Source organism: Caretta caretta, chromosome 28, assembly GCF_965140235.1.
Source record: "Caretta caretta isolate rCarCar2 chromosome 28, rCarCar1.hap1, whole genome shotgun sequence".
Classification (NCBI taxonomy): Eukaryota; Metazoa; Chordata; order Testudines; family Cheloniidae; genus Caretta; species Caretta caretta.
The window spans coordinates 415,009-483,257 of record NC_134233.1 but is presented as its reverse complement, the minus strand read 5'-3'; the positions used below and the strand labels follow the sequence as shown (position 1 = coordinate 483,257).

Genomic DNA, 68,249 nt, shown 5'->3' with positions numbered 1-68,249 from the left:
TGGGGTATGGGCTCTGGAGGGGGCTCAGGGCAGGGGGTGGGGGATCTGGGAGGGAGTTTTCCCTGACACAACGGTGTGGGTTACAGCGCGACACCCAATCCTCGGGGGTTATCTCGCTGTAAAATCCCAAGTGGCCATAAAGGGATAAAGCTGCTGCTTTTCTCGTCAACGCCCCGGGGCAAGGTCGGCTGGGAGGCCAGGGGACAGCGATGGTGCGGCTCACGGTGAGGAAGCTGGGTTTGGTAGCAAGGAAGTTACGCTGCACTGGGAATCCTGGGGCCGGGGGGGAATTCACACCTTTTCAGGGTGCACTTCTGTGACATTCTATACCTTGGGGGAGCGTGCTGTAACCCCCATATTCCTCATTTTCGTATCCTCGTGATCTCACATATAAAGCAGGCCTTGTAAGGTATCAGGGGAAAGGTTATGATCTGCTGAGAGTCATTTCTCTGTCCATAGATGTGGATCATTGATGCATGTAAAGTTATGAGAATTATGCTGTAAGTTGGCGGGGAATCAGCCAGATCTTAGCTCCCCAGAGGCACCAGCAAGGAAAGTGACCAGTGCCCGGGCGGGGTGTCAAACAGCCCATCAACAGCCATTGTCCAGCCAGTGTCCAGCCAGATGCAATGACTCACCTGCATGAGGCCCCACCAGGGGAATTGCTCAACCTGGCCTGGAGACTCAGCGATGCCCCCCAGACATGCCTGGTCTTGTGCTCCCCAATCACACGGACTGAGGGTATAACACGGACAGAGGGGACACATACTGGGCCCTTTTCCTGCCCCCACCTTCGCAGCAAGCAACCAAGAGACTGAGAAGAAGACAAGACTCCGACACGGGAGTTAGTATACAGGCTTGTTCCTTAAACCTGGGCCAAAGGACTGCAATAGACAGTGAGGTGAGAAAAATGGCTTTGTCTAGATGTTGCCCCGTCTAATAGGGTTGAGAGTTTAGACCACGTGCTGATATTTTATTTTGCTAACCACGTAATATCACTTAAAATCTATCTTTGTAGCTAATAAATGTGTGTGTGTGTTCTCCCCGAAGCCGTGCGGTTGGTTTGCAGTGTGTCCGAGGCTGCCCTTGGGAGAACAAGCCGGGTACCTAGCCATGTCTTTGGTCCATTGACGGACTCCTACACGCTGGCAGCGTCCAGCGGGCAGAACGGGACGCTGCAAGGCGGGGGTTCCCAGGGTTGTGTCTGGGACCGGAGATATTGGCTGGTGTCATTCGGTTGCACAATCCAAGGAGCAGCTCACATGCCAGAGGCTGTGTGTGACCAGCCCAGGAGTGGGGGTCCTCACAGCAGAGCAGGGACAGGCTGGCTCCTGGAGTCAAGGATTGGGGTGGCCTAGCAGATCACCGGTCCAGATAACACCAGCGGGGAACGTCACCACCCCCCCGCCCCGTCGCTCGCTCTCCCCCACCCTCACTCACTTTCGCTGGGCTGTGGCAGGGGGTTGGGGTGTGGGAGGGGCGAGGGCTCTAAATGGGGGTGTGGGCTCTGGGGTGGGGCCAGAAATGAGGGGGCTCAGGGTTTGGGAGGGGGCTCCAGGCTGGGGTGTGGGAGGGATGAGGGCTCTGGGCTGGGGCCTGGGATGAGGGGTTTGGGGTGCAGGAGGGGGCTCTGGGTTGGAGCAGGGGACTGGAGTGCAGGAGGGGGTGTGGGGTGCAAGCTCTGGAAGGGAGTTTGGGTGCAGGAGGGGGCCCAGGTCTGGGACTCGGGGGGCAGGGGGGGGAATTCACACCTTGTTAGGGTGCACTTCACAGCCAAGGTTTTATGGCACCCCATTTCATCGCGCCTTGGCCCTGCACCCCGAAACGCACGGAACGATCTCTCGTTAATTCTTGACTCGTTTTTCCACCCCCCCCCCCCCCGGTGCATTCCGAGGGGCAAAGGCCGCTGCCCCGCTCGGTGTCCTTGAGCCGGCGGCTGGGTGCAGTCGCGCCCTGCACCGTCGCAGAGGTGCCTCTTGGACACCCGTCCCCCCCTTTGGCTGGGCTGAATGGGAGACTTGCCTGGTGAAGGATGAAGAAACTCCTGGCCCCTCTGGTGCTCTTCTTACGCTGTGCATCGGCAGGGTCCCCCCGTGTTAACACCCAGGCTCCCTTCCTATTTCGGGGTGCCCCGGTCTCTTGAGATCCTCCCAGGGTGTTTACTGGTGCCCCCTCCAGGCGGCTGCCTCCCCCCACCCATCTGCCCTCTGCGTCGTCCCTGCTGGTGCCCCCTCGCAGGCCAGGCAGCCCCCACCATTCTCCGGGCAGGGCACCGGGAGGAGTGAACAAGGTGGGGGTGGGGCAATCTTTGCCTCCCCAAGCACGTGGCTGAAGACACCAGGGAAAATGACTCTTCCCCCCCCCCCCGCCCTTCCCTTATCCTGGCATTAGCCCCCCCAGCCTGAGGAGAAGCCGACGGGCCAGGACTGAGGCAGTTCTCATGTCCCGAGCGAAGGAGAACCTTGGAGCAGATTAATCAGGGAGTGGGGGCTGGTGGTTTAGAACGGGGGGGCTGGGAGCCAGGACTCCTGGGTTCTCTCCCCGGTTCTGGGAGGGGAGTGGGGGCTGGTGGGTTAGAACGGGGGGGGGGGTGCTGGAAGCCAGGACTCCTGGGTTCTCTCCCCGGCTCTGGGAGGGAATAGTGACACTTGCAGGGTCTGGTGCATTTTCTCTTTCAGCCCCTTGCCAGAACGGGGGCACGCCCAATGGTACCAACTGCATATGCCCACCTCGTTCCTACGGTGTCTATCTGCAGAATGGGGGCGTCTGGTCGGGGGGCATGTGCCGATGGCCCTCCTCTTTCCCAGGTCCCCGGTGCGAGGCTGTGGTACAAAGTATTCCCGTCCAAGCCGGTACACGGTCCTGCGCCCACTCTCCCTCAGCGCTGGGGGCTGGGACAGGAGAAGCGCCCTGCCCGGTCAATGCCGGCCGTGCCATGTGGCATCGCAGCCGAGCTCACAATAGTAACCATGAATGGGGAATTGTTACCCCAGGGGGATTTGTCCAGGGGGGTCCCGCCGGGACCTGTTCTTGGCCCAATGCTCTTCCAAGCCAATGGCTGGAAGACAGTGTAATATTATTCCTAGTAACATTTTCAGGTGAGACGGAAATTAGTGGAGCAGGACAGAACGATGGGGACAGGTCTGCTAGAGCAGGGGTTCTCAAGAAGGGGTAGGTGTGCCCCTGGGGTACACTGAGGTCTTCCAGGGGGTACAGCAACGGAGCGAGATACTTGCCTAGTTTTGCAACAGGCTACCTGAAGAGCACTAACGAAGTCCGTACAAACTATCATTTCGTACAGGCAGTGACTGGGTTATACCGTTTGGCCGACTGCACGGAGGTGTCAGTGCTGTGTTTATATTCCAGTTGGTTTATTTTATAATGACATGGTAAAAAGGAGAACGTCAGCCATTTGTGGAAGAAAACGCAGCCTTCGCTCTTGGGTTGGTTGCAGCAAGTCAGAGACGGTCTTTATTCTCAAGCAATTTCAAGGAGGAGAGCATGCGCACGGACAGGGATTCCCCCTCTCTAGGCAGGTCTCTCTCAAAAGATAAACAATTAGGGCAAGAGCATTTGGGAGGAGAGGTAGATACGCTGGAGGGTAGGGATAGGATACAGAGGGACCTAGACAAATTGGAGGATTGGGCCAAAAGAAATCTGATGAGATTCAACAAGGACAAGTGCAGACTCCTGCACTTAGGACGGAAGAACCCCATGCACCGCTACAGACTAGGGACCGAATGGCTCGGCAGCAGTTCTGCGGAAAAGGACCTAGGGGTGACAGTGGACGAGAAGCTGGGCAGGAGTCAACAGTGTGCCCTTGTTGCCAAGAAGCCCAATGGCATTTTGGGATGTATATGTAGGGGCATTGCCAGCAGATCGAGGGATGTGATCGTTCCCCTCTATTCGATATTGGTGAGGCCTCATCTGGAGTACTGTGTCCAGTTTTGGGCCCCACACTACAAGAAGGATGTGGAAAAATTGGAAAACGTCCAGCGGAGGACAACAAAAATGATTAGGGGGCTGGAACACATGACTTATGAGGAGAGGCTGAGGGAGCTGGGATTGTTTAGTCTGCAGAAGAGAAGAATGAGGGGGGATTTGATAGCTGTTTTCAACTACCTGAAAGGGGGTTCCAAAGAGGATGGCTCTAGACTGTTCTCAGTGGTAGCAGATGACAGAACAAGGAGTAATGGTCTCAAGTTGCAGTGGGGGAGATTTAGGTTGGATATTAGGAAAAACTTTTTCACTAAGAGGGTGGTGAAACACTGGAATGCGTTACCTAGGGAGGTGGTGGAATCTCCTTCCTTAGAAGTTTTTATGGCCCAGCTTGACAAAGCCCTGGCTGGGATGATTTAATTGGGGATTGGTCCTGCTCTGAGCAGGGGGTTGGACTAGATGACCTCCTGAGGTCCCTTCCAACCCTGATATTCTATGATTCTATGATTTACACCTTTTGTTACATACAGGAATGATCAGCAGCTGCGTTTTGTGAACACATATTCCTTCTGTCCTGATATCTTATTTTTCTCCGCAATTTCTGCTGTGGTCTGCGTTCCATTCTTGTCTTACACAAGGTCAAACAACATCTCTTACACTTCTTTCCCACTCGCCCAGGCCCTGCTTTAAGTCTCGCGTGGGGACGGTTAGAGTTAGCCTGACTCCTGCTCGTTGCAGAGAGAGCTAAGAGGCCTGCATCCAAATTCCCTTTATCCCTTTTCCCCCACTTCCACGGTCCCCCCTTTTGTGCTTCTAGCACACAACTGTCCGTCTTAAGCCTCTATATTCATCAAACCTTGTCTGCCAGGTTCCAAATCCCATGTTGCAAACCTCAGGGGCTTTGATTGGACACAACGACAACGCATGGTTAGTAGGAACATGGAAGGTGTTGTTAGTATTACGTCCTTTACAACAACAATAACATAACCCTAAACTAAACAACAACAATAAAAGCATTGACATTCCCCTGGTAATAATATAATGGGTTTGTCACCCAGCCTTAGTCACAAAACACAATGCGTCATACGTAGTACATACAATAGGCACTTTATAGGCCGTAGGAATGGCATACTTTTCAGCTGGATATGTATTTTGGAGCCTATGAATTTGCCCTTGTAATTCAGAGATTTTCTGAACCTCTGGTAGGACCGAAAGCAGATTGTGGAAGTGGTCGGGTACTAAGGCAGTCCAATTAAAGGGTATGGGAAACCTAAGGGCTGATGGTAAAATAGCTGCCTGCAGCAGTGGTGAAATTAAAATGTATGTCTTGTAAAGTGGTGGCCTTAACACGCACACAGCTGTCATTCGCTTGGAAGAGCTGGTGTCCTGTCAGGGTAGTTCACATCTACCTCGCTATAGAACCCATTAATTTCAATTTCTGATTCCTGGGGCTCATCTGTAGTGATATCCTCTCTTACTATTTCCACCGACCCATTTGTTCTCCACTCAATTGTTCGCTCATATGAACTATTCTGAACCTTAAAAAAGGATCTTTCTGAACAAAATTTCAGTAAATCGCTAAGAGGTGAAGGCCGTGGCCATTGGGTTTCATTAGAATATACAGTATTGTCTGTATTTGGGTAAATTACAGGGGTGGTGGCAAAGGTGGAGGGGATGGTGGGGGTAATGTTCGTGGCAGCAAGGCGTCTTTGGTGTTCGTCATCGGGAAGCCAATTAGGGAGGGCAGTGCATGCTGATGGTACGTGTCCGTAAGCACAAAGCTCAGACCCTGGAATAAACCCAAACCGCCACTCGATACCACAGTCCCAAGCACGGTTCCCACAAGTTCCTCCCTGCCAGGACATCTTGTACTCCATCTCTTCCACCAGGGCCAGTTTTTAATGTCTTTTGTAGTCAAGAGTCCCTGGACTTTGGCAGTTTCAGTGGACCTTCTTCTTCTTTCTTTCCTGAAACAGTCGTGGTTCAGCATCATACGGGGAGAGGTTACCAGCACGTCACCCTGTAATAACTGGGTTTCTCCAGCGGATGGTGAGTGTATGGTGGTTCAGTTCGTGGACAAGGGAGAGGTTATCAGCACTTCACCTTCTCCTTTTCTCCTGCTATCCAGAAGGAGGGAAAGAAGTACCAGAAGGAGGGACAGGCTGATCAGCAGTCGGAGGGTCACCTCGAGGTGGAGGGGCTTTCTTGCGGTGAGAAGCATGGGTCCAGGCAGTCAGTCCTTGGCACTTCACAGCAGTGTTGGTAGTTAATCAGGACTTGGTAAGCGCCTTTCCAGTGCCGGTCGGGGCAGTCTTTCGCTGATGGACCTTTATGTAGACCCAGTCTCCGGGTTCCAGCGAGGGGCAGGGTTGAAAAGGAAAACACAACCTATTGTGGCTCCCCTTTGGCAAAGTGACCGTTTGATTACACGGAGCCACCTGAAGGCTCAGTGTGGGGCACGGTCTTTCTCTCTTTCACTACAACTCTGATCCGCTATTTTGTTACCAAAAAAAGATTTAAAATCTTTTCTCATTCTCCTGGCTTTGACTGCCCTGCTGCAGCCACAACTTTGGTCTTTATTAAAAAACATTTTAAATCTTGTAAAGCATTAAGTTACCTTAAGGATTAAATGCTAAATACCAAAATTAAACAACACTAGCTTCCTGTGTCTGGCAAAAGTATTTTTTGGTTTTGCAGCTTTAAAACAACACCAATTCATCTTAAACTTATAAAACAAAGATAGTGCACACCAGGAGTGTTCTTTTAGCAAATTCGACTAACTTGTTCATAGTCAGATGATTCCACTTAAATAACCTCTTTGCCTGTATTATTTACAGACATTCCTTTGGAAAGGGGCCAATTTCCCCTTCAGAATGGCTGCAAAGAAACCAGGAATTTTCTTTTCACAACACCTCTTCTCTTTTCACATTTCTACACAGTTTCACTGCTTAATTCCCTCCTGTCTATTTCTTTCTTAGTCAAATGCCCTTGCTGACTGCAGGTAAAACAGAGGAATTGCCCCCATATTTTCCTGTGTTTGTTTTATAGGCAGGTCATCTTTCAATGGCTTCTATCTTTATCATTTAGGTGATTTGCATTAACACAGAAACTTTCCATTTGCTTTTGGATTCAAAATTCCCCCTGTCTAGGCAGGTCTCTCTCAAAGATAAACAATTAGGGCAAGAGAATTTATATCTTTCGTTACATACAGGAATGATCAACAGCTGCGTTTTGTCTATACGTATTCCTTCCGTCCTGATAGCTTATTTTTCTCAACAATTTCTGCTGTAGTCTGCGTTCCATTCTTGTCTTACACAAGGTCAAACAACATCTCTTACACTTCTTTCCCACTCGCCCAGGCCCTGCTTTAAGTCTCGCGTGGGGACAGTTAGAGTTAGCCTGACTCCTGCTCGTTGCAGAGAGAACTAAGAGGCCTGCATCCAAATTCCCTTTATCCCTTTTCCCCCCACTTCCACACACTGTTCAGTAATACTGGGACACTGTTGTATTTTGATGTCTGAGTTCGTAAGCAAGTCGTTTTTCAGTGAGTTGATACTTGGAGGTACGTAGGACAAGTCAGACTCCTGAATGGGGTACAGTCGTCTGGGAAGGTTGAGAGCTGCTGAGCTATGCAGAGGATTCGGCTGATGACGTAAGCTGGGGTCACGTGGACATGGCCCTGTGCTCTGGGTTTAGCACAGCCAAATTAAGGCCCCAAGCATGCAGGTCAGCAATGCGAGAGGAGGGGGGACAGAGTCATGGGACGCATTGACCATGAAAAGGACTGAGGCTCTTTAACGATGCTGCCTTTGGTGGGACGCTTCTGAGAGTATCAATTCAGGACAAATTGCTTGGAGCAGGGCAGTCACAGCCCAAGGCTGGGGGTCCATTATTACTAAGGCACATCAAACCAGCCAAACAGAGAGGACTTTGGTTTCACCCCACTGGCCAACCAGAAGTCACATAAGCAATTCCCTCAGACATTCCAGTTTCCCAGTATCATCACCAGGGCCACTCATTATGGGGATGAATGGTTATGAAAACCAATATCCCAGTAAAAGAAAAAAGAGGTTCTCACGATCCCAAAGGACCAAGCCCCAGACCCAGGTCAATATACAAGTCAGATCTTACCCACAAACCACGCTGTTGCCAACCCTTTAGAATCTAAAATCTAAAGGTTTATTCATAAAAAAAAAAAAGAAATATAGATGAGAGCTAGAACTGGTTAACTGGAGTCAGTGACATACAGTAACAGCAAAGTTCTCGGTTCAGGCTTGCAGCAGTGATGGAATAAACTGCAGGCTCAAATCAAGTCTCTGGAGAACATCCCCAGCTGGGATGGGTCCTTCAGTCCTTTGTTCAGAGCTTCAGTTTGTAGCAAAGTTCCTCCAGAGGTCAGAAGCAGGATTGAAGACAACGTGGAGGGGTTTCCAGGGCCTTTTATATCCTCTGCCCTGTGGAGGGACACCCCTTTGTTCTTACTGTGGAAAATCACAGCAGCAAGGTGGAGTTTGGAGTCACATGGGCAAGTCATATGTTCATGCATGATTCTGTTCTTTACAGGTAGAGCAGCCATTGCTCACATGCTATCTTGAACATCCCCAGGAAGACTTCCTCATATGTGGATTGGAGTCTCCCAACGTCCATTGTCAGTTAAGTGTTTCTTGATTGGGCACTTAATCTGAAGAGTTCCTTCTCAATAAGCTGGCCAAATGCTTCACTGATGCTTCTTAGAATCAGACACATTGAGATACAAGTACATAGCCAATATTCATAACTTCAACTACAAAAATGATACACACCTACAGATGGCATAATTATAACCAGTAAATTATAACCTTTTGATAGACACCTTACTTGACCAACTTTGTACAAGATTTGATGCCACTATGGGGGGAGGGATAGCTCAGTGGTTTGAGCATTGGCCTGCTAAACCCAGGGTTGTGAGTTCAATCCTTGAGGGGGCCATTTAGGGATCTGGGGCAAAAATTGGGGATTGGTCCTGCTTTGAGCAGGGGGTTGGACTAGATGACCTCCTGAGGTCCTTTCCAACCCTGATAGTCTATGAGTCTATGATTCTATAGGACCCTGGTTGCAACAATGACCTATACGGTCACAGTTCATGTCAATAACGTCACAGGCTGGTAGGGGAATCCAAATGGACATGAATTCCCAGTGGGATGCTGGGTTGATGCAAATCACCTGGCTGCAAATCACCTGGCTGCCCAGGGAGGGGCAGATTTGCCCAGCCGCTGTAGGTGAGCCAGAGAGAGGCGGTAGGCAGGTTAACCCTTCAAAGGCAGAATCCCCTTCCAGCCTTGAGTTGTGTGTAAAGACCCCCGCAGGGTGTTGGGTGACTGACAGCCCTGCGTGTGAACACACCCCTGGGATGGGGTCAGCGTTCGTACGGACCAGTGCCCCTTACGCCCGGCCTGCCTCCCCCGCCCCCAACGTGCACACAACATGCGTACAGCTGCAGGAGCCAGCGGAGGCATCGATCCGTCCTGGGCCCGCTGGCTTACACCGGAGTCACGCCAGAATCCTTGCACCAATCCAGAGTGACTCTTCCCCGGGGTAAATCGGACGCGACGTCCGCTAGCGCGGTTGAGTGAAAGTGGCTGGAATACGGGGGCGAAGGGCCAACGCTCAGCCAGGACCGGGGCTTGGTATCCAGAGCGCTCGGCCCGCTCATGGCAAAGCCCCCCGCACTGAACACCCTCGTCATCTTTCCGTTAGCGCTGCAGCCCGGCAGGAAGATCACTGGGCGCTTCCGAAACGTGGGGAATTCAGCCTGGCTTCCATCAGGGCAACGTCCCCTTGCTCCCTGCGGCTGGGGAGACCTCTGGAGAAAAGCCCTGCGCTCGGCAGGCTCCAGAGCCAATCGAGGACAGTGAGGGATGGAGGAGAAGTTAGCCGAGATGCCTCGCTCCTGCGGCTCCTGTTAACCTCCGACCCTGGCTTGTCCCAGGTGGGGCTGGGAGCCAGTGGGAGCCGGGAAGGTGGTATCAGTGTAATCTGGGTCCCGCTCTCCGGCCCAGTCTTGTCAGGACATCTCTTGGGATCCAGAGTGGAGAGGGGGTCTAGCGGTTAGAGCAGGGGGGGCTGGGAGCCAGGACTCCTGGGTTCTATCCCCAGCTCTGGGAGGGGAGTGGGGGCTGGTGGGTTAGAGCGGGGGAGGGCTGGAGCTGGGGAAGGCGTCATTTGGGTCCCACTCTCCAGCCCGGTCTGGTCAGGGCATCTCTTGGGATCCAGAGTGGAGTGAGGGTCTAGCGGTTAGAGCAGGGTGGGCTGGGAGCCAGGACTCCTGGGTTCTCTCCCCGGCTCTGGGAGGGCAGGGGGGGCTGGGAGCCAGGACTCCTGGGTTCTCTCCTCGGCTCTGGGAGGGGAGTGGGGGCTGGTGGGTTAGAGCGGGGAGGGGCGGGGAGCCAGGACTCCTGGGTTCTCTCCTGGCTCTGGAAGGGGAGTGGGGGCTGGTGGGTTAGAGCAGGGGGGGCTGGGAGCCAGGACTCCTGGGTTCTCTCCCCGGCTCTGGGAGGGCAGGGGGGGCGGGGAGCCAGGACTCCTGGGTTCTATCCCCAGCTCTGGGAGGGGAGTGGGGGCTGGTGGGTTAGAGCAGGGGAGGGCTGGAGCTGGGGAAGGCGTCATTTGGGTCCCACTCTCCAGCCCGGTCTGGTCAGGGCATCTCTCGGGATCGGGGTGATGAAGCCCCGGTGCCCCAGGAGACGGTGGAGGTGACGGACATGACAGTGCGGTTCACAGCAGTAGCCAGTTTTTCTCCCCAAAGTGCCTTTCTTCAAGGCCCCACGAAGTGGTGTGCTGAGCAGCCCATCCCCTCGTTACTTCATCCTCCAGTTCGGCCCAGATTGCGATACTTCTTCCCCCGCTTTAGGTCAGCGCATTCCGGCTTCCCACTCCCCTCATTTGCCAGGCCTGGGCTTCACCCGGCCCCTGAGCGGCACCTTTCAGCAGGGCTGAGTCTGTCTGTCTCCCTTTCAGGCCATCGGCCCTGGCAGTTTCCAGGTTCCTGTGACCTCCGACGCCCGGTCCCGTCCCCTTTCGCAGTTGAGCTCCCAAGGAAGGGATTGTCACGGCATCGTCCCTCTCGTTTGGTCCACCAAAGGTAGACTCGCGGCGGTGAGATGTTTGAGAACAAACCACCTCGGGCGACTTCCTTGCTCCCAGTTTACCCAGCGATCCAGATGCGTGCCCTGCCCCCCTTCCTTATTATTTCCAGATTTGGGGGGCGTGGTGGGTAATCAGCTGAACACGAGCTCCCAGTGCGACTCTGTGACCAAAAAGACGGATATATAAACAGGGGAATCTCAAGTAGGGGCAGAGAGGTGATTTTTCCCTCTGTATCTGGCCCGGCTGCCACCGCTGCTGGGATCCAGCGCCCAATCCTGGTGCCCACAATTCAAGAAGGATGTGGATAAATTGGAGAGGGGTCCGAGAAGGATTCAAGGATTGGAAAATAGGCCCGATCGTGCTCAACACAAGGAGCTTCACAAAGAAGGGGTGACTTGATCACAGTCAATATTAGCAGCTACATGGGGGACAAATATTTAATAACCAGCCCTTCAGCCTAGCAGAGGCAGGTCTAACCCGGTCCGAGGGCTGGAAGTTGAAGCTAGAAAAATTCAGACTGGAAATATGGCACCAAGCTTTAGCAGCGACTGTCACTAGCCATTGGACCAGTTTCCCAGGGCTCAGGGCGGATTCTCCACCCGTGACAATTTTTAAATCCAGGGGTGGTTGTTTGGTAACAGCTCTGCTCTGGGAATTACTTGTGGGGGCAGGTCTCTGGGCTGTGTTGTCCAGGGGGTTCGGACGAGATGGTCACCTGGCCCCGTCCCTCTGGCCGTGCAATCTGGGAACGTAGGTTCTGGTGGTTTGAGCTTTAATTCACAGTTCTTGCAGCAGGAGCCCTGCATGAAGCTGGCGTTTCATTAACAAGCGGGGCTGGTGGCTCCGTCAAAGTCTGCTTTAGCAATGTGATCGACCTCTGTTAGAAAACATTTGGTTTTTACCACATCCGTTCTCTCTTAAAAATACTTTTTCATGCCTTGGAAAGCAAGGAAAACGAAACAAGAACAAAGTCTGTGTGAAAAGATTTTTTTTAAGACTATTAATAGCTTTAAAACAATTGTGAGCCCCTCTCCTTTCAAACACAAACCAAGCCGAACCCTTCGCAGGCCTAGCTCGAACAAGACTTTGAAATCACACGTTTGTTGTAAACTAACTTTAAAAAGAGCTCCGTGTTTGCCCAGGTCTGAGCTGCTGCATGTGAGGGTTTTAACCCATTACGCCCCACGCTGGGACCCCAGAAAGGCTGTATTCATGTTGATGTACGATCTGGGCCCAAGGGGTTAGCGGAACCTAGTCACTGTCCAGTGTCAAACAAGGGTTGGTTACAGAAGAGCCGCGCGCCGGCCGTTGTCAGCAGACCGGATACTGGGCTAGCTGGGCCATTGGGCTGACCCAGTGTGGCCGTTCTTATGGCTAACGCCCCACTAAAAACCCTGTACACCTTGTATTAAAGATACAGACAAGAGGGAAAAGCCGGCAGAGCCTTTCATAGAATCATAGAAGATCAGGGCTGGAAGGGACCTCAGGAGGTCATCTAGTCCAACCCCCTGCTCAAAGCGGGACCAATCCCCAACTAAATCATCCCAGCCAGGGCTTTGTCAAGCCTTTGAAACATCAAATCCTGAGTAAAGCGTTGGGTACGACGCCGGCCCTTGTCCCCGGTCCCTGTGCCTGGACAGAGCCTTCGGAGGAAAAGCCCCTGTAACCGGCAGCCTCTGAAGACGTACGAACCGTCCTTTTGGAGACACAAGGAGCTGGGACAGGATGCAGTGGCCCCTGCTGCTCCAATTGTTAAAGTCCGACCCGGGCTCGTCCCAGGTGGGGCTGGGAGCCAGCTGGAGTCGGGGAAGGCGGCCGTGCCATCGGGGTCCCGCTCTCCGGCCCGGTCTGGTCAGGGCATCTCTCGGGATCGGGAAGACAAAGGCCGCAGGAGACCGTGGCAGTGAATTTCGCTGGTAGGTTTAGTCATTCCAGGGCTTACTCCGGATTGAGACCAGATTGAGACGGGGAGGGGTTCCCCTTGGGGGAATTGCAAAACTACTCCGGATACACCCCACGGTTACTGTCTAAATCCAGAGTCGCTCTTCACTGCTATCAACCCGGCGTGCTCCGGCTTTACCGCAGGGGTGCTGAGTAAATCTGCTCACACCGTTCTACCTGCAGATTGGGGCCTGCAGCAGGGTTTCACGCAGGACCCATTCGCTGGGGTAAATCACGTCTAGGGCAAACCACACGTGTTTACAGCCTGGAACAAAATCTGGCAGAGTCTCTGAACCGGCCTGGGCAAAAATGTTAACTAATATAGACAGAGAGAGAGGGAAAATGCTCCCCCCCCGCCCCCCCCATAATTAGGCTCGGCCGAACTCAATTTTGTTTATAATTTCGATTGTAACAATGTTTATTGTGAAGCACTTTTAAAAAATTTTAATCTGTTTTCACAGTGGTGCAAAATTATGGGGTTCACACTTTTCCCAATGTTTATGGATCAAAGTTTTTACAGTGGGGGCAAACGGGGGGGGCGGGGCTCAGACAATATCGGATGACGGGAGATGCTGCAATTCAAAGATAAAATGTATCGCGGGTCAAAATGCATGGAGCGGGCGCCCTTCCGTCGAGCGGCAGTAGGGTCCCACGAGGCATTTTCCTGCCTTTGCCGAATCGGGATAATTGGAAATATTTCGTGTTTGGTCAGCGCGGTGAAACCAATGCAGGCCGATAATCTAACCCTTCCCCGGCCCGGTCTCCACTAGGACGTGGGGTCGGTAGAACGCCCCTCACTCAGAGGGGTGAAAACCCTGAGTGGCGCCGTTAAAACCGATCTGACCCTAGTGTAGACAGCGCTCAGGGGACGGGACGGGGGAGTTCTCCTGCCTCTCGGGGAGGTGGCGCAGCTGGGCGACGGGAGAACCGAGCGTCCCGGCCCATCGCGCTGTAACCGACCGTGGGTGAGACCGGCGTTGGGGTGCGCGCGGCACACGGGGGGCTGGACAGCTGGGAACGGCTCCCAGAGTGGTGGTGTCTGGAGCGGTCCCGGGATGGGGGGAGGCGAACCCAGGCCAGCTGAGAGGGGGAGCGGTTGCGGGAGTGGACTCTGGGGGAGGGGCTCAGGTGGGTCCCAGCCAGGGGAGATGTGGGGCAGGGATCTTCGGGGCACTGTAGGGAGCCAGGGGAGGATGGGTGGTCGCTGCAGATCTCTGCTCCTGCTGCTAACCAGCTCTGTTCTGCGCCGTGTTCCCGGCGGCTAATGACCCGTCTGCGTCACTCGCTGACCGGGAGACCCGGCTGGCTGCGGAGTTGGGGGGCAGGGCCCCTCTGGCTTCCCCAGGGGTCCCATCCAGGTGGCTGAATGCTCCGAGGTCAGACCCAGGATGGCCATAGCCGGTGCTCTGGCCAGCGAGCCCCGAGGGGAGTCACGGCAGCCCAGAGTCCTGTCTGGCTTCATACCGAGCAGCCCCGGAGCTTCGGCCCTGGGACTCCGTGACACCAGGGCCGCCCCACCGGCTGAGACGTCCGTGGGAGACGTAGCGTGGCCTGGGGGGAGCCTGGCCAGCAGAGGAGAATGGGACCCAAACGGCGCCTGCCCCGGGGCTCCAGCAGAGACGTGTTCCGGTTTGCAGGGGTGCCTCTGACGGGACGCTGCTGGTTTCGGCGGAGAAGGACGCGCGTGGCCGTGGATTTGCTGCGGCCGCAAACCCAGTTTCCCAGCAGCTCTGGCTGGGACTGAACCCTCAAAGGGCTCTTGAAACTTTGCCAAGTTCAGCCGCTCTGTTGGCCTTGGGGAGTGATGTACATTTGCCAGCACGGGTGACATCCACCGCCCTCTCCAGATAGCTGGTGTGCAGCTGATTGGCGCAGGCAGCCGGTGCCCGGAGCAATAAACAGCTATCTGCATTGGCCGGCTTGATGGAGAAGTCAGGTAACAAAGGAGCCCTTGTCGGCTGTACAGATAAGCCGCCGAAGCCTTCACCGGGGGACGAGGGATGAGCTGCATCGCTCCTTGCGGGAAGAAGGCTGCGAAGGAATGAGACCGCGGGTCAGAGACACACCCCGTTTTTGCCTCGGGAGGCTCGGCTGGCTCTGGGCAGAGCCAGGGCGCGTCTATCAAGGCCAGAGAGTGAGACGAGGAGGGTTTTAGCGGGGACCACGGCGTACCCGTCTAATCCGACGGGGCGGGCGGAGTGCCTGGCTCTGGCACCGTGATCTCTAGCCCCATGCGCGGTGGGGAGCCGTCCTGCATCCAGGAGGCTGGTTTATTGCCCCTCCGTCGCCCTTCGGCCCGTGAAAGCGAAAGGCGGCAGGGCTCAATCTCCCCTTAATTGCTTGCCAAGGTGCAAGGCAAAGGTTCCCGGCACAGGCAAGTGAGGATTGGCGCAGGGACGGGAGAGGGCAGCGCCGCTGGGCATCGCTCCCCTGGCTCTCGTGGTAAAGGATGAAGAAACTTCTGGCCCTCGTCCTCCTCCTTTTCCTCGGCCGCTCAGCTTCTTCGCACTGGCCAGGAGGTGAGTGGAGCAGGTAGTGAGAAACCAGCCGGCCCCCGCTTCTGTCTCAGGGGCACCTGGTGTTTACTGCGTTCATTGAGTTTCAGAGCCGCAGCCGTGTTAGTCTGTATCTGCAAAAAGAACAGAAGGACTTGTGGCGCCTTAGAGACGAGCAAATTTATTTGAGCAGAAGCTTTCGTGGGCTACGGCCCGCTCCATCGGATGCAGTTCGTTAAGTTATCCGGAAGTTCCCACACCGGGGATGCAGCTGTGGGGTCTCTGCGGGACCTCTGGGTCCCCTCGTCGTTTACCATCCCAGATCCACATACCCCTCTGCCCCCTCTAGGGTCCCCGTGAGACGGGGTCCAGGGAACAGAGGCCAGGAGAGCTGCCGGGGGCGGGGGGGTGGTGGAAAGTTTTCATACAAACGAGGGAGTAATTTTTCACCCAACACGTAACTCATCTGTGGCACTCCCTGCCACCGGATATTGTGATGGCCAAAAGCATAACTGGGGTCGGAAGAGAAATAGATAAGTTCACGGAGGATCAGACCATCGATGGCAGATGGCCAAGAGGGTCAGGAACGCAACCCCATGCTCAAGGCGACCCGAAACCTCTGACTACTAGAAGCTGGGAGTTTGCCGTGTGGTCGGTGCCGTGTCAGTCCCAGGATATGAGAGAGACAAGATGGGGGAGGTAATCGCTTTTATTGGACCAACTTCTGTTGGGGAGAGAGACGAGCTTTCGAGCTCACACAGAGCTCTGCTCCAGGCCTGGGAAAGGGACTCCCAGCACCACAGCGAAATGCAAGGTGGGACCGATTGTTTGGCGTGTTTTGTAAGGGACCATTCAAGGAGAAGTGGCCTGTTAACGCCGCAGCCGTCATAGGACAATACAGAGGGGTTAGTGCTGTAATAAGCCACACATCCATCTGGTCTCTCGAGTCCCTGGTCTCTGGTGTCTGGCAAAGTGATGAATTTCAGCTCCCTGCTTTGTGAGAAGGGTTCGCCCACCGGTGATGGGGCAGTTTTGTCTTTTATGGTTTTCCTGCGTGTGTTCAATCCTGGGGGCGATTGCCTGGTTCCCCCCCATGTCATTGCAAGTGGGGTATTTAGCACCCTGGAGGGGGTTCCCCAGATGGGTGTAGGACCCCTAGATCTGGAAATGAAAGGGGGGTTGATCATCACCCGCTGCAGGTTTTGTGCACCTTGTTCTGGCAGGGGCTGGCGTCGCTTGGAGTTAGTGGGTCCTGGTCTGCGGGGAGCTTGCTCCTGATGATGAGCCTGGAGAGGCTCGGGGTTGTTCGAAGGCCAGAAGAGGGGGTTCAGGACAGATTTCTTCCAGGGCGGGGTCTGGGTTGTAATTGTTTGACACCCCGTGTGGGCGGTGGGTGATGCTAGGGGTGTGCAGTTGGAGGTGGGGGGTTATTTCTCTCGGGGTATGTGGATGGCCCGTTCTGTGCTGCGATCTACTTCTCTGGGTGAGTGGCCCTGTTTGGTGAAGGTGGGATTGAGCGTGTGACGGTGCGTACCCCGGACTGTCTCCTCGCAGCTGATTCTGCGCCCTCGGGGAGCCGGGCTGCAGGTCACCGGTGTCTTGGCGCGTTCGGGGCAGTGACGGGGTCTGGGAAGGTAGGCGGGGCAATCCGGGGGTCTCTTGGCGATGGTCATCTGTCAGATGCTACTATTAAAGCCCATCATCGTGTCCAGGAAGCGGACGCTGGGGCGGGCGCGCTCCAGAGAGAGTTTGATGGAGGGGGTGGGTGGCGGTTGAAGCTGTGAAATGGGGGAAAGTTTCAGTCGTGTGTCGTGGGCGGGCGGGGAAGACGGAGGGCGGGGGGATCTCTCTGTCCCTGCCCTGTTCTGCACGCTCCCCCTGGGCGAGGGGGCCGGTGAATCCTCTGCTGCCAGGATCCAGGACTGGGGGACATTTTCCCCGTCTGGCCCAGGTCAGACGATTGCACCCGCTTCCCCCTGAGCCCAGTAACTTGCCAGCAGTTACAAGTTGCCACAGAGCTGTGGTAGGTCTTTGAGCTGGAGTTCCCGGGAGCAGGTCCTTAGCAGGAAACGGGGCTCCCATGGCACAGCTTGGAAAGGACAGGCTCGGAGATGGGTCGTTTGCTCCCGTCACTCGCGTTGTCCCCCGGAAATCCTTTGATCTATTCTCCCTGACCCTCCTAGCGCCAACAATTCCCCAGCAAAACGCAGCGGTGACCACACCGGCCCCCCAAAGGCATCACGCACGTCATTCGATGTGGTTTAACGAGGCTTCTCTTCCCCCCCCCCCGCACCCCACCCCATTTGTGCGGGATTTTGTCGTAGCTCTCGCAGGGATCGCGTCTCCGCTCGTCCTCTGCGTTGAGCTGGACAGACCGAGCTCCGGGTCGCACATGGGCTGAGAATTTCCCCCCGCCCCCGGGTCGTTCTGATGGCTCTCCTTCGGCTCCAATTATTCAGCGCCCCGGAAATAAGAAAATCACAGAATCACAGAATAGCAGGGTTGGAAGGGACCTCAGGAGGAATCTAGTCCAACCCCCTGCTCAAAGCAGGACCAACCCCAACTAAATCTCCATGCCCCGGGTCCGCATCACCTGTTTCTCCTCCGAGGGGAAAGTGACCTGCCAGGCTGCAAAACTGGCTACCGCTCAGCTAGGGGGCTAAGAGGCCAGCCTGGAGCCCCAGGCCGGCCCCACCTCCCGGGTCTTGGCCTAGGAGAGCCCCAAACCCAGCCGTACAATGTTCTTCCTGCAGGACCCCCATGGCGACCGGAGAGGGAAACGCTGCAGGAAGGAGGAAACGCGCCGGCCAGGCGCTGGGGTGCCGGGGCGCCCACGGGTGCCAGAGCAGGCATTTGGGGTGATCTCACACCCGACGTGAGAGTAGGGGCCGGGAACCCCCGGCACCCAGCGAAGCGTGAGGAGACCGAGGGCAGGACTCTGGCGCCAGGACAGAGACGCAACACCAGCGACTTCACGGGATCCGCCAGCAGCCCCGCTGCGGCCAGGCTGCCTCCCGTCCCCCGGGCCACACCCATCCCGGCTGCCGGCCCCAGGGCCTCAGCCACCGCCCCTTCCGTAATCACGGCTACGCCCGCCACCACTGCCGTGACCGTGACACCCATCACCGCCACCTCCACGGCTACACCCGCCACACCTGTGACCACCATGACACCCGTCACTGCCACGAGCCCTACCGCTACCTCAAGTACAACCGCTGCTACCCGCATCCTCACAGCTACAGCCAGTATTACACCCATCACCACTTCAGCTACCCCCAAAACTACACCAACAACAACACCTGACGCTCCACCCCTGACTGACATCACCCCCACCCCCACCGCTACACCGGACGCTACACCCGCCACCAACACCACCGCTACACCATCGACAACTCCACCCGCCACCCCCACCGCTACACCGGACGCTACACCCGCCACCAACACCACCGCTACACCATCGACAACTCCACCCGCCACCCCCACCGCTACACCGGACGCTACACCCGCCACCAACACCACCGCTACACCATCGACAACTCCACCCGCCACCCCCACCGCTACACCCGACGCTACACCCGCCACCAACACCACCGCTACACCATCGACAACTCCACCCGCCACCCCCACCGCTACACCGGACGCTACACCCGCCACCAACACCACCGCTACACCATCGACAACTACACCCGCCACCCCCACCGCTACACCTGACGCTACACCCGCCACCAACACCACCGCTACACCATCGACAACTCCACCCGCCACCCCCACCGCTACACCGGACGCTACACCCGCCACCAACACCACCGCTACACCATCGACAACTCCACCCGCCACCCCCACCGCTACACCGGACGCTACACCCGCCACCAACACCACCGCTACACCATCGACAACTCCACCCGCCACCCCCACCGCTACACCGGACGCTACACCCGCCACCAACACCACCGCTACACCATCGACAACTCCACCCGCCACCCCCACCGCTACACCGGACGCTACACCCGCCACCAACACCACCGCTACACCATCGACAACTCCACCCGCCACCCCCACCGCTACACCGGACGCTACACCCGCCACCAACACCACCGCTACACCATCGACAACTACACCCGCCACCCCCACCGCTACACCTGACGCTACACCCGCCACCAACACCACCGCTACACCATCGACAACTCCACCCGCCACCCCCACCGCTACACCTGACGCTACACCCGCCACCAACACCACCGCTACACCATCGACAACTCCACCCGCCACCCCCACCGCTACACCGGACGCTACACCCGCCACCAACACCACCGCTACACCATCGACAACTCCACCCGCCACCCCCACCGCTACACCTGACGCTACACCCGCCACCAACACCACCGCTACACCATCGACAACTCCACCCGCCACCCCCACCGCTACACCTGACGCTACACCCGCCACCAACACCACCGCTACACCATCGACAACTCCACCCGCCACCCCCACCGCTACACCGGACGCTACACCCGCCACCAACACCACCGCTACACCATCGACAACTCCACCCGCCACCCCCACCGCTACACCGGACGCTACACCCGCCACCAACACCACCGCTACACCATCGACAACTACACCCGCCACCCCCACAGCTACACCTGACGCTACACCCGCCACCAACACCACCGCTACACCATCGACAACTACACCCGCCACCCCCACAGCTACACCTGAGACTCCATCCCTTACTGACACCCCCACTGCTACACCTAACAGTACACTCGCCGCCTCCATCCCAACTACACCAACCACCGCTACACCTGACACTACACCCGCCACCAACACCTCAGCCATCTCCACAACGACACCAACGGCTGCACCTGACACTGCACCCCTGACTGACATCACCACCACCCTCACAGCTACACCTGACACTACACCCCTTACTGATACCATCACCACTACACCTAACAGTACACTTGCCACCAACACAACTACACCATTGACAACTCCACCTGCCACCTTCACAGCTACACCTGATACTACACCCATCACCAACACTACACCATCGACAACTACACCCGCCACCCCCACAGCTACACCTGACACTCCATCCCTTACTGATACCATCACCGCTACACCTAACAGTACACTCGCTGCCTCCATCCCAACTACACCAACCACAGTTACACCTAACGCTACACTCGCCACCAACACAACTACACCATCGACAACTCCACCCGCCACAGCTACAACTGACCCTGTGCCCACCACCGCCACCTTGGCTACCCCCACCGCTACACCTGAGACTTCACCCCTGACTGACACCCCCACCGCTACACCTAACAGTACACTCTTCACCTCCATCCCAACTACACCACCCACAGCTACACCTGACACTACACCCGCCACCAACACCTCAGCCATCTCCACAACGACACCAACGGCTGCACCTGACACTCCACCCCTGACTGACATCACCACCACCCCCACCGCTACACCTAACGCTACACCCGCCACCAACACCACCGCTACACCATCGACAACTACACCCGCCACCTCCACAGCTACACCTGAGACTCCATCCCTTACTGACACCACCACCACTCCCACTACGAGCACAAGCACTGTTGTGTCCTCGCCCACCCTATCCTGGAGCACCACGACAGCAGGTGGGTGACTGTCTCATACGGTGAAGGTTGTGATGAGCCGTATAGCCATATATGGACCCTTTGCTCTTACACGTTTATACCATGTATTTTTATGTTGTGCATTAAGAACAAATGCCCCAGGGCAGATTCAGATTGGAGTGACATCAGAGTGACTCCTCTGTGGTGTAAATCCTAACTCCTGTCAGAATTCCTGGGTTCTCTCCCTGGCTCTGGGAGGGGGGGGCTGGTGGGTTAGAGCAGGGTGGGCTGGGAGCCAGGACTCCTGGGTTCTCTCCCTGGCTCTGGGAGGAGGGGGGGGCTGGTGGGTGAGAGCAGGGTGGGCTGGGAGCCAGGACACCTGGGTTCTCTCCCCAGCTCTGGGAGGGAAGCGAGGGCTGGTGGGTTAGAGCAGGGGGGGCTGGGAGCCAGGACTCCTGGGTTCTCTCCCTGGCTCTGGGAGGGAAGCGAGGGCTGGTGGGTTAGAGCAGGGGGGGCTGGGAGCCAGGACTCCTGGGTTCTCTCCCTGGCTCTGGGAGGAGGGGGGGGCTGGTGGGTGAGAGCAGGGTGGGCTGGGAGCCAGGACACCTGGGTTCTCTCCCCAGCTCTGGGAGGGAAGCGAGGGCTGGTGGGTTAGAGCAGGGGGGGCTGGGAGCCAGGACTCCTGGGTTCTCTCCCTGGCTCTGGGAGGAGGGGGGGGCTGGTGGGTGAGAGCAGGGTGGGCTGGGAGCCAGGACACCTGGGTTCTCTCCCCAGCTCTGGGAGGGAAGCGAGGGCTGGTGGGTTAGAGCAGGGGGGGCTGGGAGCCAGGACTCCTGGGTTCTCTCCCTGGCTCTGGGAGGGGAGTGGGAGCTGGAGGGTTAGAACGGGGGGGCTGGGAGCAGGTGGTTAGAGCGTGGGGGCTGGGAGCCAGGACTCCTGGGTTCTGTCCCTGGCTCTGGGAGGGGAGTGGGGGCTGGAGGGTTAGAACGGGGGGGCTGGGAGCAGGTGGGTTAGAGCGGGGGGGCTGGGAGCCAGGACTCCTGGGTTCTCTCCCCAGCTCTGGGAGGGCAGTGGGGGCTGGTGGTTAGAGCAGGGGGCTGGGAGCCAGGACGTCTGGGTTCTCTCCCCGGCTCTGGGAGGGGAGTGGGGGCTGGTGGGTTAGAGCGGGGGGGGGCTGGGAGCCAGGACTCCTGGGTTCTCTCCCCAGCTTTAGCATGGTCTCTTGGTGGTAGGCCTCTTCCTTTCTCTGTTCTCTCCCCCGTGTACCAGTGCTAATGACCAGCCTCCGTACGGTGCTTTGCTATCTGTGGCTGGGGGTGCTGGGGAGGGGGCGCTGGGGTGGTCAGGTGCAGCCCCTGTCCCACCTGGCGCTGAGCCGCTGGATGATGGCTTGTCTCTTTCAGCGCCCTGCCAGAATGGTGGCACGCCAAATGGCACCGAGTGCCTCTGCCCGGCTGGCTACTTCGGCCCCCGCTGTGAATTACCGGACACCAGGTTCTGCCAGAACGGGGGGGTCTGGACCGGGGCAGAATGCAAATGCCCCCGCTTCTTCCACGGGCTGGAATGCGAATTCGCCATGGGCACCATCACACTCGAAGTCGGTAGGAAGGTCTGCCTCTGTGTCCAGATTAAACTGGCCCGGCTCCGCACCCTCCGAGCGCCCAGTGAAGTCCAGACTGGAGCATCCCAGCCAGGCCACGAGCCAGGCCCGTCCTCCCCCACCTGCGAAAATAAAGGTTTGGTCCCTGGATCCTAGGGTGACCAGACGTCCTGATATTACCGGGACCATCCCATTATTAGAAGCTTTGTCTTATACACACAACTAATCCCCTTTTTCCCCCGATTTCGCACACTTGTGCTCTGGTCACCCCAGGCCTGTCTGTGTTGGATAAACCAGTTTAATTCCTGGTCTGCTAAGGATGGGGACAGCATGGAGGGTGGGTAGGTAGACAGGTAACTGCTTATAATAGCTGGGACCCCCCCTCCTCCCAATTCAGGGCCCCCATTGGCTCCTTCATAAAACCAATGTTTTCCTTGGCCCCAAAAAGGGCTTTTTTTCTGGAAACAAAAATAATTCACAGGAACGTTTTGATTCCCCCTCCTCCCCAAATTCCCCATTTTCCACGAAGTTGCCACGTACGTTTCATTTGTGTTTCATATTCAGGCCTCCCCGCTCCCCCCTCAATCCCCAGTGCCGGGGTCGATGGTTGGTTTGTTTGTTTTTTTTTGTTTTTTTTTAACCACGCAGCGGGAAAACGTTTTCCAATAGGGCCAGTTTTGGTTTTCCAAACTCAAAACACTTGTCTCCGGAAGTTCCAATTTTTGAACCAAAAAAATCAAAACCAAAACCCACAAAACAAAGAGAAAAAACACCCCCACCCCCTCGCCCAGGAAGGTCAGACAAGAAAGACTTCAGGTGGCTGTGAAATGTCAGTGATATTTCAAGTCACCCCAGGGCCCTTCTGCTCCGTCCAGTTCAGGGTGGAGCCCCCCCAGTCACCGACTTCCCGCTGCGGACAGGACCCCGGATGCTCCAGTTACGCTCGGGGCTGGTTTCCCTAGACCCCAAGGCCGGAGGGAGCAGCTGTGAGCCCCATAGTGCCCAGCCCCCGAGTAATTCCCAGAGCCTAGAGGTCAGAAAAGCCTCCCACCGTGACTTAACCATCGCCCGTGATAGAGACGCCAGCCCGACCCATGGGATCCAGAGACCCAGCATTATAGACTCATAGAAGATGAGGGTTGGAAGGGACCTCAGGAGGTATCTAGTATCAGGTATCCTGCTCAAAGCAGGACCAATCCCAACTAAATCATCCCAGCCAGGGCTTTGTCAAGCCTGACCTTAAAAACTTCTAAGGAAGGAGATTCCACCACCTCCCTAGGGAACCCATTCCAGTGCTTCATCACCCTCCTAGTGAAATAGTGTTTCCTAATATCCAGCCTAGACCTCCCCCACTCCAACTTGAGACCATTACTCCTTGTTCTGTCATCTGCCACCACTGAGAACAGTCTAGATCCATCTTCTTTGGAACCCCCTTTCAGGTAGTTGAAAGCAGCTATCAAATCGGGGCCGGTTTTGTTCAATATCTTCATAAATGATCTGGAGGATGGTGTGGATTGCACTCTCAGCAAATTTGCGGATGATACTAAACTGGGAGGAGTGGTAGATACGCTGGAGGGGAGGGATAGGATACAGAAGGACCTAGACAAATTGGAGGATTGGGCCAAAAGAAATCTGATGAGGTTCAATAAGGATAAGTGCAGGGTCCTGCACTTAGGATGGAAGAATCCAATGCACCGCTACAGACTAGGGACCGAATGGCTAGGCAAGGACCTAGGGGTGACAGTGGACGAGAAGCTGGATATGAGTCAGCAGTGTGCCCTTGTTGCCAAGAAGGCCAATGGCATTTTGGGATGTATAAGTAGGGGCATAGCGAGCAGATCGAGGGACGTGATCGTTCCCCTCTATTCGACATTGGTGAGGCCTCATCTGGAGTACTGTGTCCAGTTTTGGGCCCCACACTTCAAGAAGGATGTGGATAAATTGGAGAGAGTCCAGCGAAGGGCAACAAAAATGATTAGGGGTCTAGAACACATGAGTTATGAGGAGAGGCTGGGGGAGCTGGGATTGTTTAGCCTGCAGAAGAGAAGAATGAGGGGGGATTTGATAGCTGCTTTCAACTACCTGAAAGGGGGTTCCAAAGAGGATGGCTCTAGACTGTTCTCAATGGTAGCAGATGACAGAACGAGGAGTAATGGTCTCAAGTTGCAGTGGGGGAGGTTTAGATTGGATATTAGGAAAAACTTTTTCACTAAGAGGGTGGTGAAACACTGGAATGCGTTACCTAGGGAGGTGGTAGAATCTCCTTCCTTAGAGGTTTTTAAGGTCAGGCTTGACAAAGCCCTGGCTGGGATGATTTAACTGGGAATTGGTCCTGCTTCGAGGGGGGGGTTGGACTAGATGACCTTCTGGGGTCCCTTCCAACCCTGATATTCTATGATTCTATCAAATCCCCCCTCATTCTTCTCTTCCGCAGACTAAACAATCCCAGTTCCCTCAGCCTCTCCTCATAACTCATGCGTTCCAGCCCCCTCATCATTTTTGTTGCCCTCCGCTGGACCCTCTCCCATTTGTCCACATCCCTTCTGTAGTGGGGGGTCCCGGTCCCACAGGGTGCAAAGTGGGCGCCTGGCTCCTGGGGGTTCTCACTGGGGTCTCTGGCCTCTCCCCTGCCAAGAGGTGAACGTGACAATGGCCGTGACGCTGCAGGTGACTAACCGCAAGTTCACCGCTGCCCTGGCGAACGCCTCCTCTCCGGCCTGGCGAGGGTTCAGCACCTTGTTCACACAGCAGGTGAGCCCCGGGGGAGAAACCGGGATGAGAGGGAAACCCCCACGGGGGGGTGGAGGGGCTGTCAGGGTGAGAGGCCTCCGGCTGGGGTCAGAGCCATGCTCTGCCTCTGTTTCCTCAGCTGTATAATGGGGACGAATGGACCTGAGTCGGGGACGGGGGGATTCCCAGCGCTGGTTTGCTGGTGAGGGCCAAGCTGCGGGCACTGGGCTCCCCCCACCCCAGCTCGGTGCGCGTGGGCCAGGGCAGTCCTGGCCGGTGACACATGTCTCTTTTCCCTTCCTTCCAGATCAAGCCGGTTTATAGCCAGATCCCGGGCTTTCAGGACCTGGAGATCCTGGAGCTCACGTGAGTGTCAGAAACCTGGGACCCCCGGCACCACTCGCGGGCCCCGATCGCTGGCGCCCCTGGGTGGGTGGCAGATGTTCCTGCTGAGGTCCCGTCCCCCTCACCCCCCGCCAGCACCGACATGTCGAAAAAAACCGCAGAGGGAGGGGGTAGCGGGCTGCTGGCTCAGAGAGGGAGGGATGTGTGTGTGTCCTTGCACACGTGTGTGCTGCTCCCTTGCTATCCCGGCTGCACCACATGCAGGGCGGTGGCGGAGGCTGACCCGGGCCGGGGATGGGGGGACCCTCCCACCGCGGGAGCAGCCCCCGGGTCCCCCAGGACTCTCTCCTGGCAGGTCCCCGCAGGCGGGGCAGGGGAGGTGGGCACAGGCTGACGGGCCCCCGGGCGTTTGCTCCCCCAGGCCGGGCAGTGTCGTGGTGGCCCATAGGGTGGCCCTGGCCGTCCCCGTCACCGCCCGGCTCAACGCCACGCTGGAGGACCTGCCCTGGCGGCTGGCGGAAGAGATCAGGCTGGCAGCCCGCAACCAGGTCGTCTGCACCAGCAGCTCGCGTGAGTCCCCAGCGGTGGGGTGGGGGGGGAGCCTGGGCAGGGGACCCCCTCCTGTCCTGGGTGGGGCAACGCTTCGGACCGCACCAGCGTGGCACTGATTGGGGAGGGAGGATGGCGGGGGCGGATGGATGGCCAGAGGGATGTATCGGAGGAGGGGGGATGGAAGGGGGTGGCTAGGCGGATGGACGGACAGAGGAACGTATCTGGGGAGGGGGTGGCTGGGCGGCTGGGCGGCTGGACAGACAGCGGGGCGTATAGGGGCAGGACGGGCAGACGGACGCTCTGGCAAAGCCGGGAGGGGGGCAGTTTGCCCCCTCGCTGCCCGGGACATCCCCAGCGGCCGGGCACCCAGGGCATCTCTCTCCGGCCGCAGGCGCTCTGTGTTTCAATCCTTCCTCCACCAAGGTGACCAGCCAGACGACAGCAGAGTTCAACGGTGCAGGTGAGCCCCCCCACCCCGCTCCCTTGTGGGGTGTCGCACCCCCAGAACTGGGGTGGGGCCGGCGGGTCTCTCACCGGCGGGTCTCTCACCGGCCCCCCTCTCCCCTCCCCAGAGATCTGCAGGCAGACGCTGCCCCCCGAATTCAGCGCCCACTTCTTCCCCCACCCGATGCCCGACGGCTTCACCTGCATCTCCCTGTGCACCGGGGGGGCGCCGGGCGCCCTCGGCTGCAACGCAGGGCAGTGCCGGGTGTCCCGTGCCGGCGCCCACTGCCGGTAAGTGTCACCCACCCACCCCCACGGAGAGGGTCCCACCCGTACAGCGGGGAAATGACACACACAGCCTGGGTCCCGCCCTGGCTGGGGAACTCCCCCTTCACGGCCCTGTGCCCTATCCATGACCCCAACCTGTATCCTTCCTTGGGAGGTGACTTCCCCACCCTGGCCCTGTGCCCTAACCCCCATTCCCCTCTCAGAGGGGACCCTCCCCGACCCTTGCTCCATACCTAGGCCTGGCCAAACGTACAAGGTTGACAGCGGCTAGCCATGTCTCTTTGTAAGCGTTTTCTCTTTCTGTTTGGATCCGTTCACGGGCTCTCGGTCGCTAGCAGACAGAGGTCTATAGCCCGGTCCCTCCCTACCGCTGGAGGCTGAAGCTTGACAAATTCAGGCTAGAAATAAGGCACCAAATTTCCAACTGGGAGGGTTATTAACCACGGGAACAATTTCTCCCCGGGGACAGGCTGGAGTCTCCAAGACCGGCTGTTTCTAATAGATCTGCTGCAGGGATTATTTGGGGGGCAGGTCTCTGGCCCGTGCGATACGGGGGTGGGGGGGTGACTAAATTAGGGTGACCAGACAGCAAGTGTGAAAATTCGGGACATGTTTTTTCGGGGGAGCGGGGATGGTTGCCCATATAAGACAAAGCCCCTAATATCGGGACCTCCGGCCATCCTAGGCCAGAGGATCATAATGGTCCCGTCCAGCCTTGGAATTGAATCCCTGAAATTTCGGGGATCAGACCACGGCAGGGTGACAGAGCCGCTGTTTTAATGACAATAGACGCTGAGGTGCAGAGCCGTCAAAAACCACCCACTGTCAGGGTCACAGCTGGTCAAAAGCCACATGGCCCCCGGCCTTATCGCCTCGACCCTCGGCCGGCGTCCTGCAGGCTTGGCCCGTCTGCACCGTGTCAAGGGGAACGTCGCAGGGGGCCCGTGAAACGGGCCTTGACCGATTGAAAACTCGCATCCTTCCAAGCCTGCCTATGTCCTGATCCCTGCCCCTAACCCCCGACCCCTTACCCCTGCCCCTAACCCCGACTCCGACCCTGGCCTCCAACCCTAACCCCTGACCTCGAACCCTAACCCCTGACCCTGACCTCTGACCTTAACCCCGACTCTGACCCTGGCCTCGAACCCTAACCCCCGACCCTGGCCTTGAACCCTAACCCCTGACCTTGAACCCTAACCCCCGGCCTCTAATCCTAACCCCTGACCCCTTATCCTGACTCTGACCTCGAACCCTAACCCCTGACCTCTAACTCTAACCCCTGACCCTGACCTCTAACTCTAACCCCAACCCTGACCTTAACCCCGACTCTGACCCTGGCCTCGAACCCTAACCCCCGACCCTGACCTTGAACCCTAACCCCTGACCTCGAACCCTAACCCCTGACCCCTAACTCTAACCCCAACCCTGACCTTAACCCCGACTCTGACCCTGACCTCGAACCCTAACCCCCAACCCCTTACCCCTGACCCTAACCCCAACTCTGACCCTGGCCTCCAACCCTAACCCCTGACCTCGAACCCTAACCCCCGACCCTGGCCTCGAACTCCGAGTCTGCTCCTAACCCCGACCCCGACCCTGGTCTCGAACCCTAAGCGCCGACCCTGACCTCAGATCCTAACCCCCAACCCTGGCCTCGAACTCTAACTCCTGACCCCTGAATTGTAACCCTTAGCCCTCACCCTGCTTCTCCCTTGGCCGGGGAAGTCTCGCCCAGGCCCCAAGCCCTGCCTCGAGCCCCTCCCAGGGGGCGGGGGGGACGCTCGAGGAAGGGGCTCGGGGCCGTTCTCACCCGCGGCATCTGCCCCCCGTAGCTGCCCGGAGAGTGGCCGGTTCTGGTACCTGGGCGCCAGCTGCGAGGTGCAAATCGACCGGGTCGGCGGCACCCTCAGCATCGTCGCCCTCACAGCCTTTGTGCTGCTCAGCGGCGCCCTCCTGCTGGTGAGAGAATCCGCCCGGCGCTGGGCAGGGGCCTGCGGCTGGACCCCCGGGGCGGTGGGAGGGGACCCTGCGGCTGCCCCCCGGGGCGATGTGTGGGGGGACCCTGAGGTTCGATCTCCAGGGCGGTGGGGGGGGACCCTGCAGCTGCCCCCCCGGGCAATGTGTGGGGGGACCCTGAGGCTGGACCCCCGGGGAGGTGTGTGTGTGGGAGGTGGGGATCCTGCGGCTGCCCCCCGCCGAGGAGGCGGGGGGGGGGGACGACTTTTCTGTTAACGCGCCTTCATTGCAAGGTCTCACAACTCTTCTCTCTCCCCCCCCCGCACTTTTGGCTGCAGTCCTACAGGTCAAAGGTCACGGAGTGCCTACGCTGCCGGGGGGGGCACTGACCTCACCTCCCCCCCGCCTGGCCCCCAGGGGCCAATGGGCCCAGCAGGGGGAGGGGAGCACTGTGCAGCCGACCGATGCTGACTTGAACCCTGGGCCGGGCCACCCAGCACCGCGGTGAGCGTGGGGGGAACCCACATCGTATTTGGGGTCCGTGCAGCGCCTGGCGCAACGGGGGCCCCCCGGGTCCCAGCCGGTGCCGCTAGGATCTGCCGAGAGCCCAGGAAGCCACAGCCCACGGTCTGGGCCGACAGCAGGGGCTTCTGGGGAGGGGGGTTTTGGTGGGTGCTCGACGCGTCTCAGCCGGACCCCGCGCCCTGGGACCGTCGCCCCTGGGACGCAGACGGAGCATAACCCTGGCTGTGCAGGGACCCCCGCCCCCGGCCCCAGCTCCCGCCTGACAGCCCCCGGTGCTTCACTGGGAGCGGACAGACCAGGGCAATTCGCCGAGGGATCCAGCCCTCACGGTCCTGCCCCATCTCCGGGCTGGCGGAGGCTTCAGGGCACCCCAAGCAGGGGGCTGCACCACCAACCCTCTCGGAGAAAAGCTAGGCACGGCCCCGTCCATCAGTAGGGGAGGAAGGGGTGAGACCAGGGGACAGGCTCAGGTTAGTGACAGGAGATGGGGGAGGTTGGGGGCCAACGGCGGGGCCTGGGGTGGGTTTGGGATTATGACAGGGGCTGCGGGTGGATTTGGGGTTAACAGCAGGAGCTAGAGGTAGGTTTGGGGCTAATGGTAGGGGGTAGGGGTAGGTTTGGGGTTACGGGGGGGAGCTGGGGATAGATTTGGAGTTACAAGGGGAGCTTGGGGGTAGGTTTGGGGTTACGGGGGGAGCTGGGGTAGGTTTGGGGTCAATGGAACAGGAGCAAGTTCGTGGGCAGGGCAGCCAGAGGCATGATGCGGGTGGAGGGAACCAGCATTAAATGGGGCATTAGGACCCGCGGGGGGGGCTCATATGGGACCCCAAGGAAAAGGGGGCAGAGAGACCGGCACGGTGAGCCGGCGGATCGTGCCGGCAGAACCCTGGCTCTGGCCCCTCTGAATCCTGCCATCACCTTTGTGACCCACTGCTCTGACCCCCACCCCCCTGGTAGCGCCCAGGGCCGCAGACCTGCCCCCTAAGTCCTCCCCAGCGCCAAGCGGGTAGAAACACAGCCCAGATGTGGCTGACGGAGGGGGGCCGTCCCGGGGTGAGTTACGGTCGCTGAGAGCCGTCTCATTGCCTGGCCAAACGTGTCCCGCCCCCCTGGCCGGGCTTACGCTGTCTGTGCCGGACGCCAGCGCCCGCGATTAAATATTGGCTCCCCCACCACGGCGATGTTCGCCCCGGCCTCGCGTCGCCCCTGGACTGGCTCTGGGTTAAGCTCCGGGAGGCTCCCCCGCGCTCCGGCCGGGTTTCAGACCCTTCTCGTGGCTCTTCTTCAAGCCGGATCCGCACGCCAAGCCCCCGAGGGCACTGCCCGTGGGCCAGGCCGGCTGCGCTCACCTCCCCAGCAGGAGCAGGTGGGCGGGACCCCGGAGGTCCCGCCCCGAGGGTTTGGAGGCCGCGGGGGACGGAAGAGCGGGACCCCTTGAGGGTCACAGCACAGACCCGGTGGGTCGACAGCGCTGCCCTGAGAGACAGATGTTGTGGCCCACCTGGGTGTGCAAACTTGCACACTCTGCGCTGGACACGTGCAACGCGGCACGACAGCGTCCCGGAGAGAAACCCCCGCCCCGAGCCCTGCGCGCACGGAGGGACGCAGAGAAGCCACGGCGCGGGCCCCACCCCTGTGGCCCCGAGGAGCCAGCCACCCACCCCCAAGCAACGCAAGCACGGAGCCGGGGAGTCTGGCTCACGCGGCGACCCAGTGCGAACGTGGAGCCGCACCCAGAGACCTCGCACGGCCGCACGCACAGAGCTGCATGGACGCAGGCCAACACCCGCACGCCCACACTGATAGTAACTGTGACGGAGCGGGACTGTTCTTAATGTGTTCTCTGAATACTGTCGGGGTGCCTCAGTTTCCCCCAGGCAGTTCTTAAGTCTCTAGGTGGGGGGATAAGGGAGTGGGATTGTGGCAGAGCCCTAGGGGGCCAGTGTGAAGGTGTAGAGAATGGCCGACACCCTGGCTCCTGATGGCCTGGGCCTTCCCCCCTGCAAGGTGCCAGCTGAAGGGTTGGAGAACAAAGAGATCAGGGGCCCGGAAAGAGACAAAGGCCAGAGGATGGGGGGCTGGAGAGTTTCAGTTTGGAGCTGGCTGGGGAAATGGAGGGGGGCCCAGAGGGGGCGCTGGCCTCCCTGCCCCCCAAAATGGACCTGACTGAGGGGTCCTGTTCTCTGCACCTACAAGCTCTGTGTCAGACCACGTCCCCTGTCGTCTAATAAACCTTCTGTGTTACCGGCTGGCTGAGAGTCCCGTCTGACTGCGGAGTTGGGGGGCAGGACCCTCTGACTGCCCCAGGACCCCGCCTGGGTGGACTCGCTGTGGGGGAAGCGCACGGAGGGGCAGGGGGGCTGGAGGCTCCGGGGTCAGACCCAGGAAGGGGGAGGCCGGGGGAGCTGTGTGTCCTGCAGACAGGCTGCTCCCCGAGGGGAGACTCCCCCAGAGCCCTGCCTGGCTTCGCGGGGAGCAGCTCCAGAGCGTCGCCCGGGGACCCCGGGACAGTAACACACACACGTCTGTGGACACACGGACACTAACCCACATATCTGTGCACACGCACGCACAAACGGACACAGTGGCACGAACGCACGCAAGTCTACACGCACACTAAGGTCACAGACACACAGTAACGCACACACACATGGACACACTAACCACACCTACACATGAAATGGTTGCACACCCACGCACATTGCAGAAAACCTAGAGCCACGTGCTCACAAGTACGCCCGGCAACATCACGCAGTGAGACCTACGGAGGTGCAGACAGGCTAACCACCCCCCGCAGACACGCACCCCCTGCACACAGAAGTTAACCACACGCCTGCACCCCCACGGAGCCCGTGACACACACACACACGCTCATGACACAAACCACAGAGCCCCGTGTGCAGAAACATCCCCGCAGAGCAACGCAAATGCACGGACACACGCCCGCACGTGCGTGCACAAGAAGACACAAATGCGGCCGTGCAAACGCACCCCCCCCCCCAGACACAACCGTGCGCACTGCACTCTCCCCTCCAGCACCAGCGGGGGGTGCAGAGCCGGGGCAGAGGGTTGCGATTTTGGGGCGCGGGGAGGACAGCTGGGCTCACCCCCTTCAGCAGGGGCCGGGTGCCCAAAGCTGCACCCACCTCCCCCCCCCCACGTTAATCTCAAAGCTCTTCCAGCACAGAGACCACCAGCTGGGACCAGGCTGGGGGGGGGGCAGGGCCACCCCCATTGCCCAAATGGGGAAACTGAGGCCCGGGGATGGGGGCAAAATGATGGGTGCACGCAGCCCTGTGGGGCTAGGGGCTGTGGATTTGTGTGGGGGCCTGGGGGCGGAGCTTGCCACGGTGGCGGGGAGGGCTTTGGGCTGTGCGGGGGGGCTGGGAGGGGGGCAGGGCCCTGTGGGGCTGGGGGCCGGTGTTTGGCAGCCCGGGGGTCGCTCTCCCATGTGGGTTTGGGGGACCGAAGGCTCGGAAACACCCGGCCCCTGGACCCCACTTTCACTTTCGTTTCTCCACCCTGACGCCGGAGCCTGCACTGCGGGGAGTCGAGAGGCCTGAACCGCCCCCCCCCCCCCGCCCGGGCTGAGGTAACTCCCCCCCCCGCCCCCCACAGGCCCAGCTGCGTCTCCCCTAGGGCTCCCCCCGGCACCCCGCACCCCACTGCAAACAGAGCTGGAGCCCCCCCCCTGCTCTCACCTGCCAGCCCCCGCTCCCCTCCCCTCCCAGCGCTGGGGAGAGAACCCAGGCGTCCTGGCTCCCAGCCCCGCCTGCTCTAACCCACCAGCCCCCACTCCCCTCCCAGCGCCGGGGAGAGAACCCAGGCGTCCTGGCTCCCAGCCCCGCCTGCTCTAACCCACCAGCCCCCACTCCCCTCCCAGCGCCGGGGAGAGAACCCAGGCGTCCTGGCTCCCAGCCCCCCCTGCTCTAACCCTCCAGCCCCCCCTCCCCTCCCAGTGCTCCGGAGAGAACCCAGGCGTCCTGGTTCCCAGCCCTCTGCTCTCACCCACCAGCCCCCCCTCCCCTCCCCTCCCAGTGCCGGGGAGAGAACCCAGGCGTCCTGGCTCCCAGCCCCCCCAGCTCTAACCCACCAGTCCCCCTCCCCTCCCAGAGCCGGGGAGAGAACCCAGGCGTCCTGGCTCCCAGCCCCCCCTGCTCTCACCCACCAGACCCCGCTCCCCTCCCAGAGCCAGGGAGAGAACCCAGGCGTCCTGGCTCCTTGTCCTGTAACTCTCCATACCCATCCTAGGTGCTTCCAGCAGACTCCTTGCCGCTGTGTCTCTGCCGGTTCCCAGGCCCCGTGGGTACGACCCCCCCTCCCCCGCCCTTTGCCGTGGCGTCATGGCCTCGGACGCCCCGTCCCTCTTGGACGCGTTAGCCACCGACTTCCTGACCTGCCCCATCTGCCTGGAGCGGCTGCGCGGGCCCAAGATCCTGCCCTGCCTGCCTACCTACTGCCAGGGCTGCCTGGAGGGGCTGCTGGGCGAGGGGCCGGGGCTGCGGTGCCCCGAGTGCCGGGAGGACGTGTCCCTGCCGCAGGGGGTGGCCGGCCTCCAGACCAACTTCTTCGTCAACGGGCTGCCGGAGCTGCTGCGGCCGGTGGGCGAGGCGGGGCTGACCTGCGCCCTGTGCCCGCTGATCGGGCAGGAGGACGGCCGCCCGGCCGTCTCCCGCTGCCTGGACTGCACCGACAGCCTGTGCCAGACCTGCGCCGCCGGCCACCGCTGCTCCCGGCTCACCCACGCCCACCGGCTGGCGAGCCTGCAGGGCTACCTCTCCGGGGAGCACGACGAGGAGATCCGGCAGCGCCAGGCCGTGCGGTGCCCCGAGCACCCGGCCCAGGAGCCCTGCGCCGGCCCCATCTGCCGGGAGTGCCGGCTGGGCCCGCACCTGGAGCACCCCTGCCAGACGCTGGAGGAGGCGGCCCCGGGTGGCCGAGCTGCTGGCCGGCGTGGAGGAGACGGCGGGGCGGGCGGCCCGGGGGCGGGCGGCGCTGGAGGAGGTGCTGGCCGCCCTGCGGCGCCACGTGGAAGGGCGCGAGAAGGCGGCCGGCCTGCTCCGGACCGAGCTGGAGCTGCAGGAGCAGCTGGCCCGCGGCACGGCCGACGTCACCCGCAAGGTGCTGGCCCTGGGCCGGCCGCTGGAGATCGTCTCGCTGGAGGCCTTGATCGGCCAGCGGCTCGGCCGGCTCCGGGGCTTCCGCTGGGAGCCCCTTGGGGGGCCGCGCCCCCGGCTGGTCGTCCGCGCCGAACTCCAGAGCCTGAGCGGCCTCTTCCAGCTGGACCTGGGCGAGGCCGAGCCGGACGGCCGAGGGGAGGAGAGTGGCCAACATGACGCCCCTGCCCCGCGGCCGCCAGCCCCTGCCCCGCGGCCGCCGGCCCCCTGCCCCGCAGCCTCCGCTGTGCCGGCCGCTCCCCACCGCCCGATTCTCCTGCAGCTTCTCGGAGGGGGTCCCCGGTGACCAGCACCGGCCCCGGATCACGGGGATTTGCCCCCTGGGCCCTAGGGAGCTGCTCCTGGCCGACGAGGAGAACCGCAGCCTCAAGTGCTTCTCGCTGCAGGGGGACTTCCGGGACGCCATCCTGGTCCACGGGGTCGCGGCCCCCTGCAGCGTGGCGGCCGTGGGCAGCCGGGTGGCCTACACCGCCGGCTCCCGGCTCTATCTGGCGGAGCGGGACGGCGCCCTGGTCTGGCAGAAGGCCCTGCGCCCCACCCAGGCCAGCCACGCCATCACGGCGGCAGCGGAGGGGGACGCCGCCGTGGCTGTGAGCGTGGCAGGGCACCTGGAGGTCTACGACACCCGGGGGGAGCTGGTGGAGAAGATTTTCCTGGACGGGCACGACCGTCTGGCCATGGTGTTCGTGGCCGGCCGGGGCGGCCGCTACGTGGCCTCGGACTGGCATGGGCGCAGCGTGGTGGCGTTTGACGGCCACGGGCAGCAGCTGGCGGAGCTGGGCGAGGAGCGGCTGGAGGGGTGCCAGCCGGGGGCCGTCTGCGCCGACGACGGGCCATTTCTACGTGGCCCTGCGGGAGCCGAACAAGGTGATGGCGTTCGGGCCAGGCGGGGAGGCGCTGGGGCCCTTCCTCACCACCCGGCACGGCATCGAGAGAGCCCGGGTGGCCACCATCACCGGGGACAGGCACTTCGCCGTGGCGCTGAGCGACGGCACCGTCCATGTCTTCCACATCCAGTACCTGCGTCACTGAGCCGGGGGCGGGGGGGGGGGGGGGGATACACAGGCAGGGGAGAGCTGAGAAGACTGTGGGTGTGCGTGTCTGTGTGTGCATTCCTGTGTGTGTGAGTGTCCCGGAGTCCCCGGGCGATGCTCTGGACCTGCTCCCTACGAAGCCAGGCAGGACTCTGGGGGAGTCTCCTCTCTGTGAAAAGAACAGGAGGACTTGTGGCACCTTAGAGACTAACCAATTTATTTGAGCATGAGCTTTCGTGAGCTACAGCTCACTTCATCGGATGCATTCGGTGGAAAATAGGGTGGGGTGATTTATATACACAGAGAACAGGAAACAATGGGTGTTACCCTACACACTGTAACCAGAGTGATCGGGTAAGGTGAGCTATTACCAGCAGGAGAGCGGGGCGGGGGGGGGGGGAGAAAGCCTTTTGTAGTGATAATCAAGGTCGGCCATTTCCAGCAGTTGACAAGAACGTCTGAGGAACAGCGGGGGTGCGGGGGGGGGGAATAAACATGGGGAAATAGTTTTACTTTGTGTAATGACCCATCCTCTCCCAGTCTTTATTCAAGCCTAAGTTAATGGTGTCCAGTTTGCAAATTAATTCCAATTCAGCAGTCTCTTGCTGGAATCTGTTTTTGAAGGCTTTTTGTTGAAGAATTGCCACTTTTAGGTCTGTAATCGAGTGACCAGAGAGACTGAAGTGTTCTCCGACTGGATTTGAATGTTGTCATTCTTGACATCTGATTTGTGTCCATTTATTCTTTTACGTAGAGACTGTCCAGTTTGACCAATGTACATGGCAGAGGGGCATTGCTGGCACATGATGGCATATATCACATTGGTGGATGTGCAGGTGAACGAGCCTCTGATAGTGTGGCTGATGTTATTAGGCCCTGTGATGGTGTCCCCCTGAATAGATATGTGGGCACAGTTGGCAACGGGCTTTGTTGCAAGGATAAGTTCCTGGGTTAGTGGTTCTGTTGTGTGGTATGTGGTTGTTGGTGAGTATTTGCTTCAGGTTGTGGGGCTGTCTGTAGGCAAGGACTGGCCTGTCTCCCAAGATTTGTGAGAGTGATGGGTCATCCTTCAGGATAGGTTGTAGATCCTTCATAATGCGTTGGAGGGGTTTTAGTTGGGGGATGAAGGTGATGGCTAGTGGCGTTCTGTTATTTTCTTTGTTAGGCCTGTCCTGTAGTAGGTGGCTTCTGGGAACTCTTCTGGCTCTGTCCATCTGTTTCTTCACTTCCGCAGGTGGGTATTGTAATTGTAAGAAAGCTCGATAGAGATCTTGTAGGTGTTTGTCTCTGTCTGAGGGGTTGGAGCAAATGCGGTTGTATTGCAGAGCTTGGCTGTAGTCAATGGATCGCATGGTGTGGTCAGGGTGAAAGCTGGAGGCATGTAGGTAGGAATAGCGGTCAGTAGGTTTCCGGTATAGGGTGGTGTTTATGTGACCATCGTTTATTAGCACTGTAGTGTCCAGGTGTGACGAAGTGGGACTATTCTTAATGTTTCCTCTGAATAGTGTGGGGGTGCCTCAGTTTCCCCTAGGCAGTTCTTATGTATCTAGGGGGTGGGGTAAGGGTGTATGATCATTGCAGAGCCCTAGAGGGCATGTGTGTGCAGGAGTCTGGACACAGAGAATGGCCGACACCCTGTTTCCTGGCAACTGATGGCCTGGGCCCTTCCCCCCTGCAAGGTGAGAGCTAAAGGGTTGGAGAACAAAGGAATCAGGTGCCCTCCTGGCCCGGGAAAGGAACAAAGCCCAGAGGAGGAGGGGCTGGAAGGAGTTTCAGTTTGGGGCTGGCTGGGACATGGAGTGAAGTGCAGACGTGGTTGTCTGGCTCACTGCCCCCCAAAATGGACCCAGCTGAGGGGTCCCGTTCTCTGCACCTGCAAGCTCTGTTTTAGACCATGTTCCTGTCATCTAATAAACCTTCTGTGTTACTGGCTGGCTGAGAGTCACGTCTGACTGCGAAGTTGGGGTGCAGGACCCTCTGGCTTCCCCAGGAGCCCCGCCTGAGCGGACTCGCTGTGGGAAGCGCACGGAGGGGCAGAGGATGCTGAATGCTCCGAGGTCAGACCCAGGAAGGTGGAAGCTGTGTGAGCTGCGTGTCCTGAAGACAGGCTGCTCACAGAAAGGCGACTGCCCCAGAGTCCTGACTGGCTTCATGGGGAGCAGTTCCAGAGCATCGCTCAGGGACTCCGTGACACCAGGAAATGGATCTCTTGTGTGGACTGGACCAGGCTGAGGTTGATGGTGGGATGGAAATTGTTGAAATCATGGTGGAATTCCTCAAGGGCTTCTTTTCCATGGGTCCAGATGATGAAGATGTCATCAATATAGCGCAAGTAGAGTAGGGGCGTTAGGGGACGAGAGCTGAGGAAGCGTTGTTCTGAGTCAGCCATAAAAATGTTGGCATACTGTGGGGCCATGCGGGTACCCATAGCAGTGCCGCTGATCTGAAGGTATACATTGCCCCCAAATGTAAAATAGTTATGGGTAAGGACAAAGTCACAAAGTTCAGCCACCAGGTTAGCCGTGACATTACTGGGGATAGTGTTCTTGACGGCTTGTAGTCCATCTTTGTGTGGGACTGTTGGTGTAGAGGCTTCTACATCCATAGTGGCCAGGATGGTGTTATCAGGAAGATCACCGATGGATTGTAGTTTCCTCAGGAAGTCAGTGGTGTCTCGAAGGTAGCTGGGAGTGCTGGTAGCGTAGGGCCTGAGGAGGGAGTCTACATAGCCAGACAATCCTGCTGTCAGGGTGCCAATGCCTGAGATGATGGGGCGCCCAGGAGTTCCAGGTTTATGGATCTTGGGTAGTAGATAGAATATCCCAGGTCGGGGTTCCAGGGGTGTGTCTGTGCGGATTTGATCTTGTGTTTTTTCAGGGAGTTTCTTGAGCAAACAGTGTCGTTTCTTTCGGTAATCTCTCGGGGAGCAGCCTGTCTGCAGGACACACAGCTCACCCGTCTACGACCTTCCTGGGTCTGACCTCAGAGCATTCAGCCTCCTCTGCCCCTCCGTGCGCTTCCCCCAGCGAATCCACCCAGGCAGGGTCCTGGGGAAGCCAGAGGGTCCTGCACCCCAACTCCGCAGTCAGATGGGACTCTCAGCCAGCCAGTAAAACAGAAGGTTTATTAGACGACAGGAACATGGTCTAACACAGAGCTTGCAGGTGCAGAGACCGGGACCCCTCAGCTGGGTCCATTTTGGGGGGCAGTGAGCCAGACAACCACGTCTGCCTTTCACTCCATGTCCCCAGCCAGCCCCAAACTGAAACTCCCTCCAGCCCCCCCTGCTCTGGGCTTTGTCCCTTTCCCGGGCCAGGAGGGCACCTGATTCCTTTCTTCTCCAACCCTTTAGCTCTCACCTTGCAGGGGGAAGGGCCCAGGCCATCCGTGGCCAGGAAACAGGGTGTCGGCCATTCTCTGTGTCCAGACTCCTGCCCACACCTGCCCTCTAGGGCTCTGCAAGGATCATACACCCTTACCCCACCCCCTAGAGACTTAAGAACTGCCTAGGGGAAACTGAGGCACCCTGACACAATTCAGAGGAAACGTTAAGAACAGTCTCTCTTCGTCACAGTGAGTACATGCATTAGCGTGTGTTGGTGCGCACATTTGTGTGTGCATTAGTGTGTCTGTGATCTCTGAGTGGGAGTATTTGAGGCGTGTGTGTGCAATGAGCACGTTAGTGTCACTGTGAGCAATGTGAGCATGCATGGGTGAATGTGCGCTGAGCATGAGCCTGTGTGCGCAGGGGTTGTGGCTGAGGGTGCAAGGGATTGCCCTATTGTGGGCATGCTGGGCTGGGGGGGGGGGGGGACACTGGTTTGTGGGACGGTGGGAGAACGGCCCCTGAAGGCACCAGACCCAAACTGCCTCCCCACACTTTGTGCCAATGGGCGGGCACCCAGCCAAGCGATATGGGGCCCCGGCCTCATGGCCCCACTGCACTGGGCTCGCCCAGGAGCCGCCGTGGGCTGAGTGTGGGAGGGGGGCACCGATGGCGTCGGTAGGGGCCCAGTGGGGGGCTGTCTGTCCGACCTGCCCTGCGTCTCAAGGTGTAAAACCAGAACGACCCGCCAATAAACAGAGATGGATTTTATCTAGCGGCTGCTGACTCTGTCCTGGGGGGGACCAGCAGGGGGCGCTGCACTGGGGGGCGGGTGGGGGAGCCAGGAGGGGGCAGGAGATCAGTTGGGGGGCTGGGATCAGTCCACAAGGGGGCAGGGGCTCATCAGGGGTGATGGGCTACAGGGAGTGGGGTGGGGCTTAGGAGGGGTTGGGGGCAATTGGGGGGCTGCGCTGCAGGGAGTGGAACGGGGGGCTCAGGAGGGGGAACAGGAGGCTCAGGAGGGGCACGGGGCTCGGGGGGCCGGGCGCTTATCGGGGCTCAGGAGGGGGCTCAAGCAGGGGGGAGCAGGAGGGGGACAAGGGGACTCAGGAGGGGGTCTCAGGAGGGGGCAGGGGACTTGGGGGGGCTCAGGAGGGGAGAGCAGGGGACTCAGGAGGGGGCACGGGGCTTGGGGGGCCTCAGGAGGGGGGAGCAGGGGACTCAGGAGGGGGCGCAGGTTTAGGAGGGGTTATAGAGGGAGCGGGGGGCAGGACACTTAGGGGGGCTCAGGAGGGGAGACCATGGGACTTATGAGGGGGGAGCAGGGGGTTCAGGAGGGGGCAGGGGGCTCAGGAGGAGGAGCAGGGGGCTCAGGAGGGGTGGGGGGTGTGACGAAGTGGGACTGTTCTTAATGTTTCCTCTGAATAGTGTGGGGGTGCCTCAGTTTCCCCTAGGCAGTTCTTAAGTATCTAGGGGGTGGAGTAAGGGTGTATGATCATTGCAGAGCCCTAGAGGGCAGGTGTGTGCAGGAGTCTGGACACAGAGAATGGCCGACACCCTGTTTCCTGGCCACGGATGGCCTGGGCCCTTCCCCCCCTGCAAGGTGAGAGCTGAAGGGTTGGAGAACAAAGGAATCAGGTGACCTCCTGGCCCGGGAAAGGAACAAAGCCCAGAGGAGGAGGGGCTGGAGGGGTTTTCAGTTTGGGGCTGGCTGGGACATGGAGTGAAGTGCAGACGTGGTTGTCTGGCTCACTGCCCCCCAAAATGGACCCAGCTGAGGGGTCCCGTTCTCTGCACCTGCAAGCTCTGTTTTAGACCATGTTCCTGTCGTCTAATAAACCTTCTGTGTTACTGGCTGGCTGAGAGTCACGTCTGACTGCGAAGTTGGGGTGCAGGACCCTCTGGATTCCCCAGGAGCCCCGCCTGAGCGGACTCGCTGTGGGAAGCGCACGGAGGGGCAGAGGATGCTGAATGCTCCGAGGTCAGACCCAGGAAGGTGGAAGCTGTGTGAGCTGCGTGTCCTGAAGACAGGCTGCTCACAGAAAGGCGACTGCCCCAGAGTCCTGACTGGCTTCATGGGGAGCAGTTCCAGAGCATCGCCCAGGGACTCCGTGACAACTGGTGGCAGCGGTGGGATGTACTGCACCCCGTGGATGGTGCTTCCTGCAGTAAGTGACTGGGGAGCAGTAACACGAAGGGGGATTGCCGAGGACCAGGCCTGCTGAAGGCTCAGAGAGGAGCGGTTTCGGGGGGCGGTTAACCCCTGGGAGTGTGTGACCAGCGAGAAGGACTGTGCAGTAACAGGGTTCCCCTGGGGATTGCAGCGAGCAGTCCAAGGGGCGGAGGAGTCTGCAGCTCGACCCTGGCAAAGAGGGGGTGACCTCGAGAAGGGCTGGCACACTAGGGGTTCTCCCTGGAAACCGTGGGGAGCTGAGAACACACGGGCCTGTGAGTCCACAACAACTTGGGAGGAGCGGAGTGATGGCCTGTCACCGTCTCCTTAAGAAGGACATTGTCACCCTGTGCAGAAAGAGAGGGTTGAGCGTTGGAAAGTTCACCAAAGCAGAGTTAATCGTGCAGCTGGAGGAGGATGACCGCTCTAAGGAACAGATTCCTGACCCCAACTGGGGCTATAGCAGGATCTGGGAGCAGCTGAAGCGGGAGCCAGGCATCGCCAAGACTCCTGTCCCCGACCAGACGAGGGTCTTCACGATCGGGTTCCCCATCGGGGGATCGAGACGGACGGGATTGGAGCTGAGTCTGAGAGAGCAAGAGGACCATGGGAGACAGCGAGAGCCCGAGAAAGAGCTGCAGAAGCAGCAGCAGCATGAACTGGCGGTGGGGGAGCGGAGAGGCTTAGGGGACCTCCCAGGGTGAGTGGGGATAGATCCCGGGGGGCCAGTTCCGCAGGGAACCTCGAGACTAAATTGCTGCCCCTGGTTAAGGAGGGGGGGGTGTGTGGATGCCCACCTCACTGCCTTTGAGCAGGCTGGCGATTTGAACCAAGGGGACCCTGCGGAAAAGCCCTGGTGTCTAGCTCCCTTGCTGGGTCCCAAGGCCATAGACTCCGTCAGCCAGATGGTTGGGGATGTGGACAGGCTCCCACTCCTGACCCCAACCTATATGTCTGTGTGGAGTTTCCTGGGGCCAGGCCCCCCGGACCTCCAGTGGGAGCAGAAGGTGATGGTCAATGGGGAGACATTCTTGGGGTGGCCAAAGGGCATGGGCTGCATAAACCTTCCCACATGCGGCCTGCGAGTGCTATGCAGGCTATCGACCACCCCTGACCTAAGGGAGGGCGTGAAACTGGAAGGGCCTGGTGTAACTCCTATCAAGGAATGGGAGAGATGCTGGGTCATCCATGGGAACGTTGGTGGCTTCGAACTTCCCCAGGTCACCAGCTAAAGTGACCCCGCTCAGTTCGATCTCGAAGGGGGGAGAGATGTGACGAAGTGGGCCTGTTCTTAATGTTTCCTCTGAATAGTGTGGGGGTGCCTCAGTTTCCCCTAGGCAGTTCTTAAGTATCTAGGGGGTGGAGTAAGGGTGTATGATCATTGCAGAGCCCTAGAGGGCATGTGTGTGCAGGGGTCTGGACACAGAGAATGGCCGACACCCTGTTTCCTGGCCACTGATGGCCTGGGCCCTTCCCCCCTGCAAGGTGAGAGCTGAAGGGTTGGAGAACAAAGGAATCAGGTGCCCTCCTGGCCCGGGAAAGGGACAAAGCCCAGAGGAGGAGGGGCTGGAGGGAGTTTCAGTTGGGGGCTGGCTGGGACATGGAGTGAAGTGCAGACGTGGTTGTCTGGCTCACTACCCCCCAGAATGGACCCAGCTGAGGGGTCCCGTTCTCTGCACCTGCAAGCTCTGTGTTAGACCATGTTCCTGTCGTTTAATAAACCTCTGTCTTACTGGCTGGCTGAGAGTCACGTCTGACTGCGAAGTTGGGGTGCAGGACCCTCTGGCTTCCCCAGGAGCCCCGCCTGAGCGGACTCGCTGGGGGGAAGCGCACGGAGGGGCAGAGGATGCTGAATGCTCCGAGGTCAGACCCAGGAAGGTGGAAGCCGGGTGAGCTGCGTGTCCTGAAGACAGGCTGCTCACAGAAAGGCGACTACCCCAGAGTCCTGCCTGGCTTCATGGGGAGCAGTTCCGGAGCATCGCCCAGGGACTCCGTGACAGGGGGCTCAGGAGGGGAGCTCGGAGGGGGCAGGGGGGCAGGAGGGGGCTCGGGAAGGGGCATGGGGTTTAGGGGGCCTCAGGAGGGGGGAGCGGGGGCCACAGGGAAGGGGCTGGGGAGATGGGGGCTGGAGGAGGGATGTGGGGCAGGGGAAGGGTGGGGAGATGGGGGTGGAGGAAGGATGTGGGGCAGGGGAAGGGTGGGGAGATGGGGGGTGGAGGAAGGATGTGGGGCAGGGGAAGGGTGGGGAGATGGGGGTGGAGGAGGGATGTGGGGTGGGGAGATGGGGGTGGAGGAGGGATGTGGGGCAGGGGAAGGGTGGGGAGATGGGGGGTGGAGGAGGGATGTGGGGCAGGGGAAGGGTGGGGAGATGGGGTGGAGGAGGGATGTGGGGCAGAGGAAGGATGGGGAGATGGGGGTGGAGGAGGGATGTGGGGAAGGGGAAGGGTGGGGAGATGGGGGTGGAGGAGGGATGTGGGGCAGGGGAAGAAGGGTGGGAAGATGGGGGGTGGAGGAGGGATGTGGGGCAGGGGAAGAAGGGTGGGGAGATGGGGGTGGAGGAGAGATGTGGGGCAGGGGAAGGGTGGGGAGATGGGGGGTGGAGGAGAGATGTGGGGCAGGGGAAGGGTGGGGAGATGGGGGGTGGAGGAGAGATGTGGGGCAGGGGAAGAAGGGTGGGAACATAGGGGGTGGAGAAGGAATGGGGCAGGGGAACAAGAGTGGGGAGATGGGGGGTGGAGGAGGGATGGGGCAGGGGAAGAAGGGTGGGAAGATGGGGGTGGAGGAGGGATGGGGGGCAGGAGAAGTGTGGGGAGATGGGGGGTGGAGGCGTATGGGGCTCTGTGCCGGGGGCCATCTTGGTGTCCATCCATCTGCGACTGGCCAACGCCCCCACAGCCCCAGGGCTCCCGGACAGGCCCCTCCCCACACCGCGCCTGCCCCCCAGCCCCATGCCAGGCCCCACCAGATGCCCCCAAGCCCCAGGGATGCGGCTGCGTCAGACGCCAGCCCCGGGCCCCCTGCACCGTGACTCCAGGGGGGCCTGGCCCCTACTCAAGGGGTGGGGAGCGAGGGCAGAATTGGGGGGCGCTGAGCTTTCCTCGTGGCCAAACCCCAAAGATCAGGGATTGGGGGATGGGACCCCAGCAATTTTAAGGGCAATTTCTTACCCCAACCCCCGCCCCTGCTGAAGGATTTGGGAGGTGACCCCCCGCCCCGGCCCCCGTTTTCAGAGCCACGTCCCCCAGCTTTTCCCCGCGCTGTCTGTCTGACCGCGGGGCCGAGGCCAGGCTCCCGAGACTCCGGGAGCTGGAGATTTTGGGCAAGTGCCCAGGACCGGGAGGGGCGGAGACGCCGCAGCAGGAGCCTGCACGTGCGAACCCCAGGGGGGCTGCGGTGCCCCCCGGACACCTGGGTTCTGGGAAAGGCGGCTGGCAGCTCCCAGCCCCTGGCTCGGCAGACATGGGAGCAGTGCCAGGAAGGAAGCGTCTGCACCGGGAGAGGAAACCAGGGTCACCGTCTGGGCCGGGAGAGCTGCTCCCGGGGGCCGGGGGGACGCTGTGACGGGACCCATGCCTGTGCCGGGAATTCCCAGCCTGCCCCATGGGGAAGGCCCAGGGAGCTGCCCCAATACAGCCCCAATGGGGCGCGGGGCCTGTGCCCTTGAGGGGGCGCCGGCTCCCACCCGGCCCTAGGGCTCGGGGTCCCATTGGGCGGGCACTGCCCAGACCCCACCGAGACCGGAGCCCCGTCGGGCGGGCGCTGCCCAGACCCAGCCGAGACCGGAGCCCCGTCGGGCGGGCGCGGCCCAGACCCAGCCGAGACCGGAGCCCCGTCGGGCGGGCGCGGCCCAGACCCAGCCGAGACCGGAGCCCCGTCGGGCGGGCGCGGCCCAGACCCAGCCGGGATCGGGGCCCCGTCGGGCGGGCGCGGCCCAGACCCAGCCGAGACCGGGGCCCCGTCGGGCGGGCGCTGGCCAGACCCAGCCGAGACCGGGGCCCCGTCGGGCGGGCGCTGGCCAGACCCAGCCGGGATCGGGACCCCGTCGGGCGGGCGCTGCCCAGACCCAGCCGAGACCGGGGCCCCGTCGGGCGGGCGCTGGCCAGACCCAGCCGGGATCGGGACCCCGTCGGGCGGGCGCTGCCCAGACCCAGCCGAGACCGGGGCCCCGTCGGGCGGGCGCTGGCCAGACCCAGCCTGGATCGGGACCCCGTCGGGCGGGCGCTGCCCAGACCCAGCCGGGACCGGAGCCCCGTCGGGCGGGCGCTGCCCAGACCCAGCCGAGACCGGAGCCCCGTCGGGCGGGCGCTGGCCAGACCCAGCCGAGATCGGGGCCCCGTCGGGCGGGCGCTGGCCAGACCCAGCCGAGATCGGGGCCCCGTCGGGCGGGCGCGGCCCAGACCCAGCCGAGATCGGGGCCCCGTCGGGCGGGCGCTGGCCAGACCCAGCCGAGATCGGGGCCCCGTCGGGCGGGCGCTGGCCAGACCCAGCCGGGATCGGGGCCCCGTCGGGCGGGCGCGGCCCAGACCCAGCCGAGATCGGGGCCCCGTCGGGCGGGCGCGGCCCAGACCCAGCCGAGATCGGGGTCCCGTCGGGCGGGCGCTGGCCAGACCCAGCCGAGATCGGGGCCCCGTCGGGCGGGCGCTGGCCAGACCCAGCCGAGATCGGGGCCCCGTCGGGCGGGCGCGGCCCAGACCCAGCCGAGATCGGGGCCCCGTCGGGCAGGCGCTGGCCAGACCCAGCCGGGATCGGGACCCCGTCGGGCGGGCGCTGCCCAGACCCAGCCGAGACCGGGGCCCCGTCGGGCGGGCGCTGGCCAGACCCAGCCGGGACCGGGGCCCCGTCGGGCGGGCGCTGGCCAGACCCAGCCTGGATCGGGACCCCGTCGGGCGGGCGCTGCCCAGACCCAGCCGGGACCGGAGCCCCGTCGGGCGGGCGCTGGCCAGACCCAGCCGAGATCGGGGCCCCGTCGGGCGGGGCGCTGGCCAGACCCAGCCGAGATCGGGGCCCCGTCGGGCGGGCGCGGCCCAGACCCAGCCGAGATCGGGGCCCCGTCGGGCGGGCGCTGGCCAGACCCAGCCGAGATCGGGGCCCCGTCGGGCGGGCGCTGGCCAGACCCAGCCGGGATCGGGGCCCCGTCGGGCGGGCGCTGGCCAGACCCAGCCGAGATCGGGGCCCCGTCGGGCGGGCGCGGCCCAGACCCAGCCGAGATCGGGGCCCCGTCGGGCGGGCGCGGCCCAGACCCAGCCGAGATCGGGGTCCCGTCGGGCGGGCGCTGCCCAGACCCAGCCGAGATCGGGGCCCCGTCGGGCGGCCGCTGGCCAGACCCAGCCGAGATCGGGGCCCCGTCGGCTGGGCGCTGCCCAGACCCAGCCGAGATCGGGGCCCCGTCGGGCGGGCACAGCCCAGACCCGGGGGGAGGAATGTGGGTGCAGACACCCACCCCCCCCCGGCCTGTGGCGCCCCCAGGCTCGGTCTGGCAGCCAGGGTGATGTGGCCGTGAGTCAAGTCGAGAACACGGGCCGGTAGCCGCAGGCGCCCGGAGCAGCTGTGATGAAGCCATGGCTCATCCGGCTGAGAGCACTCAGGGAAAGTGCCGGGCCGAGTCCTGGCCCCCCCCGCCCTGCACAGGGAGCCCCCACATTGCTCCCCCCCCCCCGGCTCCAAGTGTGGGTGTCTGGGGCCCTGCCCCAAGCCCCGCTGGGGCGCCAGGCTCTCCCTCTGGGTCAATATTGACCCTCCAGCCCTTCCCCCAGAGCCAGCTGGGTAAACAGCCTCAGGGATCTGGCTGCCCCACGCCCTGGTGCGGGGGGGGGGGGGATCCCCTCTGGGAGCCAGCACCCCAGCTGGGAGTTGTGGGGACACGGGGTGTCTGGGAATGGGGGGGGGTGTCAGGGCAGTGGGGGGCCACGTCTTTGCAGAGCCTCCTGGCCCCCCAGGAGTGTCCCGGTTGGCCCTAGCACCCCCCCAGCTCCCCAGCAGGTGAGCCCTACGGCAGCAGCCCTCCCAGCTCCATCCTGACCCGGCTCTTCCCCCAGTGACCCCCTTGCCCTCACGCCCGCCCCCGCGAACCGCTCAGTGGTTTCCCAGAAGCTGGCACCAGGCTTTCCCCCGCCCCACGCTTGGAGGGAATGACAGGCTGGGGATCCCCACACTGGGACAGCTGCTGGGGGGCTGGGAGCCGCGGGAGCTGTTTTTTCCGGGTCGGCGTCCTCCCCCCAGCGCACGCCCCACACCACCTGTTTCCTCCCTCCCCCCGGGCACTTCCTGGCCACTTCCAGGGTGTTTTGCGGCTGCCTCCAAAGGGGAACCCCGCGGAGCGGGATTGGGGGCGCCAGCTCTGATCTGCCCTGGGCTGGGGGACTTGGGAAGGCAGGGAATGGGTCACAGGCCAGCCTCCTCCCACCCTGCCCTCTGCCCCTGGCCCTGCAGGGCATCACTCAGAAGGTGCTGGCCCGGTGGGGGGGGGGGGCAGGGGGGGGCCTCGCTGGCTATTTTTAGCTCCCAAAGCGTTCCCTGGGCACATGGAAAGTTCTGGAGTCCGAGGGATTCCATGGCCCCCGCCACCCCCGCAGTGCTGTCAGAGGCGGAAATAGCTCTGGGTTTTGGGGTTTGGATCCAGCCCAGCCCCAGACCTGCTCCTGGCTCTAACCACTGGCCCCCACTGCCCTCCCAGAGCCGGGGAGAGAACTCAGGAGTCCTTGCTCCCAGCCCCCCTGCTCTCACCCACCAGCCCCCACTCCCCTTGCAGAGCCAGGGAGAGAACCCAGGAGTCCTGGCTCCCAGGACCCCCTGCTCTAACCCACCAGCCCCCACTCCCCTCCCAGAGCCGGAGAGAGAACCCAGGAGTCCTGGCTCCCAGCCCCCCTGCTCTCACCCACCAGCCCCCACTCCCCTCCCAGAGCCGGAGAGAGAACCCAGGAGGCCTGGCTCCCAGCCCCCCTGCTCTCACCCACCAGCCCCCACTCCCCTCCCAGAGCCGGAGAGAGAACCCAGGAGTCCTGGCTCCCAGGCCCCCTGCTCTCACCCACCAGCCCCCACTCCCCTCCCAGAGCCGGAGAGAGAACCCAGGAGTCCTGGCTCCCAGCCCCCCTGCTCTCACCCACCAGCCCTCACTCCCCTCCCAGAGCCGGAGAGAGAACCCAGGAGTCCCAGCTCCCAGCCCCCCGGCTCTAACCCCAGCCCCCACTCCCCTCCCAGAGCTGGGGAGAGAACCTAGGAGTCCCAGCTCCCAGCCCCCTGGCTCTAACCACTAGACCCCCGTCCAGGCCCAGGCTCTGAGCGAGTGGGTCAGGAATGCCGGCTCAGCCCCTGGTCACTGTGGGGAGACCCTGGCCGTCGGCTCTGGATGATGAGTGGCTGGGATGGAATGTTCTGCTGGTCGCCCCCTCGTCCAGTCACCAGCAGACACAGGGGCCTGGGAACCAGGACTCCTGGGTTCTCTCCTTGGCTCTGGGAGGGGAGTGGGGGCTGGTGGGTTAGAGCAGGTGGGGCTGAGAGCCAGGACTCCTGGGTTCTCCTCCTGGCTCCGGGAGGTGACCGGGGGCTGGGGGTCACTGGCAGCAGCGGGGGGCTGTAGGGGCGGGGCAACGGCAGCCCTGTCCCTGTTTCTCAGCACTCGGAGTCAGATCCCAGTTTGCGGGGGCTGCTGGAGTCTTGGGGAACCAGCAGGGATTCAAAGCTCCCCTTGGCAGCCGGCCCCGGCCACAGCGAGATGGGGACCAGATGTGAGTGGCTCAGGGCCGGCGTGGGCTCGTAGGCCTGAGTCACAGCTGTGGGGCGAGGCTGGGGTCAGAGACCCCCAAACCACAGTCTCTGCCCCCCACCCAATGTCTGTACATGGCCCTGCCCGCTCCGGCTCAGCTCAGGAGACAGAAGGGGGCCCTGTGCCTCCTATTTCTCAGCGGGCCCATGGGGGAGCCAGTCCCCAGGGCTCTGCGGGGGCTAAATGGGGACCTCAGGCTGCTGCCCCAGTGTGGAAGGGAGGGGTCCATCCCCTCTGATTCCAACCCCCTGCAATAAGGCTGGAGCTGGGGACCCCTGGAGTCAGAGCATTGGCAGGGCAGCCAGGAATTTGAGGCTTTGCGGGGCCGGCTCTGACTCAGGAGCCGAGGACACAAGGCCCAGGGGCAGCCTGGGGCATGGAGCTAACTGCCCCCAGCTGCCCCTGCCCCGCAGCAAACCTGGTGCTTCCCATTCTCTCAGCCTGCCAGACCCCCACACACACCTGCCCCTTGCTCCTGCCCCCCCCCCCCCCCCCAGCCAGGCCTGTGATGGGATCTGGGCGCGGGGAGGGCAAATGATCAGGGCGATTCTAGGTACATGTCCCACCAGAGGGAGAGAACCCAGGAGTCCTGGCTCCCAGCCCCCCCGCTCTAACCCACCAGCCTCCACTCCCCTCCCACAGCTGGGGAGAGAACCCAGGAGTCCTGGATCCCAGCCCCCACCCTCCCACCTCTAACCCCTAGACCCCACTCCCTGCCCAGCTGGGGTGGGGTGGAACCCAGGCGTCCTGGGGGGTGGGGGGCTGGGTTGTGAGTTTCTCATCCAGGGAAGTGAAAGCCAAGGGCTATTTTTGGAAGTGGGCTGTAGCCAAGGGCAAAAATAGAAGCTGGGAGTCACCCCCCCGCCCCCCCAGTTCCCCACCCGGTTCATGACCCCACCAACCGCAGGCCGTCCGCCCCCCCCCCCCAGTGTGTTTCCCCCAGTCTTTGCCAACATTCCAGCCCCTTTGTGAAACTTCCCCACAGGCGGCCTTCCTGTTACCCCACAGGAAGGGGGCTGACATCAGCCCCGCTGGGGGGGGAATCCCGGGGCGGTCATCGAGGGGACAGTGGTTTCACCCATGACAGGCCACTCTGGAAAGATGTGGCTCAGCCCGGGGGGGGGGAACGCTCCCTTGGGGGGAAGCCCCCCGAAGCTCACAGCCCTCCCTCCCCCCAGCAGTTCAGGGTGGAGCAGGGTCCCAAGCTGGAGGGGGAGAGCTGGGAGACCGTGGTCCAGAAAGGGGGCCCCGGGGAGCTCAGAGTGACTCTGGACTCGGGGCAGGGGGCCATGCAGGATGAGGTTGTGGGGCAGTGGGTCATCAGGGCTGGGGGGGAAGGATGTGGGGATGTTCCCATGAACCCCCCCTTCCTCTGGACCCTGTGTCCCCCTGCCCCTGGGCTGGGACACCCAGAGCCCCCAGAGACACACACACATGCACACGGAGACACCCGACCACATGCACACACACACACGGAGACATGCAGCCACACACGGGCACCCCCAGCCAGACACGCACACAGAGACACCCAGACACACAGGGAGAGACCCAATCACACACACACACGGAGACACCCGACCACATGCACACACACACACGGAGACATGCAGCCACACACGGGCACCCCCAGCCAGACACGCACACAGAGACACCCAGACACACAGGGAGAGACCCAGCCACACACACACACATGGAGGCACCCAGCCACACACGGGCACCCCCAGCCAGAGACGCACACGGAGACACTCAGACACACAGGGAGACACCCAACCACACACACACACGGAGACACCCAGACACACAGGGAGACACCCAGACACACACACACACACGGAGACACCCAGCCACACTCAGCCACACATGCACACACACACAGAGACACCCAGCCACAAACACACAAGGAGACACCCAACCACACTCACATACGGAGACACCCAGCCCTCCCCCCACACACACACACACACACGGAGACACCCAGCCACAAACACATAGAGGCACCCAGTCGCAAACACACACAGAGACAACCAGACACACACACACACACACACACACAGGTCTGTCTGACACACACCTCCACACCCAAGTTCACATGCTGAGAACCTCCTCCCTGTAGAAACAGGCGTTCGCCCCTCGCACACTACTTCCCCAGGCAGACACTGCATCTGTCCCAGCACAAACCCCTCACACGCACAGCTGTCTGACACACACCCTGCCAAGACAGGCCTGTCTGACACACACCCTGCCAAGACAGGCCTGTCTGACACACACACAAACACACACACACCCTGCCAAGACAGGCCTGTCTGACGCACCCGCACACACACACACACACAGTGCCAAGACAGGCTTCTTGTTTATTTTGTTCCAGAGCTTCCCCATAGCAACGTCCCCCAGCTCTGCCCCCCAACACAGCCCCGCCAGTCTGACCCAGCTCTGCCCCCCTCATCCCCCCAGGGCCAGACCTGGCAGCAAGGGGGAGATGCACTGGGGGGGGGGACACAGCAGAGGATGCTGTCCCCTGGGGGGGGTCACTGTGCACTGGGGCAGCAAAAGGGACTCAGCCCCCCCTTTATCTGGGGGGTATCGCACCCCCCTGGTGAGGACGGCGGGGGGGGCTGGGGCCCACAGTGAGCGCATCAGGGCACAGGGCCACGCCTGCCCTCTGGGGTCCCCGATGCCAGCAGCCCTCGGAGAGGGAAGTCGGGACAGGACAGGAACCCCAACCCCCCGCCCTGCTGGCTTCCCCCCCCCACCACCACCACACACACACACCAAGCCAGGCGCTAGGACCTGGGGACTGTAGCCGTGGAGGGGTGTCCCGTCCCCCACGCAGAGGGGGGGAGGAGAAGGGGGGCGGGGCGGGGCGGGATGAGTTCACCCGGCTTCCTGCGCCCTGGGCGCACGGAGAGCGCATATAAGGCGGAGGGACCGGGGCGCTTGGCACAGCCTCTGGGTCCCGGCACGTCTCCAGGTGAGCACAGCGGCTGGGGTGGGGGGCGCGCACACACACCGGGGGCCGGGCTCTGGGCTCCCTGGAGCCAGCCCGGGGCGTGCGCCCTTGGACAGCCCCTGCTTAGGGGATGGCGGGGTGTCCAGGCTGGAATCGGCCTGGGGTTGGGGGCTTACGGGGAGCCGTGGGGGGCTTACGGGGAGCCGTGGGCTGTTTGTAGGGGGGGCGAGTAGAGGTGCCACTAAGCGCTGATGTTCCACGCGGCTCCAGGAGGGGAGTAGGGGCTGGTGGGTCAGAGCAGGGGGGGCTGGGAGCCAGGACTCCTGGGTTCTCTCCCCGGCTCTGGGAGGGGAGTGTGGGCTGGTGGGTCAGAGCAGGGGGGGCTGGGAGCCAGGACTCCTGGGTTCTCTCCCCGGCTCTGGGAAGGGAGTGTGGGCTGGTGGGTTGGAGCAGGGGGGGCTGGGAGCCGGGACGCCTGGGTTCTCTCCCTGGCTCTGGGAGGGGAGTGGGGGCTGGGGGTTACAGCAGGGGGGCTGGGAGCCAGGACTCCTGGCTTCTCTCCCCGGCCCTGGGAGGGGAGTGGGGGCTGGTGGGTTAGAGCACCGTGAGTGGCTGGGAGCCAGGACTCCTGAGTTCTTTTCTAACCCTTCCTGCTTTCTCCCTCTAGGATGCAGCTCCCACTAGTGGTTCTGGCCGGCATGGCCCTCCTGTGCGTGGCCGACCCGCTGCGCCACCCCACCAGCTCCCGTGTGGCCCATCTCTCTGCCGACTTTGGGGTGAAGGTTTTCCGGGAGGTGGCCAAGGCATCCCCGGATCGTAACGTGGCCTTCTCCCCTTTCGGGGTGGCCTCTGTGCTGGCCATGCTGCAGATGGCAGCTGCTGGGGAGAGCCGGAGTCAGATCAAGGCAGCCATGGAGTATGGGGTCAATGGTAAGGGGCTGGGGAAGGGGCGCTCTCCCCAACAGTCAGTACTGGTCCTAATGCCCCAGCATGGTGCGAGTGGGCCCCTGTGTAACCAGCCGCCCCGCCCCAGAGGTGGCTGCATCTCAGCGCCGGGCAAGGGGTCCCTGGATAACCAGACACCCTGCCCCAGACATGGGCGCATCTCAGCGCCGGGCGAGGGGTCCCCATATAACCAGCTGCCCTGCCCCGTCTCCACACTGTGAGATACCCTTCATAGCGTTAACCCTTCATTGCCCTGACAAGCCATGCCTCCCCTGCAGAGCGGGGCGTCCCCCAGGCCCTGCGGTGGCTCCGCAAGGAGCTGACGGCCCCGAAGAACCAGGACAAGGTGGACGTTGCCGACGCGCTCTTCGTGCAGCGGGACCTGGGGCTGGCCCCCGGGTTCATGAAGACGTTCACCCGCGCCTTCCGCCAGACCGTCAAACAGGTCAACTTCACGGAGGGCGAGCGGGCTCGCTTCATCATCAACGCCTGGGTCCAGGACAGCACCCACGGTGAGCGGCTGGGACTCCTGGGTTCCCTCCCTGGCTCTGGGAGGGGAGTGGGGGCTGGTGGGTCAGAGCAGGGGGGCTGGGAGCCAGGACTCCTGGGTTCCATTGCCCTCTGACCCCCAACCCCCGCCCGTGGTTGCAGGGATGATCAGTGACTTCCTGGGGCCGGGCACCGTGGACGACCTGACCCGCCTGGTGCTGGTGAACGCGGTGTATTTCAAGGGGCTCTGGAAGCTGCCCTTCCCGGAGGCGGCCACACACTGGCGTGTCTTCCACAAGTCGGACGGGAGCAGCGTGGTGGTGCCCATGATGGAGCAGACGGCCAAGTTCAACTACGGTCAGTGGCGGCCCCTGGCGGGGGTGGGGGGCGGTTGGCGGGTCTGACCCTCCCCAGCCCGGGCGGGGAGCGGGGGGTGGCGGCCCTGCCCTGTTAACCCCGTCTCTCCCCGCTCCACCCAGGCGAGTTCTCCACCCCGGACCAAGTGGACTACGATGTGCTGGAGCTGCCGTACCACGGGGAAACGCTCAGCATGCTCATCGCCGCCCCGTACCGCCGAGAGGTGCCCCTGGCCGCCCTGACCCGAGTCCTCGACGCCCGGCTGGTGGGCGAGTGGAAGGCGAACATGACCCGAGTGCCCCGGCTGCTCGTGCTTCCCAAGTGAGAACCCGCCCCCCCTTGTCCTCAAGCCAGGATGCCTGGGTTCTCTCCCTGGCTCTGAGAGGGGAGTGGGGGCTGGTGGGTGAGAGCAGGGGGGGCTGGGAGCCAGGACTCCTGGGTTCTATTTCTGCACCAGGACACTAGGTGAAGCCCTGGTGCCGATGTGGTACTTCATGGGGTTTTCAGTGCCCACACTCCCGGGGCAGACACTGGGGGGGCTGCAGCTGTTTCCACCACCCCACTCCTGGTGCTGAGCCCCTACTTCGCCCCCCTACAGGTTCTCCCTGGAGAGTGAATCCGACCTGCGCCAGCCCCTGCAGCAGCTGGGCGTGAGGGACGTCTTCAACCCCAGCGCCGCGGACTTCACCAGCCTCTCAGGTGAGGGCCTCACCCCTGCATGGGGATGCCCCCTCCGCCCACTCTGTCTCCTACCTGCCTGTGCGTCGTCCCTCGGGTGCTGGGAGGGGGGAGGCACTGGGGCCGGGACCCCGGCTCACGGCTCTGTGTCTCTCTCTCTCTCACAGCCGAGGAGTCTCTGTACGTGGCCCAGGCCCTGCAGAAGGTGAAGATCGAGGTGAATGAGAGCGGCACCAAAGCCTCCTCCGCTACAGGTGAGCAGGTCACTGGCCTGACGGCTCCCAGGGGTGCACTGGGGGCTGGCCTGGGAGCTCCCCATCCCACGGCTTCGCCTCAGCTGGCCGGCCTGGGGGTACAGAGGGGCCAGCCAGAGAGCTTCTCTAGTCTGCCATGGCCCATCCCACGGGGGCATTGAGCGCTGTGGCCCCAGGTGGGTGGGGCCAACATCTTGCAGCTCTGTTAGCGGGACAGCCCAGCCGACTCCCGGGGGTGACGTCTGGTTCCTTTCTTCCAGCCGCCATCCTCTACGCCCGGATGGCCCCCCTGGAGATCATCATGGACAGGCCCTTCCTCTTCATGGTGCGGCATAACCCCACAGGTGAGGATCAGTCCCTTGTCCTGAACAGCTGGACCCTGTTCCCTCCCAAAGCCAGGGAGAGAACCCAGGAGTCCGGGCTCCCTGCCCCCCTGCTCTCATCCACCAGCCCCCTCTCCCCTCCCAGAGCCAGGGAGAGAACCCACAGTGCCCAGCCTCTTCCCTAAGGCTTGAGGAATGCCAGGAAGGGCTCAGCCATGGGGCCCACCTACCTTGGCACCCTGCTGCCCATCCCAGCTGTCAGAGGACAGGGCAGGGGCTCAGCACCATACAGCTTGGTGTGGGCCTGTGCCCTCTGGCCTACGGTGAGGGAAGGAGAGAGTGGTGTGGGGAGGGGGAGCAGTGGAGCGGGCAAGGTTGGGAGGAGGCCAGCTGTGACCATCTTGACTCCCCCACCCACTCACCCCCCTGTTCTCTGCCCCCCAGGTGCCATCCTCTTCATGGGACAGGTGATGGAGCCCTGAGCGTGGGGACCCCCCCTGCGCTAGGAGCAGACTGGGAAGCGAGCCCCTCTCTGGGGGCAGGGGCTCTGCCCCACCCACCCCTCCCAGTGTGAGGAGGAGGTGCCTGTCCTGTTCAGTTTGACTCTGGGGGTGTCCCTGCCCCCCCCACTCCCCACCATGGATTTCAGGGCAGCAGGCCCCTCAAGGGGGCCTATGCCACTCAGTGTTGGCACCATGTCGGACGGTAGTCGCTGGGCTGTCCCTGATGGCCGGAAATCCCAGGTATGCTGTTGCCCTGTGGGGCCCAGCCTGGGGCTTGCATCTACCCCACAGCGACTCAGTTCCCCTGGTCCTACCGTGCCCGGGCCCCAGGATTTGCATGGATTCCAGGGGGTTTGCACTGGAGGCTGCTACCTCACCCTCTCCTCTGGGGGGGGTGTCAGGAACCCTCTTCTCGGTCAGGGGGGCTAGGGGGCCCCCTATGGGCTGGGCATGAATGTATGGGAGAGTAATATATTGTAGAGGACCTAATATATTCCTAGCTTTGTTTGCACTTGAGGGGCCTGCATGGGGTGGGTGGGCGAGGGGGGTGCCCCAAAGGGGCGGCCAGAGCGATGCCGCTCTGACCTTTTGTCCACTGTGGAAGCACAAACTCCCCGTTTCTCTCCCAAGACCTGCTCTTCTGACAGTTCGGCGGGCGCCTTAGGGCAGGCGGGCAGCCCTCCTTTTCTCGGCCTGTGTCGCTCCCCGCCGCGCAGGAAGCCGGGTGAAGCAATCGGCACATGCGGCCGGCAGGGCTGCGCGTGCAGATAAGGGCCGGTGGTGAGTCACCCTCACCAGCCGCACGCAGCCCCCCAGAAATATCAGCAGCTGTTTAAAAATAACTGAGGTGGTGTGGGCCTTGGACAGTCATGTTTTCCCACCCCCTCACCACCCACAGCTTCCTCCTCGGTGTGAAAGGAACAGCACGCAGGGTGGGGATTTAAATACCCCACCACTGACCCCAGGCATCCCGCTCAGCAGTGCCTTAAAGGGCTGTGACCTTAGCCGCCCTGAGGCACCATCCATTTTCCTATACCCCCCCCGGGGCCTTTGGTGCGTGGGGACCCCCTCTCCTTGCCAGGACCCCTCTCTCCCCTTTGCGGCGAGGCAGGATTTCTGTACTTGTATGGGATGTGCCCACGTGTGGGGGTGTGTATGGATTTTTGAATGAAATGGTTTCTATTACACTTTTGAGATGTAAGAAAAGCAATAAAAAAATCTCTATGGAAACACGGTGTCGGCTTGGTATGGCCCCGGCTTTGCTCGCTGCCCCTATCCCTGGCCCTGGCACCCTGTGTTCTCCGGATCCACGGGCCCACCCCCTGGCACCCATGCTCTGCTCTGAGCCCTGATCCCTGCCCGCTGGCTGTGGGAAGGGGCTGGGGTGGGGTCACAGGCTGTAGCGGGGGCTGATAAATGAGGTGTAGGGTCAGCCCTGCCCCATGGCATTGGGGGGCAGCACTTGCTGCAAGGGGAACCCCCCCACCACTACCCTCCAAGCCCTGCTCCCTGCAGCACACGCCCCCTCGCGCAGCAGTGGGGTCAGCCCTGATTGCAGGGGTGTGCCATCCACCCATTCCTTCCTCTATGGGGCAGGCCCTCGGCCTTCTTACCTGCTGGCAGGGTGGCGGCCTCCGAGTGGCAGGGGGTGGCTTCCCTCTGGGTGCGGGGCTCAGTTCGGCCTGCGGCACCCCCTTCGCTCGGTCCTGTGCGTGGTCGGCGAGCTCCGCTGCACGGCGGCGTGGTGCGGGGGGGACGAGATGCCCCGGGGGAGAGGGGGCAGAACCCCGGGCCTAGCTGTGCCCCACCCCATCCTCCCCTATGGCCCCCCTCCCCTTGGCTGTGCCCCCCTCTACTCAGCCTTGGCCCTATCCCTCCCCCTCGACTTAGCCATGGCCCCCATTCCCCCGTGGCCCCCCTCAACTCCACCATGCTCCCATCCCGCATGGCCCCTTCCACTCTGCCATGGCCCCCATTCCCCCATGGACCCCCTCCATTTTTGTCCTGGGCCCCTCCTGCCCCATCCCCCCCTGCCTTCAGGCCCCCAGGATCCTTCACCTGAAAGGCCCCCACGATCCCTGCCCCCCGACACTCCCTTCCTCTGTCCCGGCAACCACCTCCCTGCGTTGCCATGGAGACACACCCGGCCCCTCCCCTGGGCCCCACCTCCCTCCACCTTGCAAAGGAGGCAGGGCCCCCCAACCCGCCCCCCCCACCTATCGTGCCCCCCGTTGCCATGGACACGGCTCCCATTACCGTGGTTACAGGTCACCTGCCCCCGCTGCCATGGTTGCAGGTTACCCACCTTGCCCTTGTTGCCATGGAAACAGTCCCCTCTTGCCCCCGTTGCCATGGTTACAGGTCACCCGCCTCCTCCCTCCTGCCCCCGTTGCCATGGAAACAGCTCCCCCCTCCTCTTTCCGGAAGAGGCTCCTGCCCCTGGCTATGGGTCCCTCGCCCCCTCCATTCTACCCCCGTTGCCATAGTTACAGATCCCCCCGCCACCCCTGCCCCCGTTGCCATGGAAACGGCTTCCCCCGCCCCCGCCCTCTTGCCCCCGTTGCCAGGGAGACGGCTCCCCCCTTCCCCCCTCCCGGAAGTGGCTCCTGCCCCGCGATCCCCGGCGCATGCGCAGCGCGGCGAGGCCGGGCCCGGGCTCGGTACCTGGCCAGGTTGAGCGAGGCGACCGGACCGGACCGGACGGGCCGGTGGGGGGAGGCGTCGCCATGGTGAGCGCGGGGGGGCCGGGCCGGGCCGGTGGGGGGGGCTGGTGCACGTGGCAATGTGGGGGGGTTGGGGGGAACCTGGGGGGGGGGGCTGGAGCACCTGCCGATGCGGGAGGAGGACTGGGGGGGCCGTGGGGGGTTGGGGGGAGCCGGGGGGGGCTGGCCCGTGGGGGGGGGGCTGGAGCACCTGGCGATGCGGGAGAGGGACTGGGGGGGCCGTAGGGGGTTGGGGGGGAGCCGGGGGGGGCTGGCCCGTGGGGGGGGGGCTGGAGCACCTGGCGATGCGGGAGGGGGACTGGGGGGGCCGTGGGGGGTTGGGGGGAACCGGGGGGGGCTGGCCCGTGGGGGGGGGGCTGGAGCACCTGGCGATGCGGGAGGGGGACTGGGGGGGCCGGGGGCCGTTGGGGGGAGCCTGGGGGAAGCTGGGCCCGTGGGGGGGGCTGGAGCACCTGGCAATGCGGGAGGGGGACTGGGGGGGCCGTAGGGGGTTGGGGGGAGCCGGGGGGGGCTGGCCCGTGGGGGGGGGGCTGGAGCACCTGGCGATGCGGGAGGGGGACTGGGGGGGCCGGGGGGGCTGGGCCCGTGGGGGGGCTGGAGCACCTGGCGATGCGGGAGGGAGACTGGGGGGGCCGTGGGGCACTGTGCCCCTGGGGAGGGGGGCTAGGGGAGAAGGGCAGAGGCTGAGCTGGGGGGCAGCCCACAGATGGCAGCTCAGGGTGGGGGCTGGGCTGGGGGCGGGGGGGCACCCTCGGCTGGGGCCGCTGGGTGCTCACGGACCCAGGAGTCCGGGCAGCAGGGAGCGGAGATGGCCAGTGGGGCTGGGTTGACGTAGAATCCGTTACATTTCGGGGGTCGGGGCCCAGGGCGCATCTGCCCCACGCACTGTCTCGTGAACAGCCACGTGAACGGTGCCCCCCCCCCCGCCCCCAGCTCTGCGATCTGAACCCGCCTGCCACGTGGCTTGTGTCCCTGCTGGGAAACGGCTTCGAACACTGTTGCCACCCCTAGTGTAGACAGGACCTGAGTGCCGGAGGCAGGGCCGAACCCCTGAGCTGCGGCAACACGCGGGGGCTGCGTGTGACGTTTGCAACCCCGAGGGGCCGGCTTGTTGCCGCCCCTAGTGTAGACAGGACCTGCGCGCCACGTGTCAGGCGCTGTGCGATTTGCGTGGTGGGTGATGGGGCCCCGCTTGGGGTGCTGTGTGGCAGCACGGTTGTCACGGGGTGGTGCGGACGTGTCGAGGAGAGGTGTCACACCCCGGAGCAGTCCCGGGTGGAGCTAGGGCCTGTGTGGCCCGTACGGGGATAGTGTGTGTTGGGGGTGGGGGGGAGAAGCAGTCGAACGGCTGTGATGGGACTACGCTGTTGCAACCCTTAGTGTAGACAGGAGCTGTGCGTCCGGCCGGGCCCGGCGCAGGGTCCGAGCGGCTCCTCCTTGGAGCCCCTTTGAAAGGAGTGGGGCTGCCTGGGGTCGCCGGGCCTGCCCCAGCGAACAGCCCGGGCAGGGCTACGGCAGTGCATCGTGACTAATGGCGGGGCCCGGGACGGGTCCGGGCCCGGCGATGACGTCTCCATCCGGCTCCCTGGCGGGCCCGGAGCGGGTGGCTTCCGGCTCGCCCAGCCATGGGCGCCTCGATCCTTGGCCGCCTCGCTAGCCCCTCCGGGGCTGGGGCCTCACGTGGGGCCTGGGGGGGGCAGGGCTGCGGGACACCCCTCCGCCGGGGGCTGGGGTCTGCCGGCGACACCAGCCAGCAGCTGCTTCTGCGTGGCAGCCCGAGGGGATGGGGGTCGCCGCCAGCCTGCTAGGGCCCTCGCTGCCCCAGCCTGCCACCCGCCGCGCGCTGTGTCACAGGGTGGGGAAACTGAGGCGCGGAGCGGGGGGTGGGACCCAGGCGTCCGGTCTGAGCCGGTCTCGCCCCCCGCCCCCGCAGATGCGGTTCATGCTCCTGTTCAGCCGGCAGGGGAAGCTGCGGCTGCAGAAGTGGTACCTGGCCACCTCGGACAAGGAGAAGAAGAAGATGGTGCGGGAGCTGATGCAAGTGGTGCTCGCCCGCAAGCCCAAGATGTGCAGCTTCCTGGAGTGGAGGGACCTCAAGGTGGTCTACAAAAGGTGATTCCCCCCCCACACACACACACACACCCCCACCCCGCCCTTCCGCTCACCTGGCGGCCCCGCCCCCCTGGCTGGGAGCAGCGGCGGCCCCACCCCGCCGCCAGGTGAGGCTCCCGCCGTGAGTCAGCGACTGCAGCTGCCTCCCTGCCCTGCCCCCCGCCAGGGCGAGGCCCGGGGGTGGCGTGAAGCAGAGGGGGCCAGGGAAGGACCCGTGGGGAGCGGTCGTAGCCCCGTCCGGACAGGCAGCGGCCAGGGGCCCTAATGGGGTGGGGGACTTTGAGGGAGGGCCCTCCCCCGCCCCGTTTTGAAAATCTGGCCACTGAAGGCTGTGTCCAGGTGCCCCCCCTTCCCCCTGCCAGTCACCCCTCGGAGTCCTTGGCTGGTGCGTGCCAGGGCCCAAGCCGCCTTCAGGGGGCGCCAGCAGCCCATTAACGGCTCATCTAGCGGTGAGGGTCCCAGCGGCGGGGGGCAGCCCCAGCAGCCAGCCCCCCCTCACACGCACAGACCCCCCCCATAATCCCCTGCACACACAGCTCCCCCCTCGCACGCACAGACCCCCCATAATCCCCTGCACACACAGCTCCCCCCTCGCACGCACAGACTCCCCATAATCCCTCCCCCACACAGCTCCCCCTCACACGCACAGACCCCCCCATAATCCCCTCCACACACAGCTCCTTCTCACACGCACAGACCCCCCCATAATCCCGTCCACACACAGCTCCCCCTTCACACGCACAGACCCCCCATAATCCCTCCCACACACAGCTCCCCCTCACATGCACAGACCCCCCCATAATCCCCTCCACACACAGCTCCCCCCTCGCACGCACAGATTCCCCATAATCCCTCCCACACACAGCTCCTTCTCACAGGCACAGACCCCCCCATAATGCCGTCCACACACAACTCCCCCCTTGCACGCACAGACCCCCCCATAATCCCTCCCACACACAGCTCCCCTTCACACGCACAGACACCCATAATCCCTCCCACACACAGCTCCTCCCTCGCACGCACAGACCCCCCCATAATCCCCTCCACACACAGCTTCCCCCTCGCACGCACAGACCCCCCCATAATCCCCTCCACACAAAGCTCCCCCATAGTACGCACAGACCCCCCCATAATCCCTCCCACACACAGCTCCCCCCTCGCATGCACAGACCTCCCATAATCCCCCACACACACAGCTCCCCCCTCGCATGCCTGGACCCCCCATAATCCCCTCCACACACAGCTCCCCCCTCACATGCACAGACCCCCCATAATCCCCTCCACACACAGCTCCCCCCTCGCACGCACAGACCCCCCATAATCCCTCCACACACAGCTCCCCCCTCGCACGCACAGACTCCCCATAATCCCTCCACACACAGCTCCTTCTCACACGCACAGACACCCCATAATCCCTTCCACACACAGCTCCCCCTCACACGCACAGACCCCCCATAATCCCTCCCACACACAGCTCCTCCTCACACGCACAGACACCCATAGTCCCTCCCACACCCAGCTCCCCCCTCGGACGCACAGACCCCCCATAATCCCCTCCACACAAAGCTCCCCCCTCGCACGCACAGACCCCCCCATAATCCCCTCCACGCACAGCTCACCCCTCGCACGCACAGTCCCCCCATAATCCCTCCCACACACAGCTGCCCCCTCGCACACACAGACCCCCCCATAATCCCTTCCACACACAGCTCCCCCCTTGCACGCACAGACCCCCCATAATACCCTCCGCACACAGCTCCCCCCTCGCACGCACAGACCCCCCATAATCCCTCCCACACACAGCTCCTTCTCACACACACAGACTCCCCATAATCCCCTCCACACACAGCTCCCCCCTCGCACGCACAGACCCCCCATAATCCCTCCCACACAGAGCTTCTCCCTCACATGCACAGACCCCCCATAATCCCCTCCACACACAGCTCCTCCTCACATGCACAGACCCCCCCATAATCCCTCCCACACACAGCTCCTTCTCACACGCACAGACCCCCCATAATCCCCTCCACACACAGCTCCCCCTCGCACGCACAGACCCCCCATAATCCCTTCCACACACAGCTCCCCCCTCACACGCACAGACCTCCCTATACTCCCCCACACACACAGCTCCCCCCTCACACGCACAGAACCCCCTTAATCCCCTCCACACACAGTTCCCCCCTCGCACGCATAGACCCCCCATAATCCCCTCCACACACAGATCCTTTCCCACCACCACCACCCTAGGGGAGAAAGGAATTTTCCTGGTGCCAGCCCCCCCTAGAGGGGACAGGCCCCATGTCCCATTCCCCGGCGCCCTGAGCCAGCTAGTCCCCGCCCTGGGGCTGGATGGGGGTCGGTGCCCCCTAGAAGCAAAAGGCCCAATTCCCTGCCCCCCCCCCGAGCCAGCCAGTCCCCGCCCTGGGGGCCGGGTGGGAGTCAGTGCCCCAGTCTTACCCCGTCTCCAGGCCACTCGCTGGCCCGTAGCCTGCAGTCTGTCGTCATCCTTGCAGACCCGTTGCTGGGCTGGGAGCCAGAGCCCAGCTGCCCCGCCACACGGCATTGTCAGCACCTGCCACGTGCCACGCTGGCGGCCCAAGCAGAAGCACTGGAGGGCTGAACGGGCCATGGGGAACCTGGGGGTGGGGGGCAGTTTCCCCTTGCACTGCCCTGCTCTGGGCCCAGGAGGAGCAGGGGGCATAACAGGAGGGAACAGGGAGAGTCAGGGGTCTCTGACTCTGCACGTACTGTGGGGCCCTGGGATTGGAGCCGGTTATGGGGAACGTGCAGCCTCCCATGTGGCTCCCCCTGCCCCCCCCAGCTGAGCTCTCTGCCGTGCACCCCCAGGTACGCCAGCCTGTACTTCTGCTGTGCCATCGAAGGCCAGGACAACGAGTTGATCACGCTGGAGCTGATCCACCGATACGTGGAGCTGCTGGACAAATACTTCGGCAGCGTGAGTGCGGACCCCCCACGTGCACCCTGCAGCCGGGCACGTGGGTCTGGGGTCCCGGGGGCATGGGGCAGGCAGTGACCCTAGGGTGGGTGTGGTGCCGTGGAGACGGGCAGCGGGACTTGCTGATCCTAGGCGAGGGGCCTGGGTGACCCCGGGATCCTTTCATCCGTGCGGAGGGCCCCGTGGGTGGATGGACGCTGGCACGTGGTGTCAAATCCCAGCTAATCCCCTGCGCATTAACTCTGCCTCCTTAATCCCCCCAGGAGCCCTGCCCGCTGAGCTGCGGGGGATAGAAACGCTAATTGGGCTTAGCGGGGCCTGGTCTAATCCGGCTAATTCCCTGTCACGGAGCCGCAGGCTTTCGGAGCGACCCCAGGGCCCCACTCTGCCGCCAGGGCAGGTCCCGTGGCCTCAACACCTCCTAGACTGAGCCTCCGGGCTCCAGCCTCCCGGGACTCCCCCGCCCGGGCGCCGTTCCGGAACAGGGGTGTCTCGGTCACGGGGACGCAGCCCAGCTCACGCCGCCCAGCTGAGGTGGCCCCTGTTTCCCGGCTCGCGCTCTCGGATGTCCTTCCCCAGGCAGGCCAGCAGAGAGCGGCTAGCGTCTTCCAAAGCCCACGCTGCGCGTCCCCTGCCCCGCAGCTCTCCATCCTGTGGTCTCCAGCCGGGGTTGTGCCCAGCTTCCCTGCGGAGAGCCGGGGAATCCGCCGCCAGGCGTTAATGTCCGGGCCACCGGGTTTGCCGCTGATCTGGGCTGGCCGCGGCCAGTCCTTTCAACGACCCGTTCAGCCCACCCGGTGGGAGCAGAGGCTTCGTCAACGCTGCCACGCGGGCAGGAGTAAGTCGTGTCGCTCCGGGGTGGGGATGTTCCACCCCACGCCCCCCGGAGCGGCGTAAGTTACACCGCCCTGCGCGTCACGCTGTGCTGGCAGGAGCAGGCTTGGAGCCAGGACTCCTGGGTTCTCCCCCCGACCCCGCTCCGGGCAGCCCTGATTCTCCCCTCTCCTTCCCTTCCGCCCCAGGTATGCGAGCTGGATATCATCTTCAACTTTGAGAAGGCCTATTTCATCCTGGACGAGTTCCTCATGGGCGGGGAGATCCAAGACACCTCCAAGAAGAGCGTGCTGAAGGCCATCGAGCAGGCTGACCTGCTGCAGGAGGTAGGGGGAGCTGGGGGGGGTGGGTTGGGCCTCTCAACGGGGGAGCGGGGGGAACCTGCCAATGCTTCCCCCCCACCCCCCAGCTGGAGCAGAGCCAGGAGTTGCAGCACCAGCCGCAAGCCCCAGAGCGCTGGGTTCATGCCGCGGAGCTGGGCATGGCCTGCTCCCGCCTGCATCCCGAGACAGGAATTAACCCCTGCCGGCACCCCCGGACACAGGGCCGCCCTCCAGCTGGGCATGAACCCCTGGGGTGCCACCGCGCTCCCGGGGATGGGGATCAGAGCCCAGCCGCCCCCTCCCTGAGCAGCCCCCCATGTTGTCCCCTGGGTGCTGCTTCCATGACCACATCCATTCAGACCCCCCAGCCAGGTCATCCCCCCACACATACATACACTAGTGGCTGGGGTGAGGGGGCTGGGAACCTGTGCGCCCCCCCCCCCCCACAGTGTCTCCAGCCCCAGCTGTGTCGCAGTGCGGGGGGTGGGGTGGGGGGGCCCCCAGCTCCTACTGCAGGTGCTGTTTCATTGCCTGGTCTGTGGTGCAGGGGGATGAGTCACCGGCTCTGCAGCTCTCTGCTGTGCTCAGCGTGGGCGACCGGGCTGCCAGCAGCCACTTCTCGCTCGCAAACTCCAGCAACCGCCCCGCCCAGCGCCCGAGGGGTTAACGCCCGGGCTTGGGGGGTGGGGGCGATTGGGTCCCTCGCCCGTCCCCGGAGGGCGCTGTGGGGCCAGCATGGCGGGGCTAATGCCAGGCCAGGGTGGTAACTCAATCCAGCCCCTTCTCCGGCACCCTGGGGGTTAATGCCAGGGTGGTGAGAGACATTCCCAGGGTCCCAGCCATCCTGGGGGCACTAGGCTGGGGGGCGCTAGACAGGCCTAGCTCAGGGGGCAGAGGTGTGGCCCGGGGTCTGGGGACAGGCCGGCGAGGCTGAGACCAGCCCAGTTATTGGGGGGAGGGGGAAAGAGAGTTCTCAGCGCCCCCCACTCTGCCCACAACGGGGGTCGCTGCCCTCTCTGGGGCTGTCCCTGGATCCCAGCCCCCTGCAGCGTCTCTGCCACGGGGCTCGAACCTGCTCACGGTGTGTGGGGAGGACGGAGGGACTCTGTCTCCCGCCCCCTGACGTCCCCTCCCTCCCTCCCCCCTTATCTCTGTGCTGCAGGAGGATGAGTCACCCCGCAGCGTGCTGGAGGAGATGGGGCTGGCGTAGCGAGTGGTTCGCTGTGCCTCCCCCCCCGCCCCCCCCCCAGTCCGTCCCGGCTTCGTCGGACACTGCGGGGGCTGCATCTCCGTCTCCCTCGCCCCGTGGGGCAGCAGCCGGACGTGGGACCAGTTCTCCCTGGAGCCGACGGGGGGGTGAGCCCCATGAACTGTGTGTAAAGATATATATACCACTCGGGGGGCCCACGGGACCCTGCCAGAGCCCCCCACCCGGGTCCGTCTCCTTCCCTGCTCCCAGGCGTTCTCCTTCCTGCTGATGGCCTCTCAGAGTAGGGAGAGGGTGGAGAGGGGAGCGGCTGTTCACTGCCTGGCCAGGGGGGGCCTATGCAGAGCGATCGCCCCGACACACTGATCCTGCTGCCGCCCGGAGCAATTGCGACACCACAGCTGGGTACCGCTGGGCCGGGGGCTGCAGGCCGATCCCGGGGTCCCATTTCCCCCAGCGTCTTCGTGGGCGGGGAGCTCAGGGCGTGGGGGAGTGCGTGTGCCCCCCCCCTTCGGGAAACGGGGTCCCCCCCCTTTGGAATAAAGTGTGTGTGGAGAACTTGGCCGTGTAGAGTGAGTTTTGTGGGGGGGGGGTTCTAGCTAACCCCAATGGGTGCGTCTGCACCTGCCTCCCTCCCCCCGTCTGCTGTGTGCAGTAAGTTTTATATGGCTCCGCAGCCGGGGTCGCTCTCGAGGGTCTGTCCCCACCCCACCCCCCGTGCCTAGAACAACCAACCCCCCTGCGGCTGGGGCCGCCTGCACCCGCTCCCTGGAACAGGCTGGGCGGCCTGCAGGATGCCAGGACAGCAGGTGGGTGGGCAGCCTGGCGCTGAAGCCTGGGCCTGCCTGGAAGGGGGGACAGTTCTCCCGTTCCTGGGGCTGCTGCGTGGAACTCGGGTCAGGCCCGAATTCTGCCAGTCCGGATAGTTCTCCCGCCCTCAGTCCCCTCCGGGAAATTGTTGCTGTTTAACTCGGCTCCTCTCCCGGCAGCAGGCCCACAGCACTGCTCGGCCCCTCCTCTCCCGCTGTGAGAACGCAGCCCCCCAGAGCCAGCCCGGCTGGCGTCGAGGTGAAAGATCTGGGCCCGGCTCCCGGTGCTGGAACTCAGGGCTCCTGCTCTGACATAGTCCCTCTGTGTGGCCTCAAGAACGGCCGTACCGGGTCAGCCCGACAGTCCATCCAGCCCAGTGCCCTGTCTGCCGACAGCGGCCAGGGCCGGGGGCCCCAGAGGGAATGAATCATCCAGTGATCCGTCCCCTGTCGCCCATCCCCAGCTCCTGGCAAACAGGGCCTAGGGACACCAGCCCTGCTAATAGCCATTGCTGGACCGTCCTCCAGGAACATCTCTAGTTCTTCTTTGAACGCTGTTATAGTCTTGGCCTTCACCACGTCCTCTGGCAAGGAGTTCCACAAACTGACTGTGCGTTGTGTGAAGAAATACTTCCTTTGGTTTGTTTAAACCCTCTGCCTGTTTGTTTCATTGGGTGGCCCCTAGTTCGTGTGTTATGAGAAGGAGTCAGTAACACTTCCTTCTTTGCTTTCTCCACACCCGTCATGATTTTATAGCCCTCTGTCATACCCCCCCTTAGTTGTCTCTTTTCTAAGCTGAAAAGTCCCAGTATTATTAATCTCTCCTCGTACAGCCACCGTTCTACACCCCTAATCATTTTGGTTGCCCTTTTCTGTATCCTTTCCAATTCCAATGTATCTTTTATGAGATGGGGCGACCACATCTGCACACGGTATTCAAGGTGTGGGTGTCCCACGGATTTATAGAGAGGCAACATGAGATTTTCTGTCTTATTATCTCTCCCTTTCTGAATGATTCCCAACATTCTGTTCACTTTTCCGGCTGCCGCTGCACATTGAGTGGATGTTTTGACCTTGGGTGAGTCACTGCATCTCTCCAGCCTTGGTTTCCCTGTGTGTGAATGGGGAGAATTTGTCTATTTACATTATGACAGGTTTCAGAGTAACAGCCGTGTTAGTCTGTATTCGCAAAAAGAAAAGGAGGACTTGTGGCACCTTAGAGACTAACCAATTTATTTGAGCATGAGCTTTCGTGAGCTACAGCTCACTTCATCGGATGCACACTGTGGAAAGTGTAGAAGATCTTTTTATACACACAAAGCATGAAAAAATACCTCCCCCCACCCCACTCTCCTGCTGGTAATAGCTTATCTAAAGTGATCACTCTCTTTACAATGTGTATGATAATCAGGTTGGGCCATTTGTGCTGGAAATAGCCCAACTTGATTATCATACACATTGTAAGGAGAGTGGTCACTTTAGATAAGCTATTACCAGCAGGAGAGTGGGGTGGGGGGAGGTATTGTTTCATATTCTCTGTGTATATATAAAGTCTGCTGCAGTTTCCACGGTATGCATCCGATGAAGTGAGCTGTAGCTCACGAAAGCTTATGCTCAAATAAATTGGTTAGTCTCTAAGGTGCCACAAGTACTCCTTTTCTATTTACACTGTAAACTCTGTAGGGCAGAGACTGTCATTCACTTTGTCTGTGCAGTTCCCAGCACAAGAGGGGAGAACCCCAGTTTTGGTCGGGAGT

The 68,249-nt window shown here is 62.0% G+C and overlaps 4 protein-coding genes and 1 long non-coding RNA gene across 5 annotated transcripts; 3 read left to right on the top strand and 2 right to left on the bottom strand.

Moving 5' to 3' along the window:
- Positions 1-21,227: 21,227 nt before the first annotated feature.
- On the bottom strand, positions 21,228-57,338 carry LOC125628743 (uncharacterized). Its single transcript, XR_012666217.1, has 3 exons — positions 57,139-57,338; positions 54,521-54,641; positions 21,228-22,837 (listed from the first exon to the last, which is right to left on the bottom strand). It is a non-coding gene; the product is annotated as an uncharacterized LOC125628743 (long non-coding RNA).
- Positions 33,898-35,793, top strand: TRIM56 (tripartite motif containing 56). The gene is given in 4 exon segments (XM_075123741.1): positions 33,898-34,473; positions 34,475-34,937; positions 34,939-35,561; positions 35,563-35,793. Coding segments are annotated over 4 exon segments (1,863 nt in total). The 5' UTR covers position 33,898; the 3' UTR covers positions 35,765-35,793.
- Positions 35,967-38,371, bottom strand: LOC142068392 (uncharacterized). The gene is made up of 2 exons (XM_075123742.1): positions 37,964-38,371; positions 35,967-37,229 (listed from the first exon to the last, which is right to left on the bottom strand). Exons 1-2 carry the CDS (start codon positions 38,369-38,371, stop codon positions 36,636-36,638), a joined length of 1,002 nt encoding a protein of 333 aa, XP_074979843.1. The 3' UTR covers positions 35,967-36,635.
- SERPINE1 (serpin family E member 1) lies at positions 51,905-56,755 on the top strand. The gene is made up of 9 exons (XM_048834032.2): positions 51,905-51,997; positions 52,644-52,906; positions 53,200-53,433; positions 53,573-53,767; positions 53,890-54,088; positions 54,366-54,466; positions 54,613-54,699; positions 54,960-55,043; positions 55,467-56,755. Exons 2-9 carry the CDS (start codon positions 52,645-52,647, stop codon positions 55,502-55,504), a joined length of 1,200 nt encoding a protein of 399 aa, XP_048689989.2. The 5' UTR covers positions 51,905-51,997; position 52,644; the 3' UTR covers positions 55,505-56,755.
- Positions 57,339-58,102: 764 nt separating the features above from the next.
- Positions 58,103-66,241, top strand: AP1S1 (adaptor related protein complex 1 subunit sigma 1). Its single transcript, XM_048833983.2, has 5 exons — positions 58,103-58,254; positions 60,182-60,360; positions 63,211-63,319; positions 64,342-64,479; positions 65,639-66,241. The coding sequence occupies exons 1-5, from the start codon at positions 58,153-58,155 to the stop codon at positions 65,684-65,686; spliced, it is 576 nt and encodes a 191-aa protein (XP_048689940.1). The 5' UTR covers positions 58,103-58,152; the 3' UTR covers positions 65,687-66,241.
- Positions 66,242-68,249: the final 2,008 nt, after the last annotated feature.

What these genes read in the sequence shown, in the direction of transcription:
- SERPINE1 (XM_048834032.2), top strand. Translation starts at nt 52,645, where the DNA reads ATGCAGCTCCCACTAGTGGTTCTGGCCGGCATGGCCCTCCTGTGCGTG. An exon ending in GGTCCAGGACAGCACCCACG is followed by an intron (nt 53,434 to 53,572) that starts GTGAGCGGCTGG and finishes CCGTGGTTGCAG; the next exon opens with GGATGATCAGTGACTTCCTG. An exon ending in GGACTTCACCAGCCTCTCAG is followed by an intron (nt 54,467 to 54,612) that starts GTGAGGGCCTCA and finishes TCTCTCTCACAG; the next exon opens with CCGAGGAGTCTCTGTACGTG.
- AP1S1 (XM_048833983.2), top strand. Translation starts at nt 58,153, where the DNA reads ATGCGCAGCGCGGCGAGGCCGGGCCCGGGCTCGGTACCTGGCCAGGTT. An exon ending in TGGGGGGAGGCGTCGCCATG is followed by an intron (nt 58,255 to 60,181) that starts GTGAGCGCGGGG and finishes CCGCCCCCGCAG; the next exon opens with ATGCGGTTCATGCTCCTGTT. An exon ending in AGGCTGACCTGCTGCAGGAG is followed by an intron (nt 64,480 to 65,638) that starts GTAGGGGGAGCT and finishes TCTGTGCTGCAG; the next exon opens with GAGGATGAGTCACCCCGCAG.
- LOC142068392 (XM_075123742.1), bottom strand. Translation starts at nt 38,371, where the DNA reads ATGGATGTAGAAGCCTCTACACCAACAGTCCCACACAAAGATGGACTA. An exon ending in CCACACAAGAGATCCATTTC is followed by an intron (nt 37,230 to 37,963) that starts CTGGTGTCACGG and finishes ACTTCGTCACAC; the next exon opens with CTGGACACTACAGTGCTAAT.